The sequence below is a fragment of the Macrotis lagotis genome, chromosome 4 (assembly GCF_037893015.1).
Source record: "Macrotis lagotis isolate mMagLag1 chromosome 4, bilby.v1.9.chrom.fasta, whole genome shotgun sequence".
Lineage (NCBI taxonomy): Eukaryota > Metazoa > Chordata > Mammalia > Peramelemorphia > Peramelidae > Macrotis > Macrotis lagotis.
In genome coordinates, this window is record NC_133661.1 from 2491826 (window position 1) to 2563323 (window position 71498).

At 44.9% G+C, this 71498-nt stretch overlaps 1 protein-coding gene across 4 annotated transcripts; it reads right to left on the reverse strand.

The window, feature by feature from the left end:
* Nucleotides 1–16777: 16777 nt before the first annotated feature.
* PPP2R2D (protein phosphatase 2 regulatory subunit Bdelta) lies at nt 16778–40722 on the reverse strand. 4 transcript variants are annotated; one of them, XM_074232148.1, is made up of 9 exons: nt 40593–40722; nt 34098–34195; nt 29059–29224; nt 28570–28682; nt 24352–24529; nt 20160–20324; nt 18193–18362; nt 18017–18108; nt 16778–17562 (listed from the first exon to the last, which is right to left on the reverse strand). In XM_074232148.1, the coding sequence occupies exons 1-9, from the start codon at nt 40660–40662 to the stop codon at nt 17283–17285; spliced, it is 1332 nt and encodes a 443-aa protein (XP_074088249.1). In that variant the 5' UTR covers nt 40663–40722; the 3' UTR covers nt 16778–17282. The 4 variants fall into 4 exon arrangements, with proteins under 4 accessions (XP_074088249.1, XP_074088251.1, XP_074088252.1 ...); XM_074232150.1 differs by lacking the exons at nt 29059–29224; nt 34098–34195; nt 40593–40722 and adding an exon at nt 28195–28294 and having other exon boundaries at nt 28570–28661; XM_074232151.1 differs by lacking the exons at nt 29059–29224; nt 34098–34195; nt 40593–40722 and adding an exon at nt 28195–28291 and having other exon boundaries at nt 28570–28660.
* Between the last annotated feature and the right edge of the window lie 30776 nt (nt 40723–71498).

The window sequence follows — 71498 nt, forward strand, 5'->3', positions numbered from 1 at the left end:
TTCCCTTTTCTCTCAAGTCTCTCTCCATTCCTCACATTCCTTTGCTCAACCATCCAGTTCATCTTCCTCATGCTCAGGTCTGACTATCCACAACATCCAGTAGCTCCCTATCACCTTCAAGATAAAATAGAAAGTTCATTGTCTGAAATCTCTCCACCCCTGGTCCTTCTGTATTCTCCAGTCTTCTCCCTTCTCCCTACTGACCACTCCTAAGATTCTACCAGACATTCATCTCCCAACTGGTTGCATTTCTACCCACTGTCCCTGAGGGCTGGAATACTTTCCCTCCTAAGGGAAACTGCTGTCTCTGGTTTCCTTCAAATCTCAGTTTCCCTCAAATCCTTCTGCAAGAAGCCCTTCCTCATCCCACACAATGGTTGTGCCTATGTTGAGTGTATGTAGTTTGTCATCAAGGTTTTTGAACACTGTCTGTCCTATCAGACCACAAGGTCCTTGAGAGTTTGGACTATCTCCTGCCTTTCTTTGTACCCCCAGAGTTTATCGAGTGCCTGGCACATAATTCTTGTTGATGTGATAACTGATTCTTGGCAATAAAGATGCAGCACCATCTGCTTTACAGTGGCTGCTTAAATATTTTGGGTCCTTTTGGTGGGTTTTGCAGGAGCTGCCTCTTTTGTGGGTTGTTTCTCCTGTGAGCTCCTTGAAAGCTTCTCTGTTTCAATAGTTATCCTCAGCACTTAGCCTGGTGCTAAGCATTTAGTAAGTGTTAATAAGTGCTCATTCATGAATTGGTATGCACCAGGCATGGTTGGCGCAGTGCCTAGTAGGAAAGGCAAAAGCAGTCCCTGCCCCCAAAGAATTCTTATTACAATGAGGGTCACAAGAAGTAAATAGTGAGGGATGAATAAGGATGAGGTGTATGGAGTGACCCTGGCCACCAATCACCAGGATGGTTCAAAGAGCCAAGGGGGATCTAGGCAGGGCAGCACACATCTTATCCTGGAAATGTCCTGCCTTGAGCAGGACATCAAAAGCAGAGGGGAAAGAGCACTGCGGACCTTTGCTGATTCCTGGGCTTATAGCTACAAACACTTTTTTTCCTAACTTGGGAAGCTAAGTCATATTGCACATTTCAATATTCAAAATTATCAGCAATTTGCTGATAATGCCCCCATGAGCTCCTCAGTCATTCCCCCCCCCCCCAAATGATGTTCCTAAAGAAAAAATTTCTTTTCCATTACTTCTCCTTTCTATTTTGGCTTCTGAAAGAGAAAGTTGTGTGACAAAAGAAGCTTGAGGAGAAACAAAAAGTAGGAAAAGAAAACTGGAAAGATGATTAGGAAGACTTCATACTTTTGCCAGAATTGGCTAAAAAATTGGTTAAAAAAAGGGCAAAGTTGAAGGAGCCTGACTAGAAGAGCTGGCTAATACAGAAGAAAGATTTCATATGCAGGCAGAAGAAGATTGAGAAGAACTCAAGAAAGAAGAGGAAACATTTTGGGAGATTAGAAAGGCAAAGTTGCTTTCATCTCGCTCCTGAATTCTGTATCATCAACTACCCTACAGGTATCTTAAATTCAAAAAACCCAAAAGAAACCTCCTTATCTCTCACCAGACTCCTTACATCAGCTCCCATTGAGTCAATGATCAGCCCTACTAAAAAGGATCCCACATCTCTGTAACCCCAACCTAGTCTTCGTCTTAAGGTCTAGTACTATATCACCAATGTCTTTTTGGATATTTCCTATCGGATCCTCTACTAGCAACATATATCTCACCATGATCACTCTAGAGCACCAGCCCTCTTTGGATCTGATCTCTTTCTATGGAGACCTGAGGCCATTCAGTCAATAGGTATTTATTAAGCTCCTATGGGGTTCCAGGTCCCATGCTGGGTATATAATTAAAATAACAATCCCTGCTTTCAAGGAACTTACAATTTAAAGGAAGATAAGAGTAATCAAATACATACAAACAAGCTAGAGACAGGAGAAATTGGAAATCATCAATGAAAGGAAGGCATGGAATCTTGAAAGATCAGGAAGGGCTTTCTGTAAAAGATGACATTTTAGCTGCAATTTAAAAAAAGTCAAGGAAGCCAGAAGGTGGAGATCAGGAGGGAGAACATTCTAGGCAGAAAGGAATGGACAAAGAAAATGCCTCCAGTTGGGAGACTGAGTATCTTGTTTGTGGAAAAACCAGGTAGTCAGTATCATAAGATCAAAGATTGTGTGGAGATGAGCAAAGTGTAAGAAGACTTAAAGGGTGTGTGTGTGTGTGTGTGTGTGTGTGTGTGTTTATTGTGGGGGGGGGGCTAGGTTATGAAGAGTCTATCAAACAGGATTCTGCATTTGATCCTGAAGACAGGATCTCCATGGCATTATGGAAAATTATGTCAAAATTTGGTTGCTTGGAGTTCATCAGTATTGTGCATCAATTTCACGATAGCTTGCTTACCCAGGTTCTGAATAGGGGATGATGCCCTCAGAATTTCCCGGTCACCGATGGAATGAAACAAGGATGTGTCCTTGATCCCAGACTTTTTAGCATGATGTTTTCAGTCATGTTGCCAAACGCCTTCACTGAGGATGAACATGGCCTCAAGGTCAGCTAATTCACTGATGGCAACTTCTTCAACTTGAAAAGGTTACAGCCAAGACCAGAGTGGAGGGGGTGTTGGTGCAGGCTCTTCTGTTTGCAGATGATTGTGTCCTTAATGCCACCTCTGAAATTGAAATGCAACCAAGTATGGATCAGTTCTCTACTGCTTCTGCTTTTGGTCCAACAATCAACACCAAAGAAAACAGAGGTGCTCCATCAGCCAGCACCACAACATCCATATGTGGAACCACTGGTTACAACAAATGGAGAAGTTTTGCATACAATGGACAAGTTCGCTAACCTTGGCAGTGTCCTTTCCAAGGAGGTACACACTGACAATGAGGTTGACCAAGGCAGAGAGAGCTCAGTATTTGGGAGACTTGGAAAGAAAGTGGGGGAGAGAAGAGGTTTTAGATTACCAAACTGAAGATTTACAGAGCTTTTGTGCTGACCTCATTGCTGTATGCCTATAAAACCTGGCCAGTCTACTAGTGCCATGCCAGAAAAATGAATTATTGTTTCCATTTAGATTGTCTTAGGAAGATTTGGAAGATGATCTATAAGGTTCTTTCTTGGTTAAACTGCCAAGCATTCAAAGTTCACACAGACTGCAACTATGATGCGTTGCCTATGTTGTTAGAATGCCAAACTGAATTTAACTTGAGCAAGCACTCACAGCAGGGTCAGATGAATTAATAAAGGGACACTGTCAGGGTTTCTCTTAAGAACTTTGGAATTGCTTATGCAACATGGGAGACACTGAGAGAGGTCTATCTAGTAGGGCATTCCCTCATCAGAGAGGGAGCTGTGCTCTATGAGCAAGGCAGAATGGAAGTGGCTTAAAAGAAACATTAAACACGGAAGTTTAAAGAACCCACAAGAATGTTCACCTGAATATTTGTATCCAATCTGTAGTAGATCATTCCAAGCTTGTACTGATCTGATCAGTCACAGTTGGAGACCCTGCAATTTGACTTTTACATAGTGATGTTGTTTTGATCCTTTGTTCAAGAATGAAGGAGAACAACCAAACAACCAACTATTAGCACCATATTTGTGTTATAAGAGGAACCTGGTAGGACACCTTCATTTATTTTCCCAAATATTGACATTAATTGTTCAGTAAATATTTGGTAGAATTATTTATAAATTTATCTGCTCCTAGGAAGTTTTTCTTAGGAAGTTCATTGACCATTTATTCAAATTCTTTTGCTAAGTTGAGTAATTTAAGTATTTCATTTCTTCTATTAATGAGGGTAATTTTTATTTTTGTAGATATTTATCCATTTCACATAGATTATTAAATTTAATGGCATATAATTGGACAAAACTAGCTCCTAACAATTGTTTTAATTTCCACTTCAATGGTAGTGAATTCACCCCTTTAATTTTTGATACTAATAATTTGGTTTTCTTCTTTCCTTTTTAAAATCAAACTAATCAATGATTTACCTATTTTATTGGTTGTTTTCATAAAAACCAGTTTCTGGATTTATTAGTTCAATGATTTTCTTACTTTCAATTTTATTCATGTCTCCTTTGATTTTCATGATTTACAATTTGGTGTTTAATTAGGACTTTTAATTTGTCCTTTTTCTAGGTTTTTTTTTAAAAACTCAATTCATTGAGCTAATTTTCTTCTATTTTACCAATATAAAAACTTTTAGAGATATAAATTTTCTCCTAAATACTGCTTTGGCCATACCCTATAAATTTTGCTATGTTGTCTCATTGTTATCATTTTATTTAATGAAATTATTGATTGTTTCTATGATTTATTCTTTGATGCTTTTTAAAAAGATTATTTAATTTTCAATTAAATTTTAATCTTTCTTTTCATTGTCCATTATGGAATGTAATTTTTATTGCATTATGATATGAAAAGAATGCATTTATTGTTTTCTGCTTCTCTGCATTAAGTTGTGAAGTTGTTATGAACTAATACATAGTCAATTTTTGTGTAGGTGCCATAAACTACTGAGAAAAAAAGATATATTCCTTACCATTCCCCTTCAATTTTCTCTAGAGATCTATCATATCTAACTTCTGCAGAATTTTATTTAACTCCTCAACTTTTTTCTTCTTTATTTTTTGGTTAGATTTATCTAGTTCTGAGAGGAGAAAGTTGAGGTCTCCAACTAGCAAAGTTTTATTATCTATTTCATTCTGCAACTCATTTAACTCCATTTTCAAAAATTTAGGTGTTACATCATTTGGTACATAATGTTTATTATAGACATTGTCTATGATACCTTTCAGCAAGATGTAGTTTCCTTCTTTATCTCTTTTTAATAAGAACTATTTTTGCTTTTGCTATATTTGAGATCATAATTGCCATTCCTGCTTTCTTAGCTTTAGTTGAAGTATAATAGATTTTGCTTCAGACCCTTATCTTTACCCTGTGAATATCTCTCTGCTTTCCTAATACCCTGAAGACTATTTATGGGCCTGGTCCATAGCAGAGCATTCTGAGTTCCTGTTGGTCTGATCAGCCACAGTCAGATACATTATGATTTGTCTCAAACATAGCAATGTCAGTTTAGTCTTCTTCGATAATGAAGGACAAGAACCAACCAACCAACCAATCTCTCTGCTTCAAATGTGTTTCTTTGTAAACAACATTATTGTATGATTTTGGCTTCTAATTCATTCTGCTACCCGCTTCTGTTTTATGGATGAGTTCATTCCATTCACATTTATAGTTATAACTATGTATTTTTTTTAAATTTAGATTTATTTTTATTAAAGATATTATTTGAGTTTTACATTTTCCCCTCAATCTTGCTTCCCCCCCACCCCAGAAAGCACTCTGTCAGTCTTTACTTTGTTTCCATGTTGTACCTTGATCCAGATCGGGTGTGATGAGAGAGAAATCATATCCTTAAAGAGAAGAGAAGTCTAAGAGGTAACAAGATCAGACAATAAGCTATCTGTTTTTTTCTAAATTAAAGGGAATAGTCCTTGTACTTTGTTCAAACTCCACAACTCCTTATCTGGATACAGATGGCACTCTCCTTTGCAGACAGCCCAAAATTGTTCCCGATTGTTGCACTGATGGAATGAGCAAGTCCTTCAAGGTTGAACATCACTCCCATGTTGCTGTTAGGGTGTATAGTGTTTTTCTGGTTCTGCTCATCTCACTCAGCATCAGTTCATGCAAATCCCTCCAGGTTTCCCTGAAATCCCGTCCTTCCTGGTTTCTAATAGAATAATAGTGTTCCATGACATACATATACCACAGTTTGCTAAGCCATTCCCCAATTGAAGGACATTTACTGAATTTCCAATTCTTTGCCACCACAAACAGGGTGGTATTGCTCATCTCTTCAGGGTACAGACCCAGTAGTGGTATTGCTGGGTCAAAGGGTATGCACATTTTTGTTGCCCTTTGGGCATAGTTCCAAATAGCTCTCCAGAAGGGTTGGATGAGTTCACAGCTCCACCAACAGTATAATAGTGTCCCAGATTTCCCACATCTCTTCCAACGATCATTATCCTTCCTGGTCATACTGGCCAATCTGAGAGGTGTGAGGTGGTACCTCAGAGAAGCTTTAATTTGCATTTCTCTAATAATTAATGATTTAGAATATTTTTTTTCATATGGCTATAGATTACTTTGATCTCATCTGTAAATTCCCTTTGCATATCCTTTGACCATTTTTCAATTGGGGAATGGCTTTTTGTTTTAAAAATATGACTCAGTTCTCTGTATATTTTAGAAATGAGTCCTTTGTCAGAATCATTAGTTGTAAAGATTGTTTCCCAATTTAATAATTATGTATTTTTTTCCATGCTATTTTTACTTGCTTATCCCCACCTCTCTTACCTCCCACCCTTTTCCTCCTCACAAATGTTTTTCTTTTAATCACCATTTCCCCCAATATACTCTCCCCTTTTATCAACCCCCCACTCTACTGTTATTCCTATCCCTTTTTACTTCCTTAAAGGGTAAAATAGATTTCTAATCTCAGTGTTTGTTTTTCCCATTTTAAGCCAATTTTGATGGGGGTAAAGTTTAAGTTTTACCTTCTCCCATCTTCTCCTTCATTACAATGCCTTTTTCAGACCCCTTTTATGTGGAATAATTTACTCCATTCAAGCTTCCCCTCCCTTCTTCCGATACAATTTTCTTTCTCACCTCTTTATTTTTTTTGGGAGGGAGGTGTATCATTCCATCAAATCACCTTAATAAACATCATCTATCCACATATACCTTTTTTTAAATTGCTCTTATAGTAATAAAGTGAAGAATTCAAATATTATCTTTCCATATAGAAATATAAAATTTAACCTTATTGAACTTCTTTTCTTCCTGTTTTTTTTAAATAACAGTATTTTTCATTAGCTCTATTTTTTTTTTTTTTTTTAGGTTTTGCAAGGCAAATGGGGTTAAGTGGCTTGCCCAAGGCCACACAGCTAGGGAATTATTAAGTGTCTAAGACTGGATTTGAACCCTGGTACTCCTGACTCCAAGGCCGGTGCTTTATCCACTTTGCCACCTAGCTGCCCCTAGCTCTATTTTTTTAACAAGACAACAGGGTTAATTAACTTTCCCAAGGTCACACAGCTAAGTTATTAAGTATCTGTGGCTGGATTTAAGCTAAGTTCCCCCTGATTCCAGGGCTGGGGCTCTATCTGCTACCTAGCTGCCCTTCAGCTCTGGTCTTTTAATTAGAATTGCTTGAAAGTCTTCTATTTCATTAACTATTCATTATTTTTCTTCTGAAAGATTTGCTGATTAAGTGATTCTTGATTGTAATCCTAATTCATTTGCCTCCTACTATATCATATTCTAACTCCTCTGGTTCTTCAATATGGAAGCTGTGAAATTCTGGGTAATCTTGAATATAGCTCCATGCTATTTCTATTATTTCTTTTTTGGCTGCTTGCAATACTTTCCCCCTGATTAATAAACTCTGAAATTTGGCTATGATGTTTCTAGGAGTTCCTTTTGGGATCTCTTTTTAGATGGTGTTTGGTAGTCTTTCCATTTTTATTTTGTCCATTAGTTCTAATATATCAGTACTTTTTTAAGAAAAAATTTCTTGAAAAATTCTGTTCAGGATTTTTTTTAATCATAGTTTTCAATTAGTCCAATAATTCTTAAATTATCTCTCTGGATCTATTTTTCAGGTCAGTTGTTTTTCTAATGAGAAATTTCACATTTTCTTCTTATTTTAAACCTTTTTATTTTTTAATCCTGTCTTGATATTTCATAGAATCATAAGTTTCCATTTGTTAAATTCTAATTTTTAAGAAGTTATCTTCTTTTCTTTGTCTTTGTAAGGCAATGAGGCGTTAAGTGACATGCCCAAGATCACACAGGCAATTATTAAGTGTGTGAGGCTGGTCTTAAACTCAAGTCCTCCTGACTCCAGGTGGATGCTCTATCCACTGGGCTGACTTAGCTGCTCCAAGAAGTTATTTTCTTAAGTAAACTTTTTTTTTTAGGTTTTTGCAAGGCAAATGGGGTCAAAGTGGCTTGCCCAAGGCCACACAGCTAGGTAATTATTAAGTGTCTGAGACTAGATTTGAACCCAGGTACTCCTGACTCCAGGGCTGGTGCTTTATCCACTGCGCTACCTAGCCACCCCCTTAAGTAAACTTCTGCATTTTCTTATTTGGCCAATTCTATTTTTTAGGAAATTTTACCATGTTATTGACTCTTTTTTCATGATACTTTTGCATTATTCTCATTTCCTTTCCATTTTTCTTCTACTCTATTTTGCTTTTAAAAAATATATATATATATACATCTCCCTGATGAATATAGATGCAAATCTTTTTTTTTTTTTTTTTTGGTAAGGCAAATGGTGTTAAATGGCTTGCCCAAGGCCACACAGCTAGATAATTATTAAGTGTCTGAGACTGGATTTGAACCCAGGTACTCCTGACTCCAGGGCTGATGTTTTATCCACTGCACCACCTAGCTGCCCCTAGATGCAAATATCTTCTTTTTTTTTTTTTTAAGGTTTTTGCAAGGTAAACAGGGTTAAGTGGCTTGCCGAAGGCCGCACAGCTAGGTAATTATTAAGTGTCTGAGACCAGATTTGAACCCAGGTACTCCTGACTCCAGGGCTGGTGCTCTATCCACTGTGCCACCTAGCCGCCCCTAGATGCAAATATCTTAAATAAAATCTTAGCAAAAATGATTACAACAAGTTATCACTGGAATAATACATTATGACCAATTAGGATTGCAGGGTTAGTTCATTATTAGGAAAACTGTTAGTATACTCAATTATATCAACAACATACCTATCAGAAATTATATGATCATATCAACAGCTTTTGAAATAGCTTTTGACAAAATGCAGCACCCATTCCTACTAAAAACACTAGAAAGTGTAGTAATAAATGGACTGTTCCTTAGAATAATTAGCAGTATCTATCTGAAACTATTAACAAGCATTATATTCAACTGGAGAGGCTACAGGCATTCCCAATAAGATCAGGGGTGAAACAAGGATGCCCATTATCACCACCACTACATTTCAATATCATATTAGAAATGTTAGCTTCAGCATTTAGAGAAGAAAAAAAATGTAAGTAATTAGATTTTGGAAGGAAGAGACAAAACTCTCACTCTTTGCAGATGACATGATGGTCTACCTAGAGAATCCCAAGAAATCATCCAAAAAATTACTGGAAATAATTAGCAATTTTAGCAAAGTTGCAGGATATAAAATAAACCCTCATAAATCCTCAACTTTTCTATATATGACTAGTAAGATATAGCAGGAAGAGCTAGAAAGAGAAATCCCATTCAAAGTAACCTCAGACAATATAAAATACCTGGGAGTCTATTTGCCAAGGCAGACTCAGAAACTTTTTGAAAACAATTACAAAACACTTCTCACACAAATAAAATCAGATTTAAATAACTGGGCAAATGTCAACTGTGCATGGATAGGTCGAGCTAATATAATAAAAATGACAATTCTACTAAAACTAAACTACCTGTTTAGTGCCCAATCAAAATTCCAAAAAATTACTTTAATGAGTTAGAAAAAGTTGTAAGTAAATTCATATGGAGAAATAAAAAGTCAAGAATTTCCAGGGATTCAATGAAAAAAAGTATAGAAGGGGACTTAGCCCTACCTGATCTAAAATTATATTATAAAGCATCAGTCATCAAAACTGTCTGGTATTGGCTAAGAAATAGAGTCATGGATCAATGGAATAGACTAGGTGCAATAGCAGGAAACGATTATAGTAATCTGCTGTTTGATAAATTCAAAGAGTCCAGCTATTGGGATAAAAATTCTTCGATAAAAACTTCTGGGAAAATTGGAAGTTAGTATGGAAGAAATTTGGATTAGACCAACACCTCATACCCTATATCAAGATAAGATCCAAATGGATACAGGATTCAGACATAAAAACAATATTCTAAGCAAACTAGGAGATCAAAGACTAATTTACCTGTCAGATCTATGGAAAGGGAAGTAGTTTATGACTAAGAAAGAGATGAAGAACATCACTAGAAATAAACTAGATGATTTTGATTACATTAAACTAAAAAGCTTTTGCACAGACAAAACCACTGTAACCAAGATCAAAAGAAATGTAAAGTGGGAATCAATCTTTACAACTAGTATTTCTTTCTTTTTTTTTTTTAACATTTAACCTAATTTTATTCATGCTTGCTATGGAATGGGGAATAGATCATTCAGTAAAAAAAGTACAGTAAAAACAAAATATGGCTTAACATATACAACTTTTAACCTACAATAACGATGTACCTTAATTACATCCATGCACACAAGTTTAACATTACAATTTTTAAAAAAATAAACACAATTGTGACTTCTAGGAGCATTTTATAATAAAGTAATTCCTAATTTTTCTTTGTAGAAAGATCAAGCACCTCCAAAATACAAATTCCTATATACAGTGAGCTCTTTACTTAAAATGAACACTTAAGTAAATTAAGTACATGGACAGCCTCAGAACAAGCTGACATTATAATATTTAGCTAGGTAGCCAATAAACCATAGTGCCAAATGGAAAAACTATGTTTGCAAATAAATTTCAAAAAACTAAGTTAACTTTCTATAATTGAATACAGAAAACATACTGATTTGCTAAAATAAATCAGATGTGGTATATTAACACTTCACTATAAAGAATGCATACCAGAACACTTATAAACAATGAATGAACCTTACTAAGAAGTTTCTATGGGGGCAGCTAGGTGGCGTAGTGGATAAAGCACCAGCCCTGAAGTGAGGAGTACCTGGGTTCAATTCCGGTCTCAGACACTTAATAATTACCTAGCTGTGTGGCCTTGGGCAAGCCACTTAACCCCGTTAGCCTTGCAAAAACCTAAAAAAAAAAACCTAAAAGAAGTTTCTATGATAACACTGGGTAAATAGAAGTACATATTGTGAAGCACTATGGGTGGTACATGTTTTGCCACATGCTTCTGTTACCTTGAGGTAGATAATACATTGTGTACCAAATTCAGCATTCATTCTCAGGTACTGCTGGTATCGTGTGTTTTAAGAAATGTGTACAGTATGAAAAACTTGAAAATACTCATGAATGAAAAATGTTTTAGGGAAAAATAGATATTTTCATGCAATTATGTACAGTCTCACTGTGTAAATTTCAAGGCAAGATTTTTTTTTCCTGTAAAACAGATAAACATTTTACTGAATGTTTTTTCTTGGCTTAGTGCATTTCTTTTGTCTCCTCCTGCATTGCATTATTTTGCTCTATTCTTTAATTTTGTGTGCAAACGACATGCCAATACAACTAGTATTTCTGACAAAGGACTCATTTTTAAAATATACAGAGAACTGAGTCAAATTTTTTTTTTTAAAACAAGCCATTCCCCAATTGACAAATGGTCAAAAGGATATGCAAAGGCAATTTACAGATGAGGAGAGCAAAGCGATCCATAGTCATATGAAAAATTGTTCTAAATCATTTCTTATTAGAGAAATGCAAATCAAAGTAGCTCTGAGGTACCACCTCACACCTCTCAGACTGGCCAATTTGATCAGAAAGGACAATGATCTTCTTTGCAAGGGTGTGGGGAATCTGGGACACTATTGCACTGTTGGTGGAGCTGTGAACTCATCCAACCTTTCTGAAGAGCAATTTGGAATTATGCCCAAAGGGCAATAAAAATGTGCATACACCCTTTGATCCAGTAATACCACTACTGGGTCTATACCCTGAAGAGATCATGAAAAAGGGTAAAAACATCACTTGTACAAAAATGTTCATAGCAGCCCTGTTTGTGGTGGCAAAGAATTGGAAATTAAGTAAATGTCCTTCAATTGGGGAATGGCTTAGCAAACTGTGGTCTATGTATGTCATGGAACACCATTGTTCTATTAGAAATCAGGAGGGATGGGAATTCAGGGAAGCCTGGAAGGATTTGAATAAATTGATACTGAGTGAGATGAGCAGAACCAGAAAAACACTGTACACCCTAACAGTAACATGGGGGTTATGATCAACCTTGATGGACTTGCTCATTCCATCAGTGAAACAATCAGGGACAATTTGGGGCTCTCTGCAATGGAGAATCCCATCTATATCCAGAAAAAGAATTGTGGAGTTTGAACAAAGACCAAGGACTATTTCCTTAAATTTAGGAAAAAACCTGCTATCTTATTGTCTGATCTTGCTATCTCTTCTACTTTATGTTTCTTCCTTAAGGATATGATTTCTCTCTCATCACACTCAACAATTTGGATCAATGTATACATACCATGGAAACAATGTAAAGACTGGCAAATTGCCTTCTGTGGGGGATGGGGGGGAAGCAAGATTAGGGGGGAAATCGTACAACTCAAAATAAATAAAATCTTTAAAAAAAATTAAATCTCTTCGAGGAATTATTTTTGGGCCTTAGATATTTTTTCTTTGAGGCTTCTCATGTAGCTATGTTGATAATAAATGTCATCTTCTAATCTTTTCCTTTGATCCATCCTATCATCATAGTAGCTTTCCTTTAGTCAAGCTATATAGCTTATCTTTTCTGTCTTTTTGCTAACTTGGTATTTTTATGTGAAAACTGGGCTCTTGTCCTGCACTGGGCACATGTCCTGCACTTGTCCATGCTCTTTGTGCTGGGATTCAGGGTCTTACTGCTAACTTTCACTGGGCTTCAGGGCTTAGCTGCTTGATTTCTTTGGAGGATAGACTTCTCTGGGCTCGGGCCTCCTTGTTGGCTTCCCCTGAGTGTAAGGTTTAGCTCTTGACCTGTCCCAGAGGATGGGTTTTACTATTGGTCAGCAATGGGGTTAAGGCTTAGCTTGGCCAATGGCCTGTACTGAGGGTGGGATCACTGTGGTGGAGTCTTCTTATGTTATACTGACTGCTCACCTGCCCTGCTGGTTTGTTAAGGGGTTGGTGAGGGCTGGCCGGTAGATTGCTTGGAGTCTTGCTGCTGACATGTGCTGTGAGGCTGGTGGCTGCTCTTGAACCTCTTCTCCTCCCCACCCCACTGTGAGATAGAGCTTTCCTGTGGGGTCTGGTTAGCTGCTTTGCTACTCCTAGATCAATTCTGAGGCAGTTTTACAATTGATGAAGGAGAATTTGGGGATTCAGAAAATCTGTTCCTCACTCCATCTTGTGAACACCAGATTATTATTATTATTATTATTTTTTTTTTAGGTTTTTGCAAGGCAAACGGGGTTAAGTGGTTTGCCCGAGGCCACACAGCTAGGTAATTAGTAAGTGTCTGAGACCGGATTTGAACCCAGGTATTCCTGACTCCAAAGCCAGTGCTTCATCCACTATACCACCTAGCCACCCCTAAGACTATTTTTTAATGTTAAGCTTGAAGCCAGTTTTTACACTCTTCTTTCACTCATCAAGAGGATTAATTTTTCACTTTTGCCGTTTGAGTGCTATCATCTGCATATCTGAGATTATTGGTATTTCTCCCAATAACTTTAATTCCAGGTTTTGATTCTTCCAGGCTAGCATTTTGCATGATGCATTTTGTACATAGGTTAGATATGGTGATAATATACAGCACTACTGTAAGCCCTTTCCAATCTTAAACCAGTCAGTTGTTCCATGTTTGGTTCTAATCTCATTGCTTCTTGACCCATAACCAGTTCCTCGGGAGATAGATGATTTGGGACTCCCATCTCTTTGTGAAGACTTGCTGCATTTTGTTGTGACTCATTTAAAGACTTTAGGATGATCAATGATGCAGAAGTAGATGTTTTTTCTGGAATTCCTCTGTTTTCCCCTATAATCCAGAAAACATTGGCAATTTGGTCTCTGGGTTCACATACTGATGAAGCCAAGTTTGCAGAATCTTAAGCAAAACCTTGCTGCTGAGTGAAATTGTTCGGAAATGCAAACGTTTTTTGGCATTTCACTTCTTTAAGACTGGGACATAAACAGAGCTTTTCCAACCCAGTGCAGGCATATTGAGTGCAGCACTTTTACACCATCATTTTGTAGAGTTGTAAATATCTCAGTTGCAATTCCATCACTTCCACTAGCCTTATTGTTAGAGAATGCTTCTGTACCCTCAACTGTAATAGGGAGATAGGGTTCTGGTGAGTGAAATCCTTGTTGGCTGAAAGCCTAGGATGCAGATTCCTTAAGTTGTAAAGTCATAAATAACATAAAATACTCTAGGAAATAATGTTGGTTCCCAATAAGTCTATCTGTGCTATGGATAATGTAACTAAATCTAATATAAGTCAAAAGAGAATACATTGGATATAGCATGCAAGTATATGAGATCTTATGCCAGCACCAAGCTGAGGGAACCCTTAAGTGCTGGTCAATTCACACTAACATAACTTTGCAGTTCCTCCTTTCTTTGTCTGTTTTCTATAATTACAATGGGGATTTTGGGATGTCTTTGTAGGGATCCATGATTGTCATCTAGTGGCCACCTTAGAGTGCCCTGATGTGAGCATTTCACTTTGATTATTAAACTACCTATAAAATCAATCTAGAGTTCCTGGCTCATTTCTTTGACATTAAGTTGAATCTCATATGATATTGCCTTGAATATCCCACCAAAACATGGAGGAACAATAATGACTTCAATTTTGGAGAGGCTGAATTCTAGGTGTCCACTGGACATCCAGTTTGAGATGTCTGAAAGGCAGTTGAGATGTATTGGAGGCCATCAGATTGGTTAGGGCATTTGAGGCGCTTCAGCCTAGCCATGGTAATTAAATCCAAGTGAAGTTGTATAGAGGGAGAAGAGGACCCAGGAGAGAACCCTGACAGTCATGATGAAAGGGCATGATTTGAAGGAGATACCAGCCAAGGAGACAGAAGGAATAGTCAGAGAGGGAGGAGCTCCAAAAACCTAGAGAGAAGGGAGCCTTAAGAAGAGTGATGAAGAGAGAGGTCGAGGAGGATTGAGCCAAGGTCATTAGATTTGGCAATTAAGAGATTGATAAACTAGGTTGGCTTATTTTTCTGTTTGTGCCCTTATTCCCTTCTTTTTTCCTTTGGGAGGCTGATCTCTCAAACATTTGCTTTTTCTTCCCCACCTACTCTTGCAAGGGTATTTAAAAATTCAGTAACCCCCAAGGTTTGCCTGGTTTAAGTAGACTGCTGACTCCTTTGTATCCATTAGTTTCTTCCTCATTTTACAGAGGCCAAGAGGTTTGAGACAGGTGGAAACTCTTTTTGGGCTGTATCCACCCCCCCAACTAATCAGGGCTGTTGGGTCACCAGGGTTCATGATCACTGTCAAGCCAATGAACTCTTCCCAGTTTATCGACACACCCTGGGTCTAACTCCTGTCTGCATCATTCAGTCCAACACAGAAACTGCATCTGCTCCTTTAGCCCACCCCAGCTCCAGACTTCTGCTTCTGCCCAGGCTTCCACCCAGCTCCCTTCTAGTCACACAGGCTCCAAAGCTGTCGAGACTCACATGAGAATATCCCAAGAGGAGAAATTGGGAAAGGATTGCCCCTTATGTTAGAGGGGAGAGAAGACCCCCACCAGTGAAAGCCAGGATCTGTCAAAACAGCATTGACAACAGACAGGAAGCTCAGAGTAGCTGCCCTTCCAGGTGTCCATAGAAGGTAGGTTCTTACCAAATTCCCAAAAGGATAAAAGCCTTTCCTCTAGCAGAGGATCCCCAGCATAGATGCCAAGGCAGAGAGACTCTAGTTTGTCTCTATTAACAAATGAACACATCAAATAGCAGCTGAACTGAAAGCCAAAGGTCTGGCCAAGCAGGCTGGCCACATCTTGATCAAACAAGAGATTCAAGTCATTGGTAATGGTTCTACTGTCCAACTAGAATGCTATTTTTTTCAGATTAATTGATGGATAATTTCACAGAAATTTACATTTTAAATATGGAAAAATGTCCAAATACACAGTGAAGATTCAGTTAAACATTTAAAATTTATTAAACTTCTTGATCAAAATAGTTGAACAAGTATATACAATCCCATTGTATTAATGCTGAAATGTTAGGGGCAGGGTGGGTTACTACCACCACACCCCAGTGCTATACCCCAGGAGATACAGGAATAAGGACTCCTTTTATAGTCTCAGTTTGCTCATAGCCTACATGGGGGTGGGGTGGGGAAGGATCTATGGACAGATTGAGGGACACAAATCTAGGCCAATGAGACGCATGAGCAGAATTCGCAGCTCCTGCCCAATGCATGGGAGGCACTGAGTCATGATTCTGGTTTATTCTTTAATTCCCCTTTAATGAGTCTTGGGATAGCCTGATTCTTCCCATCAAATAGTTTACTCTGCTAATAAAATCTTTAAGAATCCATAAGGATGGTTTGGCATAACAAATTCTATATGCTGGCTTGAACTGCAATATGAAATTCAGCATGCAGATAACTGTACCAATATTTAAACAGTATTCCCCTCCCTTCCCACCTCAAACACTAAAAAGGTTAAAAAAAAAAAGCAATGAACATCAGGTATCCCAACCAAGGCAAACCTGAGGCAGATTTCAAATCAGTCCTTTTGAGGATTAGAGCAGCACAACTCTGGTCACGATTGGCTGACGTCAGCTCTTCCTCAGGAGTCTCACAAAGAAGGCCTCCTCAGTTCTTTGCCACCTGATGTGACCTAATCTTAACAACACAAACCCACAGCCTTGTGGTGGCGGGAGCACTTCACACAGCACGGTTCTGTCAAGGATTCAAACAAAAACTGGTCATAGCTTCCCAGCAGAACTTTGCACAATTCCAAATAATGCAATACAGGAAAATAAAAAGACCGATTCATACTTCCAGATTTAAAAACACTTTTTATAGTTTCTTATTTTTATTAAGTGGTTACACCAGAAGGTGTGGTTAAATACAGTGGGAGAGTAAATACACATGAAAAACCTGCAGCCAGACTCAACTCAAGGCCTAAGCATCCAAGGGGTAAAACCACCCAGTCCCAGATGAAGGCCCAAGAGGGAACATTCTCATCATAATAAAGCTCACTCTATGCTCTGAAAGGCCCAAATCTTACAGCAGAGAGAACAAAGAGGAAAAGAAAGGGCTCTGACGAGTCCTCTCTTGCAGGTTGGATTTTTGGTCTCTACACTGGAAAAAAAGGCTCAGACTAAAATAAATACATTTCTTCTAAATAGAGGCCTTTATGGAGCACTCTCCCACATCTGTGAAGGCAGAATGACCACCAGCACCTAACCAGGCCAGCATCAGTATTTGTCCAGAGAGGATGGGAATGTCTTTTCTTTGAACAGAAAAGCGACTGGACTTCCGAGGCAGGAGTGAGACATCTCTAGTTGACTTTGTCCTGGAATAGGTACAAGTTGTTAGTGGCTGCAACGGCGATGATGTTTTCCTGGGGGTGCCAGGCTGTGTGGAGGATCTTCTTGTTAAAGTCCAGACTGTCCACACTGATCTCATCCTTCTTCCTCTTGCCCCCAGTACAGACTTTCCGAGGTTTTAAGATGGCCCGTGGCTTGCTGCTTTCTCGTGACGCTTCCAAAGTCACGTCTCTCCGTGTGCCTCTGTCAAACATTCTGAAGAAGTTGTTGTAGGATCCGCTCATAAGGGCACTGTTTTGGAACACAAGAAAGGGAGATTCTCCTAAGTCACCCCCAAGTCTCTGGGCCATAGCCTGACCTGCACAGAGTCCCTGGGGCCCCTTCAGGCTGCAGCTCAAGGCAGGAAATCCTCAACTAGAAGCTTCAAATTCTCATGCATTAAAATTCTATTCAACGAGCTAGGGGACCACCAACACCACAGACTAATTTCTAGATGATATTGACTTCTCTGTGACTCGTCAGGCAATACAGCATATATGAGGAGACAGTGGAAGGCAGCAAATGGGACCTGAGCTCGAGGTTCTTGGACACAACCAGCAGGGGGCTCCCAGTGCTCTTGGCAGCTTTCTCAGACTGGGACTAGCACCCATCCCAACCAGACCCTGGTCTAGGTCCTGCGCATTGCCCCCCCCCCCCCCCCCCCCCAGGGCTGCATGTCGGCCTCCCAGGAGTCTGCCCACTTTACCTATCGGAGCCATTCCAGCAACACTCAAACTTGTCAAAGATGCAGTCATTTTCATAGAGAGAACAGAGCTTACTTCGGAGATACTCATGGACCTGAAAGCAAGCGCAGCCCCGACGTTACAGCACGCTACTCTCCAAGAAAAGCAAGGCTTCCTCCCTCCCCCTTCCCCCCATTACCTGATATGTCTCCACAGGCCGAGTTTCCATGTTGAGGTCCCACACTTTAATGGAAAGGTAGTCTCTTGTCATCATGTATCGACCACTGTGGCTAAATTTTACATCTGATATTGAAGAAATGATTTCTGAAAAGAATGATCTACTGCTGGGATCTTCAGGTTCTTCAAAAACTGGAAATGAAAACAGCAAAGAGTGTTTAGTGCCCAGGTGGTGGAGTCACTTGAGAGGCGGCAGAAGACAAGACTTTCCTCAAGAGGATGCCTTCAACAAGGCTCCTGGAGAGAGTGGTGTAGTCAGGGTTAATCAATGGGTTTGCTTCTTTTTACCATTTCCCTCAGGCAAGACATTCTCCTGTGGGCAATTTTCACTTTGAGTAAATAAAAATGTTGGGATTTAAAAAACTTCTACTTCTCACAGCTGGTAGTATTCAGGTCCCATTGGCCTTTTAATGTTCCATCACACAGTTCTACTACAGCATTGCAGATTCCTAATTCCCTCTCCCTCCACCAAGGATAAAAAGACTCCTCAATGCTGTCCTTGGTGAATACATTTGAATATTGGGCAAGATTAACAAAACTCTGATTCTTGACTTACAGAACCTGAGACTCAGTAAGGAAGTATGAGAAGGGGGTGGGGACATCTAGATTCACTCAACCCTGACAATCTGAGGATTCCAGAAACATGTCCAGGATTCAATGTGAGCCCGGATTCTCTAAACTGCAAGTCTAGCAAGCTAAATCCAGGTCGGTTCTGCATCTCCTTCATCAGTACAAAAGACCAAGGAAAAGCTAGATTTCAAAACCAGGTCCACTAGGCTTTGCACCTATGCTCCCAGGTCCTCTCCTGCACAACCTGGGGTGCTTCTTTGACTTCATCAATTGGGGTATGTTTGACTGGGGTGACTGAGGGCTGTGCTCAAGACAAAGGCAGCGAGAAAGATCCTGTAGGGTGGTCACTAATGGGTTGTCAAGATGAGGAACCCTGGCCTGGCTGCCTAACCTCCCACCATTCTGCACAGTGTGGTCCAGAGAACAGATACACAGACCTGAAACATATCTCTCCTTGGATGGCCATCAGATCAACTGCCCCCCCAGGCTCCACCCCACGCCCTCCTTAAGATTCAAAAAGAAAACCCAGTTCCATTTAAGCACTATTTGAATAAACTAGTTTCCAAACAGTTTGAGCAAAGATTGTCCTCCTGTCTGGTACCTCTGGGGAATGGGTGACAACACTTCTCTTGTGGGCAAAGACTAACAGGCATTCAGTGACACTAAATTATTACCTCCTCAGTTACATGATGACCCCAAAAGGTAAAAATATAAAAAGGGTAAGAGGCAGATGATGCCACTGGGGAACCACTTGGCAATAATCACATCTAATTCTGCCTGTATAAATGCAATAGATACATTCTATGGGAATGTAGACTACTTCCCCATGTATCATTAATTTTGGAAATGAAATGTCCCTGTTTTTTTAAAAAAAGGTATTTTGGCCAACCAATACCAATTATATGCCAAGAATACAGTTTTCACGGTATCTGTTTCTTTTGGCTTTCTAAAAAGAGGGTTCCATTACTTATAGCTGAAGACCAATCTTACTTTCCCCAGCAAGGCTCAAAACGTAGTTGTTCACTTAAATCTCAAAATGAACAGAGCTCACTTTGGTGATTACAAATGAAAGGAATTCTGGCCACCAGACCCAAGTTCCAAGGTCTAGGCCAACAGATGACCCAGTCCTCAGCTACCTCTGCTCGAGGCTGAGATGAGCAGCAACAGTCCAGGATCAACGATGCTCAAGGCACCAAGTAGCGGCTCAAGTTCAGCTTGGTGATGAGAGTGATCTTCACAGTCTCAGCTCAAGAACCAGCCCCCAACCGGGAGTAAGTGCCAGTATTACCCAACCCACCCGCTCATGCTCAGAGGGAGAGTGTGGCAGACAATCTACGAAGGAGAAAGGCAGCAACTTACACTTGGAATGCCTATCACACAAGGCCGAGGAGCGCATGTCGCAAAGTCTTATGGTTCCTTTGCTGCTGCTGTACACAAAGACGTTGCACTGGTGTGGGTGGAATTCTGCAGCAGTGATCACTTCAGTCAGTTCTTCCATATTCACGGGCTTAATGTCTACAATGTCTGCAAGGGGGTGGTTAAGGCAAAGGGCATCGGGTTTGGGTGGTCAAGGCTCAATCATTCAATGATTCCTACAGGTGAGACAGATGGGAGGGGAGAAGGAAAGCCCCCCAAGCCTCTGACTGCAGATACCTGACCGGGCTCACACAGAACCCAGGCCCTGGTGATCTCTCTGGACAGTCTTGGCTCCAGCCTCACCAAGCAACATCTAGGGAGGAAGCCCCTGCCCAGGTCAGAATGGCACTGGAGGAGCCAAGTCACTGACTTGAGATGGCACAAGGACAGCAAGGGTCAGAGGGCCTCTGGTGCAAAGTAAGCTTGAAAGTGAACTCTTTCACAAAATACTTTTTGCTCCAAAATGACACGCTGGTGACCCTCATGAACCAAGGAGCACTGGTCCAGCCTTTCCTTTTGTGTCCTGGAGTATGGCACACAGAAAAAAGATGCTGTGTGGCGAGCCCTGCCTTCCTGAATTGCAGAGTGGATCATGGGGGGGGGGGAGGGGGAAGAAGTCCTCTCAAGAAAATAAAGGTAAGAATGGGTTGAATTGGCCCAAAGCCTTTGGGGAGAACTTTGGGGTGGCTAGCAGAGACAAACCAGGGAAGGCTGCCTGGAAAAGGGGTCCCTGGAATTTGGCTGTAAAGGACTTCCACAGTGGGGATGACATGCCTGGGGAAAGGATCCAGGATGTGTGCTGGATGAAGGTGGAAGAGCCCTCTGCAACATGGAGGGAAGTAGCACCATCAGAGACACCTCAGCCCCCCAGGAAATTCTGTCCTTCCAAATCCCCCAATTCTAGGTTCTCCCCTCATCTGTGTCTCCACTTCACCCTCGTTCTCCTCCTCCCTCCCACTCCCCAGATCCGCTGGAGGAGACCACTCCTGCCTTTCTGGGGCCAGGCCCATCACCTGGACTCTTTCCTTTACTGTCTTTCTTTCTCCTGGCTTGGGGCTGCAGGGACACTGGTGAAGGAAGGAGCGAGCAAGCAGCAGATGGGGGACCATTTTCATTCTACAAAGGGCACTGAAATGTGCTCAGAATGCCAAAGGAAACCCCAGGAGTCTGGGGCAAGGAGTGGAAACCTGAGGAGAAAATGGGCTCAAGGAACTGAGCAGCCAGGTTTAGCTAAGTCCGCAAGGCCTGAATTCTGCCTCAGGCTACCAACTGGGTGACCATGGGCAAATCAGTTTACCCATGGGCCTCTTATGGGGCCAGCACCTACTTCCAGATACAATAGAGGAAGTGCTTTAGAAGAATAAGCTCGTCTTGCTGCCACCAACAAACAGGAAAGTTGGGGAGGAGTTAGTCTGCAAAGCCAAAATTTTGGAGGAAATCCCAAATTCCTTAGCTTGGGATGGCGATAAAAGGCCAGAGAAGAGGAGGAGCCCTGAGAAGACAGCTGCTGGCCTTGGAGGGTTAGGACGCCCTTTGTGAGGGCAGAAGTCAAGGGTCTTCAAAAGGGGCCAAGAAGAGCGTGGGTGTTGGGAAAGGGGTAGCTCTAGAGGCAGAGAACTTGAAAAAAGGGGAGCATGGGCTGAGAAGGCAGAAATCCATGCTCCAGACAACTCCCACAAGGTTCAACTCAGCCCCAGCAGGTGGAAGGCAAGTCCAGGTCCCCTGGGCTGGGGATTCCTGCTTTAAGGCAAACACGCAGAGTTGGTAGAGACTGCAGGTAGAGGTCACTGGGCCAATCTCAATTTGTGAGTGATGAAACCAAGGAAGGGAAGAGCCTTGCCCAGGGTCATATGGCACAGTGATCCATCTGGAACATCAGTCTCTTTCAATGAGGCAGAATGAAAAGAGGAATGGTAAGGAATGGCAGATTTAGCCCTTACAAGATGGCTTGATTCTTCTTTGTGGAGTAGGATGTGTCGCCAGCAAGGAAGATAAGGGTTTTGTACCTGTCTAGACCCTTGGCATTTAGAGAAGCATGTCTGAGCCTGAGGGTTGTCTTCTTGGGCATATACCTAACCAGTGGTTATCCAGGAGCCATCCAGGAGCCAACAAACTCTCAGGATGACCTACTCACTCCACATGGCATGCAGCTTTTCTTGTAGCTCTTCCACCAGGACATGGGCTTGGTGGCCAAATAGAGCAAGGCAGACCTTTCTTCCATGGGTGGGGTCTGGGAACTCCTGGTTCAGTGCTCTTTTTTAAGTTTTTTTTTTTTTGCAAGGCAATGGGGTTAAGTGGCTTGCCCAAGGCCACAGAGCTAGGCAATTAAGTGTCTGAGGCCAGATTTGAACTCAGGTAACTCCTGACTCCAGGGCTGGTGCTCTATCCACTGTGCCACCTAGCCACCCCTTAGTCCTCTCTTTTGTGGGGCAGCCGGGTCTCCTTTGAACATTTGCAAGCTCAGAACAGATCATATGGTTGCCAAGGAGCAGGCAAAAAGACCCCTAGTCCTAGGAATCGTCAGCCTCTGATAACAGGAACAATGCTAAGTTTATAAAGTGCTGAATTTCTAGCACCTTATTTGATTTCCCCAAAGAACTGGGCAAAATGTATTCCACCCCCCCCCCCCCATTTTAGAGTTGGGGTCCTGGAGGCATAGAGAAGTGAGTGATTTAGTCAGGGACAGGCAAAATTTGAACCCAAGCCTTCATTAGCCAGTTGTCTGAAGGTTCCTGGTGAGTGCTAAGAGTATCAAGGGAGCAGCACTGGGTGGGACCCCTTGCTGGGAATGGGCAGGGACTGGACTTGATGGTCCTTGGCTCTCCATTGAGGATCTCAAGACATCTGGGTCGTGTTGCGCAGTACATGGCTGGGGTGAGAGCAGCTCCACAGTCTGCTGTGGGTCCATGAAAACGGGTGGTCCTTGGACTCCAGGGAAAGCTTCCACCATCTGCTGCTGGGCTGATCCGAGATGTGGTCCTGGCAGACCGTGTGGTTTGCTGACCACCCCACTCCTGCACCGAGCATAGTCAGAACCAACCCTCTTCATCACTGACCACTGTTAGGCTTGGTGCAGAGATCCGCCCTGGGCTGATGAGGCTTCTTCTCTCTGGGGACAATCAGTGCCAGGCTGTCTTGCCTTTTCTCCTATACTTCCTGCCTCTTGTGGATCTGGACAGGAAGCTTGAGGGAACTGAGGGATCAGAGGGGATCTCTGAGGGGCACTGGGTGAGCAGGGAGTGAGACAACAGCCCCAGTGATGGCAGCAGGGCAGAGGTCACCACACCATCTCACTGTCTTGCCTGCATCTACCGAGGCCTGTGTGAAGTGGGATGTGGAGGCCTGTGGACTCCACGGCAATGACGTCTCAGAGACTACTGCATGTCAGGCCCTACTCCAGGGCCAAGTATCTGAATCAGAACTGGAGAAAAGGGCAGAAGAACCAGGGCTAGTGGGGTCCATCCACTATCCTGGGTGACTGAGTCCCAGGGGGCGACAATGCATTAAGCCAAACACAGTATTACATCACAGAGCAGAGAGAGGAGCTCAGGCCCGATCTGATCCACATCAGCTTCCCCTTGTCTGCCTCAGTTTCCTCATCAGTCCCAGGCCTTCTAGGCCCACAGTAGCACCACAGAGGGGCTCTCTCCCTTCCATCATCACTCCTATTGGGCCCCGCCTCCTCTGGGCCTGCCCCCTGCTCTCCCTGCCCAGACAGAGACCTTTCCCTAAAATAAGGGTCACAACTCCAGGGTTGAAGACAGACAGAAAGCTCCTGCTGAACCCAGTCCACTCGCTCAAGTCTCCTTTCTGTCCCCTGCTTGGCACCAGGCAGCTCCACCCACCATGCTCTTCTCAGTCTTGGCAGGGACCCCTCAGAAGTGCTGCTCTCAGGACTCCTGGGGCTGGCAGCCCCCCCCCCCCACTCCTTTATCTCTCCCCCTTGCCTTCCTGGCACAGCGCTGCATGCTGGCTAACCGCCCCCAAGACTGAACACGGGCTCCCTGGTCTGATCAGGAGAGTCGGTTTTTTCTTTCTTGTCTCTACCCACCCAGGCCTCACATCTGGTCCCCATGTGCCCCTCCCCTGCTCCCAGAGCACAGGCATGAGGTTTCTCTGGTTTCCAGAAGGATACTGAAGCTTCTATCTGTGATTTCTAGGTGCCAGAGGTTGATTCTCAGGTCATCAGCAGAGAGGTAGGTCTCATGATCACTGTTTACAGAAATAGAATTGATGTGATAGGTGTGTGCATTCGCAAAGATCCTGCGAGGACTAGCTTCTACCATCAGGTCCATGGGCTTCAATATGGGAACCTGTGACACAAAGACAAAGAGGGGTGAGATGAGGCACATTCACAAACTAGACAACCTCCAGACAGGCATCCTCTAACCACACCCTACTGTAACCATCATGTCAGCTGAGTTGATCACACCAAGCCATCTCCTCCTGCCTTTTCCTTAGAACCAAGTTGAAGAGTCCAGAGTCACATAAAAACCAAGGCAGGTTTACAAAAGCCCAGCTATGGGCAAGGTGAGCAGCAGTGGGGAACCAAGGAGCCAAAGGGAGGAGGAAAGCTCAACCTGCACAAGTCCAAAGAGGCAGAGAGCAGGGGCAAGGCCCAAGCTGGGGATTTAGACACACTTTGTCTTTCCTTACTTTTTCTGATGAGATCAAGTTCCAAATCCACAGTGGGTGGATAAATTGCTTACTGGGCATCTCCTCAATGTTAGCATCTCTGGGAAGAGCCCAAATTGGACCCACAAGGGGGTGGTCAGGGATGGGAAAAGCGAGAGGTCAATAAAAGTGGGACAAGGAATGAAGTGACCCAAATTCTGGTTCTGCCCCTAGTAGGTCCCTAGCTCTTCAGGTCCCCTCTAAGTCTCAGAAGAGGATGGTAACATGGGGATTATTAGTGGAAATAGGCAGCCAAGGTGGAGAAGCAGATGGGGCACTGGCCTAGAAGTCAGGAGAATGGGAGTTCCAATCGAGCCTTAGATACTCAAACCTTACTAGCTGTGTGATCCTCCTGGGCAAGTCACTTAAACCCTGATCACCTCACATCCAGAACCATCTCTAGAGGAGAAAGTAAGAGTGGGGACTTCACAAAGCCCCCCCTCACTCCAATCTAATTCCTGTGCTTGTCACCTGAGGTCACAGCCTTCTTTGAGAACAAAGGACAAAGCTCCTCCTCATCATTCCCTCAAACAGAAGTTCATCCTAACTTGGAGGCTTATATAAGAAAGGCACACTGGGAGCTTCTCAACTACCTTGAGAAGCACAGACTGCAAATGTAGGGAAAATCTGTCTCTTTAAATGAAGGTGAACAAAGACCAAAGATTATTACCTTCAATTTTGGGAAAAAACCCTGTTATCTTACTGTATAATTTTGCTATCTTTTATACTTTATTTTCCTTCCTTAAAGATATGATTTCTCTCTTATCACATTCAACTTAGAGCAATGTATACCATGGAAACAAAGTAAAGACTAACAGACTACCTTCTGTGGGGATGGGGTGGAGGGAGGGAAGCAAGAATGGGGGGAAAATTGTAAAACTAAAAAACTCAAAATAAATAAAATCTTTCTAAATGAAGGTGAAAGGATGACGATCAAGCAGAATGTTAAGAAAGCCCTGCTCCCATGCCCGGTTTTCTCAATATGAACACTGACAGGTAAAACCTAGTAATGGACCCAGGGGACCCACATAAGAGCAAATCAACCAAAGTCACTGAGGCAGAACCACCTTTGGAATTTCTCTTGGATAAATGCCTTCCCCAGTTTTATGAAGGCAAAGCTCGATGGATCTGCAGAAATGGATGGTGCCCCCCCCCCGGACTCTGCCCTCAGTTCCCTTCCCTCCTGGTGGGGGGGGGGGTTCTTTCACAGCTGGGCTGCTCCCACCCCCACCCCAGCTTCTGCAGCTATTCCATGAGAGGGGTGGAGCAGACTTGTTCCCAAGGCCCTTCTGCAATGACTCTGGTCTAGCATGGCATTCATCATTTCCTCTTCTGCTCTCTAATATAAAGTAGTAAAAATGAGAAGATTTCCTAATATAAACAAGGAATTTTGGCTTATTAGGTGAAAAAAATGTGAAAGGGCTGTGCTGGAATCACACAAGATTCTCCCCAAATCCATGTCCTCTCTTAGTCACTTATTGTTTAAGAAACTCTCTAAAAATGTGAAACATAAAAATGATGGTTTTTGGCTGGTAGGGATCTGCCACAGTCCTTGGTTTCCCCATCATCTAAGGAGTACTCATCCCATTAAACTAAAGGAGTAAATCCCGTTCAACAGAGGACAGAGCATGCCATGAGCTACAGGTCCAGGAAAAGTCACGTTCTACCGCCATGACCCTGGCAAGTTCCTAAGACTCAAGGTCTTGGAGTCTTAATTCCTGTTAATTCTGTGTTCTGAGCATCCAAAGAGAAGAGGACAGCTCCCATGCTCATTTCTTAAGCCCTCCCTGGGTGCCCTGGGGAGCTCTTACTATTCATTCACTAGGGTATGATTCCAGAAGAATTATTTATCCTGATGAGAGTAGGGTTTCCAAGCACAGAAACCCTACTAATTAACCTCAAATGTGGAACAAAAAGACTAGCCCTAACAGATATGTTCCCAATGGGGGCAGCACCTCCCAAATCTCTCGAGGTGGCCTGCTTAACAGTCTCTAAGAGGTCATCCCTTTGGATCAAAGAGATGGATTTCCTAACCAGGTGCAGGACAACCTTGTGCACAGGGCTGGGGGCCCTGACTGTATCTGACACTCTCCAGCTGCCTTCAGACCTTAGGAGAAATCTCTGGAGAAGAAAATGAGACAAGCCACAATGAGTCAAAGGCCAACCTTTCTGAGGCTTCGAGTTGTGAGCTGGTGGCCTTTGAGGGACATCCAATACATCTTAAGACTTGAGAGGGTCTCCTCCACCTCCAGTCTTTGAGCAAAGGTGGAACAAGCCCATGTCACATGTTCAGGTAGGTTGGGCGGTCTTGGAGGTTTCCAAGTTGGAAGCCTGAGATCTTCCTAGGCCTTAATCGAAGGAATGGCCTTAAGTGTTGCCCCTGCATGTTTATGTTCCTTGGCAGAAACCTGGAGCACAAACATTGCCAATACTATTTTACAAATGAAGACACTGAGGCTCAGCTAGGTAAGGACACCTGAGAAAGCATTCACCCCCCCCCCCCACAATAAACCTGTTTTTCAGTCATCTTAGGCATGCCCAACTCTTTCAGAACCCATTTGAGGTTGGGAGGGGGGGAAGAAACTAGGATAGTTTGCCATTTCCTCCTCCTGAACATTTGACAGATGAGGAAACTGAGGCAAACTGGGCTAAGTGACTTGCCCAGGGTCACTCAGCTAGGAAGGCCGATTTGAACCCTGATCTTCCTGACTCCAGGTCTGGTGTGCTCTCCATCATGAAAAGGGAATTTCGGTGTCTGTAAAGAGATGTTCACAGCCCCTTACATTTGGCAACTCCTAGGTTTTGTGACTGAGTGTTATAAGAAGACCTCTGAACAAAGCCACAGGCTCAGATAAGCCCTGGCAGGCCTTCTGGATGAAGAAATGGCCAAAGGGCTCCCCTAAATGGCCCAACTTAAAGAACTTAGGATGATAAACCATCAAAATTTGTTATTACAATTCATATGTTTTTGTGGCATTAGGAACTCATTCCATATAAAAGTGATTTTGATATAATTACTGATGACATCTAATCAGAAAGTCTTGAAGGACCTAGTTCTACAATCAATTAGGTCACTATAGATCATACCTCAAATCTTAAAAAAAAAAAGTTATGAACAACTGATGCCTTAAAAAAGGATCCCAGGCAGGTTCAACAAGAGATCATTTTACTTGGAGCAGAAAAACCCCAGTGATGGATAACGCCCTAAATGGAAGCAATCTCCTTCTTTGGAGCCCTTTTCTAATCTCCACTGTGAGTTCAAAGGAAAGGACAGAATCCTTGTGCCAGGGCTGAGCTCACTCACATCCAAGGGGCAGACAGACACCCAAACCATCTGATCTTGTCAATCAGCCAGCAAGGATGGCCCTGAGTCTTCTGTTCCGGCCTCAGGAGCTCCGAATCTACTGGGGAGAGATGCAACATTTGTGTAGAGAAGTATAAAGACTAGGCAAAATAAAAGAACCTCCTGAGGCAGGCTCTGTAGATCTCTGGACCCTAACTGAGCCGGCAGCTTAGAGGCCTTGGAATGGACAACTCACCTTGGGATTCCTTCCAAGCTCTCCCAAAGCATCAATTTCAGAAAACAGGCAAGAGCCAAGTGCTCTTGGATCACAACAAACACCAAATTAATATGTAAAAGGTAAACAGCATCAGAAACGAAGCTAGTAAGGAAACATACCCGTAGTGCTGTGATTCTGAAAGGATCTCGGAGTCTTCCATCTTCATCCTTCAGGTTATAACCCTCTGCTCTCTTATCCCGTTCGCTTATTTTCCATAATTTAATAGTTTTATCTGAAAATAAAACATTTTGTTCTTTACATGGAGATGAGATGCTCATACTGATCATATGATAGGAGGGAGGGAGGGACTGCATTTGGGTAACTAGAGGGTTTTCAGATCCCTGCCCTGCCCTCTCAGGTTCAGATAGCCTCTAAGTTCTGCATCTAGGGAAGCACAAAGAAACAGATCTAGGACACAGAAGACTATCTCAATATTTTTTATCCTGTGCCTAACCCTATTATCACCTCCCACTTAGCTAAGGATTTTCTATAGAAAGTTTTAATTCAGAAAAACCCAGGAAGATGGGATAAAATAAGCAGCAGCAGAGGAACCCAGCCCCCGGCCGATCAAAGCCAAAGGAGGTTCCCATGAGGGCTTGAGGCCTTACCATTAGTAGACAGCAGGAAGTGAGCAGCGTTCTGTTGCGGCAACCACCTAATCTTATTAATTTTTTCCTCAATCTCTAGACTTTTCAGATAGTCAAATTCAGGTTCATGACTTTGAAAGGTACTGTAAACATTATATTCGCCCCTAGAATGAGGGCGGCTTTTATTCTGAAAGGAAAACATGACAGTTGTTTTAATGAACAAACCCAGGTCCAGAGGGAGGCAACATTCACTATCTGATCTAAGAAGTTAAACAATCCCACACAGAAAAAGGAAATCAAAGAACAATCACCACTTAAGAAGCAACTGGGGTAGAGTGACCAGAGATTAAAAGGGTTGAAGGGGACTTCCAGGTGAGAAAACACCCTGCAGCTCTGCAGGCAGCTGGGCCAGGCTGGGTCTTCTGGCCTGGAGTCAGACTCTTTATAGTCTTGGGAAGGGATGATTAGGTTAAAAAGAAATCAAAGCACTGACATGCAGAATCATAATCACTTTCTAACTATAACAAGGGCATTATGACCATTCACTCTTAACAGGAAATAGTAACCAATCAATATTTATTAAATGCTGACTGGCTCAGCACTGGGGACACAAAGAGGCAAAAAAGATGGTCCCTGCCCTCAAGGAGCTTACAGTCCAATGGGAGAGATAGTGTGCAAACAAAGAGACAAAAAAAGCCAGACACAGGATGGAGAAGGTGGCAGTCAAGAGGCAAGGATGGTAAGTATTCAGGAATGGGGGGCACCCAGGGCTGAGAGATGCCAGGAAGCCAGATTGTGCAGAACGTGTTGGCTGAAAAGGGAGGAGAGGGCTAGGTCAGGATGGGCCTTCTGTGCTGGAAGGTCTGCACCAGAGTGGAGAGAAGGGGTACAGGTGCCATCCTGGTTATGGGGGGAGAGAGAGGAGAGTCTAGGAGACTGGACATCAAGGTGGTGAAGTCTATGAGGCAGCAGTTTGGGGAAGAAAAGGTGTTTGAGGACATGTGAGTACAGTTATACTTTCCACTGTTTTCTAATATAACGTAGTGAAAAAGTTGAAGAGAAGAAAATAAACACACAGAAGATGCTTTGAAAGTGTCTGCCTTATTTAAAAACTGCAATAATAGAAAATTTCAGGGAACTGTCTGAAGTAATCTTGGAAACTAATCAAACAAGCCTCAGAACTTGGGGATCTTTTGGGGTGTAATACTGGTACCAGCAGCCTCCCACCACAGCTGAGAAAAGAAAAGCAGGAGTCATTCCTACTTGCCCACCTTGGTGATTCCCAAAAATACTGTGGTGAGTCTGACCCTACCAACCAACCAACCAGGCTCCAATGAGCCAGGGCTCAATGAGGTTTGGAAATGGTCAGAATGTTGTGACCTGGGAGAGTGAGAGGTCAGGGACTGGGAGAAGAGGAGAGTGGACTCGCTATCTTCTGGGAAGAGTTTCCCAAACCAATGAAGCCAGAAGCCTGCACTGAGGGTAACCGCTAAGGAGGCGGCTGGCCACCCTCACAGCTCCGTTCATTCACCAGCATGGGCTGTCAGCTCAGATATGGGAGGTGGTCAAAGCAAAGGGAAAACCCAAACAAGGCCTCCGAGTTCTTGAGCTGTCTTCCTCCACTCAGTAGGCCTACAAAGGGAAACATGAAACCCCAGACCTGGTCATAATGTCCATTCCCTTCTTCTATCTGGCCTGGCCTCCAAACCTTTTCTAGACACTCCCCAACTTCAGAGGGATCGGGAGTCAGAAAACCCACATTCAAGTGCCGACACTCCTTTTTTATCATCAGTAAAATGGAACTTCCAGTTTACTGGATGCCTCCTGGAAGGAGGAGGAAGCCAAGCCCACCTCAAGGCAGGGCCTCTCCAGTGCTGCAGATCTGACTTTCATGCACAATCCAAGACTGGTCCTGGATCCCAAGTGTGGAGCATCATGTTCGCATGCACAACTCACACCCTGCCATTCCAAGGGCTTGCAGCAGATGCTCTCCTCATCAGGCCACACCCTCTGCTCTCTTAGGCCTATGAGCCAGTTTATCTCTGGCCTGGCACATCCCTCCTGGTTCCCCACTTGATGGGGTGCAAGGCAGGGCAGGGCCCATGGGAGGCAGTGAAATTCTGCTTCTCCCCAAAGCCTCTTTTCTGCTGATGACCCACAAAGAAGGCGACAGCCATGTCCTTCCTGATTCTCGTCATTTATGTTTGTCGAGGCTCTCACTAAGGCAAAGCGTGGAGCTTATCCTGTTCCTGGTGCTGCCCATGCTTTGCATTTAACTGTGGCACGTGTACCGTCCATTAGTGAGTCTGTAAGAGGAGGGGGCTGAAGCAGAGCCCCTTGGAGGGTCATTGGTTTGGGTGCAGGGCCTTGGGGATGTGGTCAAGTGGCCTCCTGGGTCAGCAAGGACATCTTGAGAGATGAGGAACTCTCTTTTATGGGTGGTGGTTCTCAGTCTCTAAATGACAATGCCAAAGTATAGAATGGGAGATGGTTTGTGAACTGCACTACTTTTATCAGATGGTTTTGCTGAGTTTTCTTAAAATAAAATAGGAAATACTCTACAGAGGACAATGAGAAGTGGTTAAAATACTTAAAAATAAAAAAAAGAAACTGAGAGTCCTTTATCCTAACATATCCATCTTTGTCAGATGAGATCCTTTTAAACACTTCAACAGGCAGGTTCTCAGAAATCCTAACTTTAAAAACCTAAAATTACCTAGAATTTTCTGAATGTTTAAGTGAAGTGATCTCTGAAGCAAAAATGAACGTGTCATTCTCTACTCATCAAACACTTGGGCAACAAACACATGTGAACACAGTGACCAGGACAAGCCCTGAACAAGTGAGAAGAAGCTTTTTTACAGTGTTAGGGTCACCTCAAGAAAGCAGAACTGGCTGGCAAGGGGCCACAGGCTGGCACTGCCTCCACCAACTGGGCAGCAGGGATTCCAGGGGCTCTTTGGCTATCAGGCCATGCCAGTCCAAGGATTAAAGTAAAGGCCAGGCTGGCAACCGAAAGTTGGCCAGTCTGTCAGTCACCTGAAGATACCAAGTAAGATTGTACAACATTAATGTTCACCTACAAGATGTCACCATTTCAAAGCAGGTCTTTCCCCAAGGCCTGTGAGGCTGGGAAGTGATTTGGGGGAGCTAGAGGTCGTTGGCTCCCTGAAATTCTCTTGCCAGTCCCAACCTGTGTCTCCCCCCCTCCCCCACTGGTGACATCAAAGAAGGACCCTCCTACAGCTTCCCGTAAGCGAATCCTCCCTCGCTGCTAGCAGGGGTGCCAGCATTGGCTGCAGAACACAAACACATCCTCTTCTTCTGCAGTTAGAAGACTCCTTTCGAGACTCAAGGGGAACCCGGACCCTCTGGCCTCTGCACCCACATGTGTAATGCAGAGCAGATAAGGGGGATCCCAATGGCACCCATGGGCTCCCTACATGACAAAGCCCGATGGCCTGATGCTGGCCCCACCTCCCCTTGCCAGCCTTTTCTTTCCCAGTCACATTGGAGAAGACCCTCCCTCTTGAACCTGGCTGGAGAAGCCAAAGTGTCAAGGAAGCTGGTTCTACATCTTGGCCCACCCCCTCTGCTTTCATAGGAAATATGAGGAGCTACCAAGAGACGAATGGGTTCAGGGAATGGTGCTTGTGAAGGGGAGGTGTAGAAACCATCGGCCATCCCTCCCCTTCCCTGGGGGCCAGGGGCTACTACCCTGGGCTGGCCCTTGGGGTGGGGGAGGGGAGGCAGGGCGGGGTGCCCCCTCCCCCCACTCACTGTCTTTTAGCTGCAGAGCCCCCTTTCTGCAGGAATTGCTGCACCACCCTGGTAGCACGGGAGGGTAGGCTCCAAGAGCCACTTACAGGGAACTGCAGACCGAGCCTCCTCTGATATCCCAGGCTGGACAGCTTCAAGAGCAGCACCGCCGTGCATGAGCTAGGCAAAAAAGAAGACAATTACTGGGAGGGACCTGAGTTAGACTAGGGCCGCTGCCCCTTTTGAGGCAGCTACGATGGGGAGAGAAGAAGAGGACCCCCCCCCACCAGATCTGAGGGCTGGCGAGAAGCTTCAGGTCATCGAGGTGGACACGAGGACACTGAGCTCCCATTTCAGGGGTACAAGGCACTAGCCTAACCACAATTCGACAAGACAAGGAGTACAAATATTGCCAATACTATTTTACAAATGAAGACACTGAAGCTCAGCTAGGTAAGGACACCTGAAAAAGCATTCACCCCCCCCAACAATAAACCTGTTTTTCAGTCATCTTAGGCATGCCCAACTCTTTCAGAACCCATTTGAGGTTGGGGGCGGGGGAAGAAACTAGGATAGTTTGCCATTTCCTCCTCCTGAACATTTGACAGATGAGGAAACTGAGGCAAACTGGGCTAAGTGACTTGCCCAGGGTCACTCAGCTAGGAAGGCCGATTTGAACCCTGATCTTCCTGACTCCAGGTCTGGTGTGCTCTCCATCATGAGAAGGGAATTTCGTTGTCTGTAAAGAGATGTTCACAGCCCCTTACATTTGGCAACTCCTAGGTTTTGTGAAGACAATTCAAACTTTTTGAGTATTGAAAGAGATTTGACCGCTTCAGTGTGGTCAGGTGAGGCACAGGGCTGTGAATGGCCAGCCAGCCTTCATGTAGTGATCCCACAAGAAAAAGCGGCAAAGCTCGGCCTGTCTCACATCCCAAAGGAGGTTACAGCAGGGAGGAGGGCTGGTGACTTGCTCTCTCCCCACTCAGGTCCAGTAATACAGCGATGATTCACAACTCAACCCCCTTTCCCCCCAAATTTAAAAATAGCCCACACAAATATAAATAATTGTGCCCTCGCTATTTTGCTTAGAAAAAATGCTAAATTTAAACATCTAGAGTAAGAAAATAGTGCTTCCAAAATGAGCACAATTAAATGAAGATTTGTCTTCAAGCCTTGGTTAAGAATTTTTTAAACCCTTTGACTGTACAGAAAAGGGCGCCAGGCTCAAACTGGCTTTCCATGCAATGCTGGCACCATGTCAAGCACCCCATGTATCTTGTGGTTCTGAAGTCACTGACCTCTTGTTCCTTCTGAAATATAACCACTCTGCCACCCTTGTCTCCAGTTGCAAGAAGATCTCCAGAGTAATTAAATTCGACAGTTGAAATTATATCAGCTGTTAACAAAACACAAATACAAATTACATGATTTGGGAGAAAAAAATCAAACCAAATAAAGACCCCAACCAGTTGGAAACAGGATCAAATTCTTAATGAAGAACTTTAAACAGAAACTATCTGAGATGTTAAAATGAACTTGATCAGTCCTACTGATAACGCCAGTTAACTGTGTCTGGGATACCGTTCCCCACATGTTGTTCCCTCCACACTGCACCCCCACCTGTCACTAGAACAATGTGCATTGTTTGGAGCTAAAATGAGGGGCCATCACAAGTTAGTCAGGGTTGCTAACTCTCCCTCACAGACGCTGGGGATCCTTGTGGGAGCAGTCAATGGGCAAACAAACCCCTAGCACTTGAACACCAAAAGGGTCTTTGGAAAGGAGGAGTCCAAGGCTCTTGATCTCAGAGAAGGAAATCCACTGACATGTCAATGCAAGTCTGTGGTGGGTTTTGACCTGATAAGACCATCTCACAGGACATCTCAATTAAGCATGCAACTCTGGTCGGTTCTGAAGTCCAAAACCCTGCCTTTTGAAAGTTCTACAAATTTAGGGCAAGAGCCCATCATGAAGCCTCTTCCCTAGAACAGTCACAATTAAGCTATTAATAGTTACTGGATTTGTAGACTTGTAATGGAAAATGTCATCCATATTCAGAGAAGGAACTGGGTAGTTTAGATGAAGACCAAAACTTATTATCTTCCATTTTTTTTAGGGTTTTTTTTTTTTTTGCAAGGCAATGGGGTTAAGTGGCTTGCCCAAGGCCACACAGCTAGGTAATTATTAAGTGTCTGAGGCCGAATCTGAACTCAGGTCCTACTGACTCCAGAGCCGGCTCTCTCCACTGCGCCACCTAGCTGCCCCAATCTTCAATTTTTAAATGTTGTCTTCTGGATTACATCATTCTTTTTTTTCCAATTTGGATTTGCTTCTTCATGGTTATAAATATAGTCTATATCAGCCTGTTTATAAAACTCAAAATGTCACCAAAAAATAATTAAAAAACTACTGTTGCATGGATTTGGAAAAACAAATAAAATATTTAAATTTAACCAAAAAAAAAGATTATTAGATTTGCATGAGACAGAAAGACTGTCATGATCCTACTGAATACATTCAAAATACAGTTGTAAGAAATGGCAAAGGGGACAGCTTCAGGCAAGGCTGGGAAGATGCTTAGGAACTGATGCAGAGGTGAGGCAGCAGAACCTGGGGAACAAAGGATACAAGAAAAACATCAAAGACTTAGGAACTCTCCTCCACACAATGACCAACAAGGAAACTAAGCTCCCAATGGAGGGGATGGACTTGAGTTACTGGGATGCTGTTTTAGATACGGTCAATTTGCAGATTTGTTTTGCTTGAACAGACACATCTGTAATAGGCATTTGCTTTTTATTTTTTTTCCCAATATGGGGGGAGGCAGATTTTTCCCAATTTGAAAAAAAAAGAATTTCATTTAAAGAAGCGGGGTGGGGGGGGGGGGAACACTAAAAACTTTCCAGGTCTGAATGTCCTCAGATGGAGTAGAAGGGCTGCTCCAAAGGGACATTGAAACTGTGGCAGACAAAGGAGGGGGCAGAACTGCGGGGAGGGGGGGACAATGTTTGGATGATGGCTGACACCAGCTGCTCAGTTCTCTCATCTATCCTACCAAAGGGTAACTCCAGGGGCAAGGGGCTTTAAGAGAGGACAGAAGAGCAGAGCACAAGGCCTGCCTGTGGATATGGGGGCGCTGGACTCACAACAGCACTAAGCAGCTTAGGCATGGCTAGGAAGGAATCCTTCCAGCTCTGAAGCTACTAACTGGCTCTGGACCCAGTCCTTCCTGGACCTCCAGAAGGCTCTTCAAAACTGCCTTTCATAACACTCTTTTGGAACTCTAAGGCCTGTGGGTGCCCCCTCCCCATCTTTTCCTTTCACTAGGGAGGATTCTGTTCCCACAGAATCGTTGGGAAAGGCCTCAGATGCCAAACTTAGGTGTTGAAAATTGGATGGGAATAAGGGCTACTGGAGCCATCACTTTTATAGCTTTAAATCACAGGTAAAGGGTTGTCCTTTGGAAGGAGAGTAAGGGAAGGAGCAGAGAGAAAAGGCCTCTAGGAGGAAGGAGCCCTGGGGCCTGCCTGCCTCCCCTCCTTTCCTTCTTCCTGCACATGGATGCCACAATGTTCACTATTCCTCCAAGGATTGTGCTGTCACTGACTCGGGTGCATCTGATCTCACGGGGTGTTAGGAGAAGATGACAAGGGGAAGCCAATTGGTGAAATCTTTCTTATTCTTAGGAACTCAGTAGCAGGGCAGCTTCTGGGCCAAAGAGTGAGGGCATCTGAGTCACTGAGTCTGTGCCCACCAAAGCACTCAGCCCATAGCAGATGAGTGATGACTATTTGTTTAATGAAATTAATTTGCTGTTCACAGAAAATTTTTAATGCCAAATGTGACTGCCTTAATCATCCTACTAATGTCAGAATTTCAGGACTGTCTTTACATTTCAATTCTATTTTTTTTTGAATTTTACAATGTCCCCCCCCATCTTGCTTCTCTCCTCCTACCCTCTACAAAAGGCACTAATAGTCTTTACATTGTTTCCATGCTATGCACTGATCAAAATTGAATGTGTTGAGAGAGAAATCATATTTTTAAGGAAAAAATAAAATATAGGAGATAATGATATAAGATAACTTTTTTTTAAATTAAAGGTAATGTCTTTGTTCAAACTTCACAATTCTTTCTCTGGATACAGATGGTATTACATCACAGATACCCTAAAATTGTCCCTGGTTGTTGCCCTGATGAAATGAGCAAGTCCATAAAAGCTGGTCATCACTGCCAAGTTGCTGTAAGGGTGGACAATGTTCTTCTGGTTCTGCTCATCTCACTCAGCATCAGTTCATGCAAATCTATCCAGGCTTTTCTGAATTCCCATCCCTCCTGGTTTCTAACAGAATAATAGTGTAGAATTAACTTTTGATGATGACTGCTTTTAAACACTGAACCAAGACCAAGCAAGATGGGTGATCTTTTCAAATTAGCAAGTGAGTTGCTCTCCTTGCTGGAATAATCTTGTAGTCTGTCTAGTTATTTAGGAGAGATCATCTCTAGTTAAAAGTATAGGATCAGAAAGAAGCATCATTAAGAAAAAATTCAAATGCTAAAAACACAGGTTCTTGAAAAACCATAATTCAGATTAATGAATAATTTTACTACAAGAATTATTACTGAATATCTCATTCAGTCTCACCCAAGAATATACTAAATTCATGGTACTTCCATAATTCAAATTAATTACAATTCCTGATAACTGCTCAGTAAAAATGACAAATATCCTAAAAGTCATTAATTTAGACCCAAACCCACAGGTTACTCAAAAGGGCAATAGGAAACATGCTCATTAATATGCTCATTAAAATTAAAATGGCATGACTCTAAACAAGATTCCATGGTTTGTTACAAAGATTTCAGGATTAAATAAAGGATTTATGTGCTGATTAATTATACCAGCGACAACAAATCATTGCAAGGAATGGCTCCAAAGGCTTCCCTTTGGGGGTTCACTGACATACTTCTAAATGCAGCAGAACCAGAGGTAAAGTTGTGATGGGAGGCAGCAGCCCAGGGGAACTCTCTCAATGTTCTCCTCCAAGCAACTTTAAAATAATACCCCAATTTATACCCCAATTTTTAGAGCAGCAGAGCCAACAAAAGGTTTACGTGTGTGTGTGTGTGTGTGTGTGTGTGAAGTTTTAGGCAGTCAGTGCCTCTGTCCCCCAAGGAGAGCAGAGACCAACTTTAACATAGAGAACAAAGTCAAGAAATGGACTGGAAAATGAGAAAACAAGAAAAGAATCCGACCATAAAAATCGAAGATGGGGACAGAAGTTCAGGGATAAATTTAAAAGACAACAAAGTGGAAACAATTACAAGCAAAGCCTCAACAACAATAACAAATATGCTAATTGGACCCAAGTCCAATAAGGATTCCTGAAAGCTAAAAAAAATAAAAATAAATAAAATAAAGAAAGAAGACTAATAGAAGAAAAACTGGGAAAAGAAATGAAAGTGATAAAAAATTATGAAAAGAGCATTATCAGCTTGATAAAAGGCACAAAAAAATACACTGAAGTAAAAACCACCTTAAAAAAGTGAATTGGATTAATAGTAAAAGGACAAAAATTTCCAGAATAAAAGAGTTTCTTAAAAATTTGAATTAGGGGGGTGGCTAGGTGGCCCTGGAGTCAGGAGTACCTGAGTTTAAATCTGGCCTCAGACACTTAGTAATCACCTAGCTGTGTAGCCCTGGACAAGTCACTTAACCCCACTGCCTTGCAAAAAAAATCTTAAAAAAAATTGAATTGGGCAACTGGGAGCTCATGACTCCACGAGACATCAAAAAACAATAAAACAAAGCCAAAAGAATAAAAAAAAAAGAAGAAAATGTTAAATAAGTTATCAGAAAAATTGACCTGGAAGACATATCAAGTAGAGATTATTTAAGGGGTTTTGGAATATCTGAATGCCATGATCAAAAAAAGAGCCAAGACTCCCTATTTTAAGAAATTATCAAGGGATACTGCCTCCGTATCTTAGATTCATGGATAAAATAAGAACTGGAAGAATCCACCATCATCCCCTAAAAAAAAAATCCCCAAATGAAAACTTCCAGGAATATTTCAACCAAATTCCAGAATTTCCAGGTGAAGAAGAAAATACTCCAAGCAGTTCAAAAAGAAAAAATTCAAATACTGTGGAAACACAGTCAGGATTACACAAGATTTTGCAGCCTCCATGACGGAGGAGGAGTGCTAGGGATACAAAATTTCAGAAGGTATAAACTAGAATTACAATCAAGAAAAGTTCTTCTACCCAGCAAAACTGAGTATAATCCTTCAAAGAAAAAAACCAGATTTTCAATAAAATAGAAGTCTTTCAAGCCATTATAACAAAGAGATCAGAGCTGAATGGAACATTTTACATTCATCCACGAGACTGAAAAGCAAGAAAAGGTGAATATGAAAGAATAATCAGAAGTATCTCAAAGTTGAACTGCTTACATTCCTATATGGGAAGATGATACATGTAACTCCTCAGAACTTTAACATTACCAGAGCAAATAGACAAAAGGAACACCGGGCAGTTCTGTGGTGCAGTGGATAGAGCTGCAGCTCTGGAGTCAGGAGCACCTGAATTCAAATCCGGCCTCAAACACTTAATAATGACCTAGCCGTGTGACCTTGGGCAAGTCACTTGACCCTATTGCCCTGCAAAAACAAAGATTATTGATTCCAGATCATCGTATTGCATATAATATAGTTTGGACTAGTTTGAGAATCATCAAACAGACAGGATGTGAGCACGTGCTGTTGCAAGGATGGTGCTGACCGACTGGCTAGAGACTGGGCTACCACAAACCTTCAAATTGTAAGCAGCGCCTTATCAGTGAAGCAGTGCGATAAAACCAAAGATCCTGGTACAACTGCTACCACTTAGTGTTGCCTTCTCAGTTGGTAGGGAGAGAATTTGGAACTCAAAATTTTAAAATAAATGTCTAAAATAAATAAGTGATTACTTTTTAAAGATTTAATGAATGCAGTTGTCTAGGAGGATGATAAACCAATGGTGGTTAAGAGGTGACATTTCTGCAGAATTCAATTTTTCTTATTGCAAATGAAAGGTTTTATTTTGTAGGGTTTTTTTTTGGTAGAACTGTCAATTGTGCACCCTAACGGCAACATGGGGGTGATGAGGCACCTCGCCGGGCTCGCTCGCTCCATCAGTGCAGCCGTCAGGCACCATTTGGGGCTGTCTGCAGTGGAGAATGCCCTCCGTACCCAGAGAAACAACTGTGGAGCTGGAACGAAGACCAGGCCACCACCTGCAATTTAACAAAAGCCTGTTCTCTTATGATATGACTCTGCTCTCCATTATACTTTGTTTTTTTCCCTCAAGGATCTGATTTCTTTCTCAGCACGTTCAGCTTAGATCAAGGCAGACCACGGACACGATGTAAAGACTAACCGCCTGCCTTCGGTGGGGGGGGAGAATCACGATCAGGGGGAAATGGTAAAACTCAAAAATACATAAATTCAATTTTTTTAAAAAAAGAACTGTCAATTCTGTTCCCAAGTCCATTAGAAAAGGGCAGGGAAAAGAGTGATCCACGTCACGTGACCGGAAGCTCCCAGCCTGAGGAGACTCCGCCCTCCCCTGCGCCTCGCGGCCACGCCCAGGGCCAAGGCCCAGCCCACGCGGGAGCCGGGGCCCACCCGGCGGTCCCACCCGGGTCCTCCCGTGGGCAGGGCCGCGAGGCTGCGCGTGGGCCCGGGCCCCGCAGCCGGGCACGGGCACGGGCCCACGGCGCCCACACCTCCCCGCGTGGGGCCCCGCCTCACCTTCGGCCACGTCCTCCTCCGCGGCGCCCTTCACCTGCGAGAAGCACCACTGCGGGTCGCCGCCGCCCATGGCGGGCCCGGAGCCCGCGCCGCCGCCGCCGCCGCCCGCTCCCGCAACGAGCCGGGCGCGGGGGTCACGCGGGGGCGCGCGGGGCCGCGGGGGCGCGGGCAGGGCGGCGGGGGGCGGGGCCGGCGCCTCTCCGGCCATGGGCGCGGGCCGGGCCGGGCGGAGCCGCAGGTGCCCAGCCGGGGCCCCGCCGCCGCGGACCGCGCGCCGCCTCCCCCCCCAAGATGGCGGCCCGGGCCCCGCCCCGCCCCGCCTCCTGCCGGGGCTCCGCTCCTTCCGCCGGAAGCCACGCCCCGACGCCCTGGCCGATAGGCCCGCGCCGAAGCCACGCCCCCTCCCCCAGGCTCCGCTCCTTCCGGCCGGAGCGGCACGAGGCCCCGCCCCCCGGCTGCCCGCCCGCCCGGCCCCTAGGCCACGCCCCTCTCCCCGAGGCTCGACGAGCCACGCCCCGACGCCTCCGGGCTTCTCCCTATTGGCCCTTCTGGAGGTCCCGCCCCCGGCCCCTGCTCGGAGGCCTGGGCGACCCGGGCTGCCCTCCGGGCCCGGCGCGTGCGCCCTCCCCCTCCTGCCCCCCTTCTGCCAGGCTGGGGCCCCCCCAGGGTGGAGCCCCGGACCCCGGGCCATGGCCCCCCCAGACCCGGCCCCCAGGATCCCCGCGCCCCGAGCGTCCCGGTGCGGGGGGGGCCTTGGCCGAGGCGGGGCTGCCGCAGGGTGGGCGTGTGATAGCGGCGGGACTGGAACCCAGAACCTTCCCCAAGCCCCGGGCCGCCGCGCTGCAGCCCCGGCCCCCCTCTGCCTGGAGCCCCTCGGGCCGCGGCTCGCCCGCAGCTCCCGGGGCCCCCCGAGACAGCGCCGAAGGGGCCCCACAGTCAGCTGTCCCGCCCCCACAGTCAGCGCCCCCACAGTCAGCGCCCCCACAGTCAGCTGTCCCGCCCCCCACAGTCAGCGCCCCCACAGTCAGCGCCCCCACAGTCAGCGCCCCCCGGAGTCAGCGCCCCCCGGAGTCAGCGCCCCCACAGTCAGCGCCCCCACAGTCAGCGCCCCCACAGTCAGCGCCCCCAGAGTCAGCTGTCCCTCCCCCAGAGTCAGCGCCCCCAGAGTCAGCGCCCCCAGGGTCATCACCCCCCGGTGTCAGCTGCCCTCCACACCCGGACACAACCGGACCCCCCTCCGCCTCTGCCGCCTCCCCTGGGTGCCCCCCACACCCAGCTCCTCCCTGGCCCCGCAGGAGGGAGGTCTTCTGGGGCCCCGGCCCCCCTCGGTTGGCACCGGACCACCCCGACCCCTGCAGAGGGCTCCCCGGGAGGTCCCCTGCCCAGAGAGCCCTCCCGTGCCCATGAGCTCTGGGCCAGGCCTCTCCCGAGCTGGGCCGGGGACTCCCAGGCCTCCTGAGACAGCCCCCCCCCAGCAATGCTGTGCCTGGAGTCCAAGCCCTGAGTTCAGATCCCGGCTCAGGTGCCGCCAGCTGCAGGCACCGGCTCTGCTTGCTTCAGGCTCCTCCAAGGTGCAGCAACGCTGACTGGACAGGCCCCGAGGCTGCCCGGCTCTGATAACAAAGGATGGGCCGTGGCAAGGACACCCAAGATCCGAGGAGAAGCTGTGAATGGCTTAGGGACGGGTCTGTCTGCCCGGGGTGGGTGCTAGGTGAAGCCCCCCTCCTCAGTCCAGGAGCACCCAGTGGGCAGGGTGGCAGTGGGGCTCAAAGGAGACATTGCCCATTCCTCCTCCTGAGAGGTCCTGGAAGCTGCAGGGGAAGCCTGGGCGCGGGCGTTGGAAGGGGCCCGGAAGGCTGCTGGGCCTGTGGATGGGAGGGAATGCCATTTGATTATTCTTGTTTTCCGAGAGCCTTGTTTCCCCCTGCCAAGTGCCCGTGGGAAGAAAGTCCTGGGGCAGCTCCAAGGCCTTCACGCGGTCCCTGACCACAGTGCCTGTTGGGTAGGCCCACCCTGACGGCTCTCCTGAATGGGAACCCAGGACGTTTCCCCTCCGAGAACAGGCTAGCTTAGCCACAGTCCTGGGCTTCTCTCCGTGATGGCACAATCACAGGTGTGGAGACCCCCTAGAAGCAGCTGGCCAGGGAAGAGAGCAGCCTTGGTTGGAACCCAGGGATCCCCCAGAAAATCTCTATGGCCACACGGGAGCACAGATGAAGCAGTCTGCAGGCACACACACCATGGACTGGAGGGCATGATGATTGGGGTTCACCAGCGTATCATGCATGGTATGATGTGGGGGGGATCACAGTAGGGGGCATGTCATGGGATGGGTGGACCCATTGTAACTGAGAGCCTATGAACATCCAGGAGGGAGGGGGAAGAGCTTCTGAAGACCACAAATCACCTGCCGATCCCATACCACCTCCTGCCTCACACCAGGTGAGGTACCCGGATGCTGCAGGATTCCTGAATAAAAATCTACAATTCTCTCTCACTCTAGCAGGTTTTTCTTTCATTTATAGCAATGACTGTTTTAGTATCTGGAAAAACAGACTTTCCAAGTTGAGAAACTAATTCATTTAACTTAGAGAATTTCCCTTAGTGTAAAGTTTGCCTGGGCAGTGGGAAAAGCTGGCACTTGGGTTCATGAGGCCTGGGGCTGTCTTGGAGTTGACACAGACTGCGTGACCTTGGTTAAGTCCATTTCTTCTCCAGACTGCCTTTTCCTCATCCATAAAGCCCCATTCAACATTTAGGTTATAATTTTTTAAAAAATTTTATTTTAGTCAAAATTTTTGATTTTTTAAACTTGATCACAAAATAAGGGGGAAAAACACCATTGTCATGTGCACAGCAAAACATCAGAGAGGATTCATAATGTAAAACAATTTCCATTTTAGTGAAGCCTATATTAGGGTTAGGGTTAGGGTTAGGGTAGTGTCTAACTTTGCTTCCTTGAAGGTTTTCTTCTGGTCTCTGCTGGGCCTGGTTGACCTTCCCCCCTCCCCCCCTCCCAGAAAGGCTACCATTGTTTGTGTTCAGACAAGCATGTGCATTTATCCATACATAACATACAGATTTACATACATATTCATAAATAGCTAGATTTGGTTTGCGGCTATCTCTCCTTTTTATAACCTTTCCTGAAAGCAACAATTCCTCCTCACTCCTCCCCTTACTAGGTTGCCCTACTACTGCTTAACTTACTGCTATACCCTCCTCATTGATCGACACACCCTTCTATGAAGCTTATTCTAGTCCCTTACTCTCTGACTCAGTACCCTCCCTATATATTAAATTGTTCCCTCCTTAACCCATTCCAAGGAGGGTTTCCAGAACTACCAGTTCTCCCTCCTCATCTAATTCCTTTGTATCAAGTCTTCTCATATGTCATTTGTATAAGATGAGAACTCTTTTGCTTTAGTTTCTCCTATATCACTTTACTTTTTAGACCCCCATCCCACTCACATTATGATTTTCAATGGTGCTAAACTTTTGTTCATTTGCAATAAAAATTCAGTTGAATTCAGGTGTTTATGGAACATCTCTTAGATAAAGATGAAATAGTCCCTTGGCTCATGAAGCTCACGTTTCCTGGGACACACAACGTATCCTTTCAGACTCTTTGTATCCCTGGTGCTTAGCGTCATGCCTGGCACCTTATAGGCTCTTAATAAAGACCTATGGTTTGATTGATTCAATGTTAACACGAGAGTGAGCACAGCATCATTTGAGGCTGAGGTGGGAAAAAGGTGGCATGGAGGAGCCGATGACTGATCTGAATCCTGAGGGAAGCCAAGGTCTTGAGCGAGACCAGAGCTGGTCCAGGTCACTCATTCAGGGGTTTGTTCCTTCAGCTATCCTGGAAAGGGCATCAAAGGGAACAAGATGAAGTGAGTGTGTAAAGGGAGAAGAAGCTCAGAAGGCCAGGCTGGAGATAGTAGGGAGTCATGCAAAGAACTTAAGACAACACAAGAGTCACCAAGTCTGGGATACATCCTAGAAAGAGGACATTTCCAGGTGGGTGAAAGATGGGTCAACCACAGGAAAGCTGAGGCAATCAGGAGACCATTTCCAAGGTCCAGACTTAAATGGAGAAGGATTGGAACAAAGCTGCTTGGACAGAAAGCAAGGGAGGAGGAGGGAGTGAACATTTCTGTCAATCATTCTATAATCAATAAACTTTAAGTAGTTACACTGAATCAGGCAGCTGATCTTCACACCAATCCTAAGAGGCAGGTGTGATTATTCTCCCAATTTTACATTTGAAGAAACTGAGAAACATGCCCCGGGTTCCTCACCTAGTCACCAAACTTAAGTCTTCCTGCCTCCAGGCCTATCTGTCTACCCATTATACTGCCAGATGTCTTCAAAAAAGAGCAGATCCATCCCTTTAAACAGAACAAATGTGAGTCATGCTTTGGAAATGGAATTTAAAAGCCTGGTAACTAATGGGATGTGGGGGCAGGAGAAGGAAAAGACCAGGAGGATTCTGAGGTTATGATCCTGGATGATTAAAACATAGGAGTGACCCTAACAGACAAAGGGAAGCTTGAAACCAGGCTGAATGTAATGAGGAATTGGGATTCCATGTTGAATATTCTAGGACATGGTTCCAACAGTGGAATGACAAGGGGAAATTCTATTACAGTTTGATTCTTAAGCACAAGGGAGGATTCCAAGTTGCTGAGGTAGAAATGATAAGACCCTTGGAAAGAAACAGGCATTTCCTGTCAGAGGAATGGAAGAGGAGAAGAAAGCCAGGCAGGGCTGCCTTGGAGGCCTGTTCAGGCTTAGAAAGGAGGAGCATTTCTCCAGTCCCAAAGAGCAAGGATAAAAAAGGGAAATTTTCTAAAGATGATGGATATGGGTGCTCAGAGAATGCAGCAAGCGATGGAAAGGATATTCAGATGTTGGAAACATAGGCAAAGAATTGAGTGAATATCAAGTTATGGCACAAACTGAGTGAAGAGCTCAGACAAAGCCAAGGCTATCCAGGAAAGCCAAGGAAACTGCAGAGTATGGTTTAGCTATACTGAGCTAAGAGGAGGGGCCCAAGGGACGGACACACTGTCCAGAATCCAGGGGAGGAGAAAAACTGAAACCTGAAGGAGACAGAGTGGCTTCGCTTGTTAGTTTTTCTGTTTTATGTGGAATGATCACAGTGTTTGGATGGTAAAAGAAAGAGTAGTTAACAGAATTATAGATTATAATAAATATAATATATTATCATGAATAACTAACCATTGTTGCTTTAAAATGGGAAATGGATGAAAGAATAGATATTACATACAGATTTCACCATTTCCTGAAAAAAGTTTAACGAGGATTTCCTTGCCTAGTACAAAGGTATGGTTGACAAGGGCAGTGTTGGTTAAGTGGATGGAAACAAGAGAATAAGAATGTCCTTTTAACTTAGATGAATTTTATGTCCTTAGATCTTGGAAACACTGGTAGATGTGATTGCTGAGCCAAAATCACTGATCTTTGAAAGATCCTGGAGAACTTGTGTGGGTTGAAAGTTTAAAGAAAAACAAGGGATTAGTTTTTCTTAAAAGGAAGAAATAAACTAGCATCATGAGGCTGCTGAAGTAGACTTCAATGAAATTCCAAAGTATGCTATTAGAGAGATGAAGACGCAGAAACTACAAAGACCAAATAACATGACAATTTCAGCCAAAGCTGCTCACTCCAGACTAACTTTATTGTCTCCTTTGACAAATTTACTTAACTGATCAAGTAGGTAAATGCTGTAGCTCCCGCTGACCCCTCTCCCTCCTTCACTCTCTCTCATTCTCTCTCTCTTTTTCTCCTTCCCATTCTCTCTACTTTACCTCTTATACAGAACTACTAAGTATTTCTTTGGGATTATTTTCTGTATGAATGCATACATACTTTTTTAAAAGTATGATTTTGGTTTATTTATTTTATTACAATAATTTTGTTATAAGAGTAAACATAACTGCCCCCCTCCCAAAAAGATGAGAAACCTCAGGAATAGTGAGAGAGAGAAAAAAAAATGTATTTCAGTCTGTGTTCAGATTCCAATGGCTCTGTCTCTGGGGTGAGTTGCTTTCTTTATCATAAGTCCACCAGAGAAGTTGCTTCAATATTTTTCTCACAGCTGCTATTACTAGCTGTACCTCCACTCTATTTCTCCCCACTCTTATTTATTCTATTCTCTCTCTCCTTTCATCCTGGCCCTGTCCAAAAGTGTGTTGTATCTGAGTACCCTCTCCCTTGATCTTCCCTCTCTTCTGTCACCTATATTCCCCCCATCCCTCCCCCCATTCCACTTCTACCCCTTTCTTCTCATTTTTCTTTAGGGTAAGATAGATTTCTATACTCTATTAAGTGAGCCATTTCTGATAAGAATGAAAGCTCACTCATTCCCCCTTGCCTTCCCCCATTCCACTCCATTGGAAAAAGCTTTTTCTTTACTCTTGTGTGAAATATCTTAGCTCCTTCTTTCTCTCCTTTCTCTTCCTCCCAGTACTTCCCTTTATCACCCATTGACTCCATCTTTTTACTATATTATACCATTATATTCTGCTCCTTCCTGTGCCCTGTCTATATATGCTCCTTCTAACCACTCTTAGAAGTGAGAAAGTTCATATGAGTTATCAATATCTTCTTCCCATGCAGGAATGCAAACAGTTCAACATCATTAAGTTGCTCATAGTTTGTCTTTCTCTTCCACCCCCTCTATGGTTCCCCTGAGTCCTGTACTTGGATATCAAACTTTCTGTTCAGCTCTGGTCTTCTCAATAGGAAAGTTTAAAAGTCCCCTGTTTCATTGAAAGTCCATCTTTTACCTTGAAAGAGGGTGTTCAGTTTTGCTGGGTAGTTGATTCTTGGTTATAAACCAAGATCTTTTGCCTTCTAGAATATCATATTATCATATTCCAATTCCTAAGAGCCCTTAATGTAGATGCTGCCAGATCCTGTGTAATCCTGACTATGGAGCCTCGGTACTTGAATTGTTTGTTTCTGGCAGCTTTTGGAATTTTCTCTTTGATTTGGGAGTTTTGGAATTTGGCTATAATATTCCTGGAAGTTTTTCTTTTGAGATTTATTTCAGGAGGTGACTGGTGAATTCCTTCAATTTCTATTTTACCCTTTGCTTCTAGGATCTCAGGGCAATTTTGCTGTATTATTTCTTGAAAAATGAAGTCTAGGCTCTTTTTCTGGTCGTGGCTTTCAGGTAGCCCAATAATTTTAAAATTATTTCTTCTGGATCTGTTTTTGAGGTCAGTTATTTTTTCCAATGAGATATTTCACATTTTCTTCTAATTTTTGGCTCCTTTTGGAAAAGTTTTATTTCTTCCTAATTGCAAATTCATCCTAAATTCAAAGTCATCATCTTCCTTTAGTTCCATTCTGCATTTGAAGGACTTATTTTCTTCAGAGAGCTTTTTTAGCTTCTTTTCCAGCTGACCCATTCTGCTTTTTAAGGCATTCTTCTCCTCATTTGCCTTTTGTTTTGCTTTTTCCACTTGACCTAAACTGGTTTTTAACATATTATTTTCTTCAGTATTTTTTTGTATCTCTTTCACCAAGCTCCTGATTTGGTTTTCATGATTTTTCTTCATTGCTCTCATTTCTCCTCCCAATTTCTCCTCCACCTCCCTTAATTGCTTGTCAAAGTCTTTTTTGGGTTCATCCATAGTCTGAGCCCATTTTCTATTTCTCTTGGAGGTTTTGGATACAAAAGCTTCAATTTTGTCATCATCTGAGTATGTGTTTTGATCTTCCATGGGACTAAAATAATTTTCTATGGTCAGATTGTTCTTTTTCTATTGTTTACTCATTTACTCAGCCCAAGACTAAGTTACAGCACTTCCAAGACTTTGGATTTTTTTGGGACACCCCATTGGGACCTTTATTCCTCCAAGGTCTTAAGCTCTCCAGCCTGTGCTTTGATATGTAGATGACCACAGCACTCTCCTCTGCCCTGGAGCTGTGAGGAGGATCCCTGCTATCTTAGTATGGAAGGCCAAACTGCAACCTGGATCTGAGTGTGGGTAAACAGCAGAGTCCTGCCCCAGGGAGAGCAGAGAGAATTCTGCAGTCTCCCCTGACACCTTTACCATCTGTGGGCTGTGCTCTGGAGGTGCAGGCTGGTTTCTCCTGATTCTTGAGGCAGGTTCTGTGGCCAGTACTCCTTACTCTATACTCATTCTGGTGGAGCAGAGTTCTCTCACTGCCCCTTACAAGCTATTCCTGGTGATCCTTGGGCTGGGCTGGGCTGCACTGTGGCTGTGGCTTTTTTCCAACCCCTGTTACTGATGAAACACACCTTTCTCGCAGAGCTTCTGTTATCTTGGACTGGGAAAATGTATCACTGAGTTCTTTCTGTATGTTCTGCCCCTCTACATTTTGCCTAGAGTCATAATTTGATGGCTTTTGGTGTTTTGGGGGGAAGGAGTTCCTGGGAAATGATGCCTTCTCACCACCATCTTGGCTCTGCCTCCCATACATACTTTTTTAATAACTACTTTTACACATGCATGTGTAAAAGGAGGAAAGGGACTTTTTGACATTTGTCTTTATATTCTAACACATTGTTTGGTACATAGAAGACAATAAATGCCTTTGGAGAGAGTAATCAATTGACTGAGATAACCAAGAATAGAAGTGTAGAACAGGACAAGGTCTGGAGGGACTGCCATAGTTAGGAGAAGGAGACCATGAAGCTTCAGTAAAACAAGGCAGAGAACTCAGCCAGGTAGAAAGAGAGAACAGTGCCACTGAAAGAAGGAATGGTGTCTGGCAGGGTCTGAACTTTCAGAAAGACAGAAAAAAATGAGGATGGATGAGGGTGGGAGAAGGTCATTAGTTTCAGCAGCTTGATCATCAATGAGTGTAGAGAGAGCAATTTCAGTACAGTAGGTTCAATATCCAATTCACTAGGGTTGAACAAAGTAGATGAGGAGGCAGTGGAAGGAAGGAAGATGCCATGCAGGAAATGCGGGGTTCAGTTTTTTGTTTGTTTTGTTTTGTTTTATTTTGAAGGATGGGAGACCTGGTTGTATTTATGCGAAGCAAGGAAGGTGCCATTGAAGAAGGGGATGGAATAAGAGAGAGAGGAAGGGAACTGTCAAAGAGACCATTTCTGGAGGAGCCTGAAAAGAACAGGAGAGAGATGGGGAGTAGAAGGCTTTTGAGACAAATCTGGAAGATAGAGAACATTGAGACTTACAAAGGCAGATTGTGGGGAATATGGTCCATAAAAGCTCCCTTGCTTCTTCAAAGTGCAGGAGCTTCATTCTTTGAATCCTACTGGGCTTCTGTGACTGGAAAGATAAAGGCTTTTGTACTTTTGCTTCCCCTTTTATTAGATTAAGTACTTTAACATACCTTTGGTGGGTGCCTTTCTTTTGAATCTAAGGTTGTGAAAGCTTCCTGGAGTTTACAAGTCAATTATCCTAATTCCTGATATTTGGACACATCCTAATTTGGGGGGTCAACAATCAAAATATGGCCCTGCCTTCAAGGAATAAATGGGGGAGAACATGGGCCTATCATGGTAGATCTAAAGACAACCTGAGAGGGAAGGTGCTAGTAGTGGGCATGGGGAAGGAGCCAGGAAAGAGTACTCCAGGAGTTTGGGATCTAAGCTGAACTTTCAAGGGAGACAGCCAACTAGGAGGCCCTGAAAGAACATTTCAGGCATGGGGTCTGGGCAGGGATGTGGGGTGAGAGGAGGAAGAGCTGGCCCTTACCTCAGATTGTCCAATCCCTGACAAAGTATGTTAAGCTCATCCATTGCAAATTCTGACTTGAATACTGTTTGTCTCTCCCCAGTTATGGACCCCACCACACATCATTGTACAAGGTATGTTACCTGAGGGTAGATCTAGGAATCTGAGGAGGCCAGGGTGGGCCATTGGTCATGTGGATTGTAGAGAGTAAGGCAGAAGAGGACAGGGAAAGTAGAGGGGAATGCATTGTTCAACAAAGAATTTTGTATTTGATTCCAGAAGGAAGATGCCCTTGGGCTTAATTGAGTAACATGAATTGCCGAAGATTCTTTTGGCAACTGAAGGGACAATGGATGAAATGGGGAGAGACTTAAGGCAGGGAAACCCATACAAGGCTAATGCAGTTGTCTGTGAGCTACTAAGGGTAGGTTTCAGGGAGTGTTCTGTGTGAGTAGACAGAAAGGACATAGATGAAAAATACTGTAGAGGTGAAAACAACCTCATTTGGCAAGTATGGATCTGTGGATTGTTTGCAATATGAGGGACTAGAAGGATGGTGGTGACCTCAGTCACTGGGAAACTGGGATCAAGGGAAAGCTTGGGGGAAGGAAAGTGAGTTTTGATTTGGGCAAATTGAGTCTGAAATTCTTATGGAAGGAAGATCCAGTTTGAGATGGGAGATTGGAACTCAGGAGACAGATTAAAGCTGTCTCTATAGATCTGGAAATCCTCTCCATAGATGATACTGGAGTCCATGGGAGCTGCTAAGATCACCAACTGAGATCATACAATGGATGTCTAGGGGCCAGTCATAGTTAGTCCATTGAGCAGCACCTGAAGAAGAATGTGGTTGGGGATGATGGCTGGGGTTTGAAGGTAGAAGATTGTAGCTAGTGCCTGTGGAGGAGCTGAGGGCTAGAGAGTCTAGAAGTCATGCTGAGGACAAAGAACAGGGTTAGGGGTTGAGGGAAATGTGGAATGATAAAAGAGTATGATGAAATAAAGACCATTTGGAGAACAAGGACAGGAGTAGAACTCTCAAAAGTGATGGCAAGATCAGGGGTGAGTCCATCTATGTGGGTCAGTAGAGAGTGTATATTGAAATCTAACCAGAGGTATTTTGTGTGGTTTATTAACCTGAAGGCAGCCTTTCATATCTGAAGGCTGAAAAAGTACAAAGCCCAAACAAGGCAGTTTCTGAGAGAGGTTCTCTCTCCTGGAGGGGCTCTGGCACTTTGTCTCCAGTCTCCTCTGAACAAAATTCTGGATTCTAGCTGCCAGACATCACAGAGGATGTCCAGGGAGGATGATTTTGTGGAAGATATAGATTGGGCAATAAGCTCCCCATTGCCTTGTTTATCACTTTTACAGGACTGTTTAGTCAATTTTGAAAATAGTCAGAAATCTCATCTCAGCCTTCCCCTGTCCTATATCACAAAGGAAGGCTACCACAGTGGCCTCAGTGCTTCTTGGGCTCATGACCCATTCTCTCTGTCTCTGTCTCTGTCTCTGTCTCTGTCTCTGTCTCTGTCTCTGTCTCTCTCTCTCTCACACACACACACACACACACACACACACAGAAACATCATTGAATGTCCCAGAAAGATAATTTAGAGACAGATGGATAGAGATACTGACATTTGTGAGAGAGTTGGGATTATAGTGGGAACAATATGTTAGAGAAGATCAGATGGATGGGATCATTTGTGTGTGTAGAGGAGTTTGCCTCTACATTATGAGATACCAGGGAAAGAGGAGTGACAGAAATCTTTTGGGGGGTGAGATTGGGAGGGGGGAGGCTCCTGACAAATGCCCTACCAGGGGATTTGATAGCTTCTCACTCGCCTGCTCAGTATACCTTGTATCCTGGGTTGTCCTGCAATAAGCCTGGCAGTTTATGCATGCCTTCCTGGGCAGATGTGAAAGTGGTCCTGTTGTCTCTGGTGCTCTGGGAGTTATCAGTATTCTCTCTCTTATGTCTTCCTCAATCTATGAGGTAGAACCAAACCCTTGTAGAAGAGTGGGTATAAATCTATAGATTTATCCAATTGATCAGCTCTGAGCTCCCATCCACAGGTGAACTCTATTTCCCATTAAAAATGCTTTTAATTGATATTTTCTTATATCACCCTAGTATCTCATGTATCAATCCTCCTCCCCCTCATAGTGAGCCATCATATGTATGACAAATAATATTTTTTAGAGACAAAAATCAAGTCAGCTCAACTGATGAATACATTGAAAAAGGCTGAAAACCTGCAATGTGTGACACCTGTGGACTTACTACTTCCACCAAGGAATGATTGGGGGGTGGGGTGACTTCTCATTGATAATTAGCTTACATTCGCTTTTTTATTTGGGGATGTGTTGTTCTTTCCATTTATATTGCTATAGTCATTGTGTGGATTTTTTTTTTTTTGGTTCTGTTTGCTTCCTCTGCATAATCTTTCCAGCATTCTCTGTATTTTTCACATTCATCATATAACACAGTAATACTGCAATATTCCACTCCATTCACGTCCCCCCAATTTGTTTAGCCATTTCTCAATTGATGGGTATTTACTTTATTTGCATTTATTAATTATTACAAAATACTTCTAAAATATTTTGGGTTTTTGGGGTATAAGATCAGTAATAGAGTTTTTGTTTTAGGTCAAAATTGTTACTTATTTTGCTCAATTTGAAATTCCTTTCCCTGCTCCATCAAACAATGTTCCACAACCACTCCCTCATTGACTACTGCCATCTTGGATCCCTTTTGCCAATTTCCAAAGCTCCAAAGCCGTTTGGATTTACCTTTCTCTTCTTATTAAATGCAAAATGTATGCAAAGTAATTTCCAAAAGGAGGGTCCAGATGGGAAAGCAGTTTGTTAACAATTGGAGGGGGTTCCAATTGGAAAAATACCAGGGTAGGGTAGCATGGCATGGGAATCCAGGAGGTATGGGCTTGACTTGGAGACATCTGAGGGAGCAAGGAGGGGCAATCAGGGAAAACGAAGCTTTGTTTTGGTCAGCCTAGGACCCAGAAGGTAGAATTTCTGAGTGGAGCCATCCCGAATAGCAGGAGAGTATCACCCCCTTTACGGTAGCAATGGGGGTAGTGAGGAAGGCGCAGAAGAGGGCGAGGTAAGCCACCCGTGGCCAGCAGGACAGATAGATGGTCACAGCTGAGGTCAGTGGAGTGCCAGGGCCTGGCTGGATATGGAGGGGACTCATGCAACATCGGAGTCACTTGCTCTCCTTCGCTCTATGCCCAGGAGTGAATGCTGTTTCCAATGGTTGCTATTCTTAGCATATATCTGATAAACAAAGGAAAGGTGAGAATAATGAACAAACACAGCTCAATAAAGCATTACGTTGGTGGGGGGGTTGGGGGGAATTCTGCCATAAATCCCTTACAGGAGATGGGAATCCGGGGGAGTTCATGGCTTGAGCTGGTTTTTTCCCAGAAGGACTTGCTAAGTAGAAAGCCACACAAGTCCCTCCTCGAATTTCAAACTGTGATTCTATTTGTTTCTCTCAGCAGCACCTTTGGAGGAAGTAATGAAGTATACAAACCCTGCAGGTACTGGGGGAGGCCCTGCTTTGGTTGCAAACCAGATTGGGTCATCAAAGGAAGAGGTTGAAACTTTAGGGGAGCTCAGGGCATGAGGCCCACAATGTGGGGCCAGGGCTGGTTGGTCTCTGGTCTCTGATGAGTGGCAGGGAACCCCAACTTCTTCTGACCATCATAGAGCAAGGCACATAACTCACCAGCAGACCTTGGCAAGCGGAAACCTGGCACCTGGGCTCTCCCTCTTTCTGATCTTGGCTGGTCAGCTTCTGGTCACTTCCTTGCTCTTTTCCCTAGCCTGACCCCAAGGTGGCAATATGGGGAATGGGTCCATGGAAGTGGTAGGGCTGTTCAGGCGAGGAGATGGATATTTTGGGATTGAATCAGAATTTCATTGGTATAGGGAATTTTTGGAAAGAAAATGGTCTCTACCAAAGCAGATGTGTCTGCTCTGCAATTTATAGTTGGAGAGTGCTGCTTAGCAAACTGAGAAGAGAAATGAGTTGTCCAGGTCACACAGTCAGTTTGTGTCCATGATTCTGATGCTAGCTCTCCATTCCCTACTCCATGCTGCCTCTTGGCAGGTATGGATGGACTTGTAGACAGAGACAGATAAAGATGTAGAAGCAGAGATAGTCAAGAGAGTTAACTATGGGGCGGCTAGGTGGCGCAGTGGATAGAGCACCGGCCCTGGAATCAAGAGTACCTCAGTTCAAATCCAGCCTCAGACACTTAATAATTACTTAGCTGTGTGGCCTTGGGCAAGTCACTTAACCCCATTTGCCTTGCAAAAAAAACCCACTAAAAAAATTGTTAACTAAGTATGATAGATAGAATGTGGGTAGAGAAAAAACAGGAGATCCATTGATAAGGAACTGACTAAGGTGGATGGATGGATGGATGGATAGATGATAAGTGTGGGTATGTAGAGAGTTTAACAAGGCACAGGTAGGTAAATAGAGGGGACAGATGATTAGTTAGAAAAGTAAAAGGTCCAATGAATTGCTGCTCTTGGGGCTGACCACCATGGCCTGGTAGAGTTTGTCAGAAGATACATCAGAGAAAACTTGGATGCACAAGATTATGAATTACTTGACATTGCATCCAAAATAACCCTTGGTCAGAGTGTGTGTGTGTGTGTGTGTGTGTGTGTGTGTGTGTGTGTGTGAGAGAGAGAGAGAGAGAGAGAGAGAGAGAGAGAGAGAGAGAGAGAGAGAGAGAGAGAGAGGGAGAGGAAGAGGAGACACACACACACACAAACACACAGAGGGATGAATGGAATAAATATACCCATCCACTAGCAAAGTGGAAGAGGTAGTGAGGAACCTGTTTGGGATTGGGCTGGGATCCCAGAATCTTAGAATGAGCCATGCAGTCCCACAGTCCCCCAAACCTGATCCTCTAGGCTTTGCCAGAAGACCTTCAGTGAGGCATAACTCTCTAGGACCAAAGCAGCTCACGTCATTGTGTAACGGTGTTAAAGATGAGGGATTTTCTCCTTTGCTACCAGGCATCAGTCTACTCCTCTGAAGCATCTTGTTTTTTTTAAGGTTTTTCTTGCAAGGCAAATGGGGTTAAGTGGCTTGCCTAAGGCCACACAGCTAGGTCATTATTAAGTGTCTGAGGCTGGATTTGGACCCGGGTACTCCTGACTCCAAGGCCAGTGCTCTATCCACTGCGCCACCTAGCCGCCCCCTGGAGCATCTTTCTGAGGCCATTCTGAATAGACCACTCCCTCTTCCATCAGAGTCACTTAAAACCAGTGCTCACTAGTCCAAGTCTTTTGTTCTCCAGGCTGCACATGTCAACACTGTTTTCTCCTTTGTTATGAGTTTGAGTTCCAGATTTCCTGAGTATGGCTGCTGTCCAGCTTTCAGCTAGATGGTGCAGTGGACAGAGCACTGGCCTTGGGGTCAGGAGGATGGAATTCGAATCCAGCCTCAGACACTTGCCATTTACTAGCTGAGTGACCTTGGGCAAGTCACTTGACCCTGATTGCCTTGCATCTAGGGTTGTCTCCAGTTGTTCTGATTCCTATCTGGCCATTGGTCCCGGATGACTCTGGAGGGGAGACAGTGAGGCTGGGGACATAGCCCAGTCCCCCTCACTCCAGTCCAATTCATGTTCTTGTCATGGCATCACCTCCCTGATGTCATGGTCTCCTTCCAGAATGAAGAACAAACAACAACATCTAACTGTTTCTCCAGACCTGAGCACAGAGCTACTGTTGCGGTCTTCCTAGGGCAGAGGCCAGTAGTGTTGGGGACCCTTAAATCCCTTCTTGATCCATTGAGCTCCCAACTTGCTAGATGGATAGAGTCAGGATTGTTTCCTTTTCCAATTCTGCCTGCACATTCCATGACGCAGGAAGAGGCGTTGACTAGTTGCCTGATCTTCATCATTTTTCCTCCCCCTCTCTCCATAGCACAGGAATTAGGACAAAACCTTGGCCATGGACCACAGAGCTCCTGGAAACTCAGGGCCTTTTGTCTCAACTTCTATTTACTTTGAAGAATTGAGACCCTCAGGAGGCCAGCATCATCTCTCTATCAGGATTCTACTGGTCCTCCTGTGACATTGAGGTGTCTTTCCCTGCAATTGATTCAAATCCCCATTATGATATGTTCTCCCCAGTATCAAGAGCCAGTGATCAGTACCCCAGTATCATTTACCCAATCAATTAGCTTTTTGTTTTTTGGTTTTTTTTAGATTTTTCAAGGCAATGGGGTTAAATGGCTTGCCCAAGGCCATACAGCTAGGTAATTATTAAGTGTTTGAGGTCGGATTTGAACCCAGGTACTCCTGACTCCAAGGCCAGTGCTCTATCCACTGCGCCACCTAGCCACCCCTCAATTAGCTTTTGAAAAGAGATATTTTCTGAGAAGAGCAAGAACAGAAACAGAACCATTTCCTCCTGAAGGCCCACTCTTCCCTATACCACTTTGGTCCCTGGATGCAATGTGGTTGCTTCAGAACATTTACCTCCCATTGTGGCCAGGTCAATGGAGAGAACTAACCTCTGGCAATTTGGAAGGTGGCACAGTCCATGGAGGCACCGGGCCCTGGTCTCTTTTCATTGTCCTGTTGTCTCTCCCAGCCTTCTGAAGCTCCTAAAATTGTAACCCAATCTATTCCATCTCCAATCTTCCCTTCTCTACCCAAGGCAGCAAATAATGGCTCCGGGCCCTGGAGTGGGACTGTGGGAAGCCTGTGGCTTCAGGCCATTTCTGGTGAGAAGAGCAGTTCTCTGGCATGACTTCTAACCACAACAGGAGGGCCATATGCCCCTGGCTTCCTGTTGGCTCCAGGGGAGGGAGGGGGGCCCCAAGGACCAGAACTGCTTTGCCTCCTGGTTGGCTGCAAGGTAAAGTGCTGAGATACCCCAAAGAATTCTTTTAAGCATGTCCAGTTCCATGATGGCTGCCCATCAATGCCCGTCAACAATCACATGTCAACTGCCTGAAAACAAAGCTTCCCTGGGCACGCATCAATGTCTGCATATGGTGGGATTGCATCAGACAGAGTGGGGCTGCCATGCCAGCTTCTGGGCCTGGGCTCCCATTGGCCAGCGCCAATGCCAACACTTTGGTATTTTGTAATCCAGTCTTATAGTTACACATCAGAGGCTTTCAGCATGGCCTGAAATGGAAAGGAGTGGGGGAGGTTAGTGTCCTGGAAAGAGCCTTGGGTCTTGGGTTCAGATTCTGAATCTAACCACAACTACCTGGGTAATTTTGGACAACTCTTTGTCTTTTTCTGGACCTAGCTTTTCTTCTTTTGTTCATGAAGGAGCTAGATTCTGATTGTATTCAGGGTCCTTCCTAGCTCTGATGGTCGGTGACTCCATGTGGAGGATGGGGCACAGGATTCTTAGGACATCCCAGGACTTTCAGACTCCCTGGAATTAAAAACTAAAACAAACTTTTTTTAGGTTTTTGCAAGGCAAATAGTGGCTTACCCAAGGCCACACAGCTAGGTAATTATTAAGTGTCTGAGACCGGATTTGAACTCAGGTACTCCTGACTCCAAGGCTGGTGCTTTATCCACTATGCCACCTAGCCGCCCATGATTTTTTTTTTATTATAGTAAATGAGTTCTAGGAAAACCTTTTCAAACAAGAGCTTCATACTGACTCTGGAGAGTTTCCCTCTCTGAGCCATGGTTACTCCCTCTGGGAAATGAGAATCTGGGGCTTGCTGACCTTGCATTCCATTTAACTTTATATCTTTGGGATTGTGCAGTTGTCTGGGCAAAGATGCACTTTTATTTCAGTTCCCAGGTTAATGCACAAGGCCAGAGGACAAGGGCTTCATTTGTTAAAATTTGTTTTATTTTTAATAATGTTTTATTTTTTCCAATTATATATAAATACAAATTTTAACATTTATTTTTACAAAATTTTGAGTTCCAGATTTTTTTCCTTCCTTCTCTCCTCTCTTCCTAAAATGGTAAGGAAGTTGATATAGATTAAATATATATAATCATGTAAAACATCTTCTTTCCATATTAGGCATGTTGTGAAAGAAGAAACTGCCAAAAGGAAAAAAAAGTCACATAGAAATAAAGTGAAAACAGTCTGCTTCAATCTGTTTCCAGAATCTATTAGTTCTTTCTCTGCACGTGGATAAGATTTTCTATCACGAGTCCTTTGGAATGATCTCGGATTGTTAAATTGCTGGGGGGAGCATCACAGTTGATCACCACACTATTGTTGTTACTGTGTACAATGTTCTCCTGATTCTGCTTAATTCACTTTAAATCAGTTTATACAAGTCTTCCCAGGTTTTTCTGAACCTATCCTGCTTGTCATTTCTTTTTCTTTTCTTTTCTTTCTTTTTATTTTTTGGTAAGGCAGTGGGGTTAAGTGACTTGCCCAAGGTCATACAATTAGGTAATGATTAAGTGTCTGAGATTGGATTTGAACTTGGGTCCTCTGATACCAGGGCTGGTGCTCTATCCACTGTGCCACCTAACTGTCCTTGGTTATCATTTCTTATAAGCACCATACTACCTACTTATATCCCACATCTTATTCAGTCATTGCCCAGTGGATGGGTATCCCCTCAGGTTCTAATTTTTCGCTACCATAAAAAGAGCTGCTATTAATATTTTTGTACATATGGTTCTTTCCCCCATTTTAATGATCTCTTTTGTGATCTCACTGCAGACTTATCAGTGGTCTTGTGGGCTCAAAGGGTAAACACAGTTTTAGAGTCCTTTGGGCATAGTTCCAGATGGCTCTCCAGGATGGTAGGATCCATCCACGACTCCACCAACAATGTATAAGTGTCCCAATTTTCCCACATTCTCTCTGACTTTTATCATTCCCCTTTTCTGTCTTATTAGCCAATTGGGAAGTTGCTTTCAGGCACTAATGCTCTGGGCAGGGGCTATATGCTGGGGAGCCTGGAAGAGTGGGAGTTTGGGGGAAGACAGGAAAGTTCAGAAGGTACTGGGTTTATGGGAGGTGCTGGTGCATGAACCAGTGATGAGGCAGAACCAAGACACCCTAAAGAGATGTGCTGAGTTGGCAGGAAACAATCTGAAGATGAGAGTCTCCCCTCATGTAAATCCACTTGCATCCTTGGAGAGAAATCCTGGAAGGGTTTACCAAGGTGATCTGAGCAGTTCCTTGGAGGCCCAGCCTCCTTCCCTGGGGCCCTAGGGATTAGGCAGTTCTCTCTAGAACAGACCCCCCCCCCCATCCCAGTCTGACCACTGAGGAGCATGCAGTTTCCCAGCCATCCCGGAAAGATCCCATTGGGTGATGGGCCCTTGGAGGACCAAAGGAGCAGTCTTGGGTCATCTCTGAGAAAAGGCTGCCCTCAGAGCCCTGGGGAGTGGTTTCTCAACTCTGCCGTTTGCTCTTCCCAGATTCCTTTGCAGTAGATTCAGGGATCATTGCCTCTGCCCCCAGGATCCTGGTTGTGCCGCTGTTTTGGTGATGTGTACCCTACACCCCGGGCCAGTGAGGTGCTCAGGAGGCAAGGTCACCGGTATGTGACACATCTGACCCTAACTACCCATGTGACCTTGGGCAGGTTGGCCTTTCTGGACCTCAGGTTATTCATCTGTAAAGTGAGGGAGTTATCTCTGAAGTCCCCCCCAGGTCTAAATGGATGGGCCTTGGGGAGGAAGTGTGAACGGGACTGAGGGCCAGCCGGTGAGCCTTGGGAATGAAGTGGCTACAGGCCAGTTAGCTGGGGAGGAGGAGGGAGAGTGGAGGAGTGCCCCAGGGTGTCAGGAGAGTCCCAGTGGGGGAACCAGGGACAGGGAAGGGCAGAGCATCGGCTGGCTTGGTTTTTGCCCAGAGATGCCCTGCAGCTGAGCCTGGCACAGCAGGAATAGATTAGGGGCTGTACAGGAGATGAGAAGGGCAGGGCAGGGGAGAGTTCTCTTTCCCCCTATGGGTGCTGCTGAAGTCCCAGGAGATCCCCTTGGAAGGCTTAGACCCACCCCCACACCCCTCCTTTGTGCCATCATTTTGTGGCAATCTGTGATTGTGTTCTAGGTTCTGCTGTTCTTGAGTGGTTTTATGGTGGTGTGCAACTTTCAGGACCCCATTTAGTGTTTTCTTGGCAAATATACTGGGGTGGTTTGTTCATTTTACAGATGAGAAAACTGAGGCAAACAGGGCCAAGTGACTTGCCCAGAGTCACACAGTGGTATCAGAAGGCAGATTTGAACTCAGGTCCTCATGTCTCTATGGTGGGTCTCTGTCCACTGAGTCACTTAACTTCCCTGATTTTCTGGTACCTTTGGGAATACTTCAGTTGATTATGAGAAGAGCAGACAGCTGAGATATAGCTCCAATTATAAACTTTCCAAGCTCATTCTGCAACCTTTTCATTGGCTTCTCACTACAAAATTGGTAGGTATTATCTCGTTTTACGGATGAATGGATGAGGAACCAGATCCTCAAAGTCTGTCTTGTCCAGTACCAAACAACACTCAGTGGAACTCTTTTCTGAATTGTTGCTTTGGACTACAAAAGTATATGTCTAGATATTTATTTCTCTAGCTTGTTTTTAGGTTTTTTTTGGCAAGGCAGTGGGGTTAAGTGGCTTGCCCAAGGCCACACAGCTAGGCAATTATTAGGTGTCTGAGGTCACATTTGAACTCAGGTCCTCCTGACTCCAGGGCCAGTGCTCCATCCATTGCACCACCTAGATGCCTATATATTTTTTTAACTTTTGACCTTAATTAAAATCTGTGTCACCAAAGTCAAGAGCCGGTGGCCCCCAGAGACCCTGGTCCAATCTGCACCAACATAATCTTCTCTGGGGGAGTCGTGTTGTTTTTGGGACAACTGCTCTTGATAATGGAGATTTGTCTAGGTCAGGTCTCACCTCCTTCTGCCACTTCTTTCCTGATGCTTCCTTGGGTCAGCCAGATCAAGACTGACCTCTCTACCATTCGTAGTTGACCCTGTGCCCTTCATGATCACCCCTGGGACCACTGGGAGTAACTCCAAGTTATCCTGGATGGATCTTTTGGGGCAGAGCTCTTGGCATGGTGTCTTCCCCATTAGACTGGAAGCTTCCTGAGAACAGGGAAGTCATCTTTGCTGCCTTTGCTCCCCATAGTAGGAGCTTATTAAATGTTTGTTGACTTGGTTCTTTCTCTAGTGTTCTCTGGTCCAGTCATAAAGAGACTCTTCTTCATGGAGACTGGAGCAGGAGCAGATACTTCATCAAAGCCTTGGCTACAATCTACACAATAGACAGCATTCTTTGAGTCTTCCAGGCTGACTACACTGCCATCCAAAGTCAGTGAGGTTAGTCGGTCATGCCCTGTTCAGTGGCTGCCAGGCAAGCTCCTTGGGGATGCTGCCCCCTTGGCAGACATGCCAAGGTCCTTGAAGCTGCATCTTATCCCATGACTGATCCACCTTCATTCTCTGTCAATATTGTAATGGGTGAACTTCTGGACAGTGGCTAGTGCAGCTTCCTTTAAGAGTTCTAGAGGTCCCCCTGAAGGTCTGGAATCTCCTTTAATACTAATGACTTTACCCTCCTCCATTTCAGTGTGTGCCATACTGGTAGGTAGCATCTGAGTTATCATTTAGTTATCATTCAGTTTTCCAAAGGGATCCTTGCTGATAAGAAAAAGCAGAGGTACCAGCTCATCCCCAAGTTAGGGTCTTCTGCATCTTCCTAGGGTCTAGAGAGAGTGGGCTCAAGCTTAATGTGTGTTCTCCATGGCACTGGTCCTTCAGAATGCATGTCCAGAGCCTGGAGGAGTCCACCCCTTGGTTACTGCTGCCCTGGGGCCTGAAGGTGGTCCTTCAGGGCTTTGATGCCAGTCTGGGTGACTCTAATTCTGGATTTCCTGGTGACTTTTGAAGCTCTTTCCAGCTTACAGCCAACTCCACCACCTAAGTGCAGGATAAATAAGCCTAAAGTGGCCAATGGCTCAGACCTGTGTTCCCAGGCCATATTAGCCTTGGATGGGGAGGGTCTCCTCACACAGACTCTGCCTGCAGTCAGGCAGAAAGGCATCAGATCCGAAGGAGCCAGCCCCTTTTGCATACAGTCTATTTCCTGTTCAGTTCCCTGACCAGTTAAAAGGTTTGGAAAATCTCAGAGTTAATGGTCTGGAACATATAGAGTGCTGTCTATGCCCCAAAGTCAAGGTAGGCTTGCTCACAGGGACCAGTTACCCAGGGCAATGTCACACACCCTACAACCCTTCCAGGCACCTGGTCACTCTCACTGACCAGCATCTTATTGCCCTTTGGGCAACTTGAGCATTGGATTTTCAGAACCTTCCAGTCACCACAGGAGAATCCCTTCAGGAAGAAGGTGGCTATTACTAAGAAGGGTTTCTGACTCATTCAAAGCAATGAACAGTTGCCTAAGGGTACAGGGACTCTCTTGTTCTCCTGTTAGGTTCCTGTCCAGGTACACTGTTGGCCACTCTGGATAATTTCTTCATATATCACCCAATCCCTGAGAGTATTCTCATCTTAGGCATCAGCTCCCCTGAGGTCTTCCATTTTGAAGTTGATGTGGTGGATCTGCTGGGTGGTCCAGTGGGGATCTGCCACCCCACCCCCCACCAGGGAAAGAGGAAGAGAATCATGGTCCATCTCTATTCCCTGAGAGAAGACAGCCAGGCTGTCAGCTTCCTCAGAAAGCTGGACCAAAAGGAGCAATTGTTCTTTTTTTGCTGTTTGAAGAGATGACTAAGGCACCTTTGTGGCAGAATGGTCATATGCCCTTTAAGGAGTGAGTCACGTTGAGTCTCTTGACAGTCTCCTAAGAAACTAGGTCATTCCTTTTAAGGAAAAAGAGCCCGGATGGTGCGTTCTCTATTTTAAAAAGTCTTGGTAATGTTACACTGCTAGAGAGTTCTTTTTATTTTTTTGTATTCTAGGCATAAGCTTTATTATTGTTTTTGAGTCAGGTTATTGAAGTCCTTCTTTTCAAATCAGATTTCAACCCATTTCTTGTCATCCCATGTTGGTATCCCCATTCTAAAGCAGGGGAAGATCAAAGGTCACTTGGTACACTGGAAATATTAAATCCAAGGAGGTAGGCTTGGAATTAGGGTTAGGATTAGAGGCAAAGTGCCCTTGGGAAATTGTTCAGGTTTCTCTGAAAGGTGTTCCTGCGTCCTGTAGTCTCCCTTGGAGATTCCATAATTAGGGACAGTTGGAGCAAGAAGGGATGTCAGAAGTCTGGGGTAGCCTGAGATTCTAATTAAAACTCATCACTTGATTATTAATTACAAAGCACTCGCTCAACCTTCTGCATTGAATCTGGTGCCTATCAGAGGCAATGATTTGCCCAAGGTCTCCCAGACCTTGGATGTGGAAGAGCTGGAGAACCCTCAGTTCTGACTCCTAGTCTGAGACTCTCTCTACATGATGAAGATGAATCCAAAAATAGAAGTAAGGGCTCTGGGAACAAGAGTCAATCAAAGCTTTCATTTGTTAAGTAATCTTTCTTCAACTGTATTTTATAGGTCATCCGACAAAGAAGAAATGTCTTGCCAAGGGATAGTGGGGCTCCGGTGCTCAGGTTAGGAAGGGGGCCAATTGTCTGAGATGGACACCAAGGACCCTTTATTCAGTTTACTTTCCCCTCTTGTCACAGAAGAGAGCTTCTTCTAGCTAATACAGATGGGAGTGCCTCAGTGACCAGTCTTGAAAAATGATCTTGGATACTCAGCTTTGCTGATAGGGTTTTCTTTCATTTCTTTAATGCATTAGTTTAAATTGAGGTTAGCTATGCCCAGTTTCTAGAGTCACACCGTCATAGATGGCTGTTAGCCAAATCTCCCAGCCCCCCATATCCTGGACTGGTTTTCCTCAGGTCTCCCAGTCTAGAGAATATCATCTGTCATTTCTCACCACTCCTTCGCCAATGGAGATTCCTCTAGTACAACCTCTTGGAGCTGCCTGGCATTCTTGGGACTCCCTGCCTGTGCCTCAATGGATCTGGATGCCTTTTTCACCCAGAGAACTATGTTCTAGTCTTTCATGTTATCCTATGTGTGGGGTAGAGGGGACACTATCTGGAACCAGGAGCACAGCGCCATGTTCCTACCGAGGAGCCAGGACAATGGCACCATAGCTCACAAGTTTACTGCTCCTCTTTGGGCCTTAGAGAGTTGCTGCCACTCACCCCTTGGGGGAGGGGGGGAGGTCAGTGTTCTCCTTGGTTCAACGGGGAGGTTGGTGTTTCTACCAACTGGTTCATGGCTTGGCCTCCCTCCTCCTTTTACTTCCCTTACTGCAGTGGTTCCTTTCAAATACTACCATACATAGGGACTTGGATGAAGTCTTCTATGGGAATATTGGAATGCAATCAAAGCAGGTTCCCATCAGTAGAACCGTGTGCCTCTTCTCTGACTCATGTGTATCAACTTCTGGAATGGAAGACTGCCCATAAATAAGAAAGTTTCACTTCCCCCATTGATCCCCTGAGGGGAGATGGCTTTGGTTCTTACTTAGGGCCCTTCACTCATGACAGTCGACTGATGTGAGGAATACAGGGGCTGAGGGCAATGCTGGGGTCTCCCAACAAATGGAGATTGAATGAATGAATGAAAAAGCATTTAATGGCCACCTAACATCTGCAGGGGGCAGAAGTGGCCAGTCTCTTAGATGGACAGTTACAGGGAAGGATGTGGGTACCCTGGTAGAATAAATGGAGAAACCCTTTCCAGGAGAACACTGATTAGATTATGGTACTAGAACTGGAAAGCTTGGGGCCTGGGTGGGTAGGAGGGTGAGGGGTTCAGAGGACACACATTCAGCCACAATGAAGAGGCAATCAAATGACATGAAGCATGGCTGGGTCAGCATGGATCTAGAGCGCTCTGCTTAGGCTGGCGGGGGTCCGGAGGGCAGACATGGTAGAGAGGATAGGATCAAGTCATACAGGGACGGGTAGCTCTACTTCACAGTTCTATACTAGACAGGCCTACCTCTACATGAGCGCAGGGGCTCTTTGGAATGTGGCTTTAGTTACACCTCTGTGCTGGCAGAATCCCACCATGGAATACAAATAGCCTGGACTTTCCTGGAATTCCCAAAAGCAGCTAGAGAAAGAGATTTGCTTGAACCCTCCCCACATTCCAGTTTGGACTGTTTGATCCTGCCCATCCTTATCTCTCTCTCTGTGGGCTCATGACTCTGTTCATAAGCTACTCTCCTGAATCTCTGTAGGTCAATGACACAGGGGCAGCCCAGGGGCTCTCTCAAACCTGGGTCAGGTGGTCCGAGTGGTTCATGGCCTGTGACATGTCTTTTGGGAACTGTTTCTGTGGAGGAACCTCTTCACAATCAGCAGCTGGGGACTTTGTGGCCAGGGAAATTCAGCTGATTGCCTCTGGTGTCAGAGAGAGGGCTCAGCCACTCTTGCCTTGGTAGGCAGCAGCTGCCACTGGCAGAGTGGAGCACAGAGAGTTGGTGCAAACTGGCTAGTGGTATCCTCCTAGCTTCATGTGTATGCCTGTTCTGAGGAGGCAGCCTGGTATGGCAGAAGGGTTATGGCATCATGAGCTCATGGGGCTAAGACCATCTGGTCCAGCTCCTTTATGATATAAAGAAACTGAGACACAAGAGGAGGAACTTGATCATGAGTACATAGATATAGATTGATCCATAGTGGTGGTGAGATTTGAACTCAGGTAGAGTAACTCAAATCCTTGACTCTTCTCTTAATGTCACCTGTGATGAGATGGATCCTAGCCAATGAAGCCCCAATCCTTAGATCATGAGGGAGAGACTGGTCCCTCAGAACAGTCCAAGACATCCTGTCTCCTGTTGGTTTAGTGGATGATAGAAGACTTTTTAACGGTCTGCTAGCATGGACCTGAGGGGACACACTCTCTCTGTGTCTGTGTTTCTTTGCCTCTGTCTCTCTCTGTCTCTGTCTGTCTGTCTCTCTCTGTATCTCTTCTCTGTGTGTGTGTTTCTGTGTCTGTCTCTCTCAGTGAATGACTCCTCCACCCGACCAACTATGTCCTTTTGAACATCTGACACTTTCTTCCTCTGTTTCTCTTGTGTACATTCTTTCATCTGAGTATTGAAAGGTTGGGAGATCTGGTCAAGGTCCCCTCCATGCCTGGAGCCCCCAGGAGCCCGTTCCAGAAATGAATCAAGCCAGTAGCAGAGGCTTGGTGCCAGTGAGGGAGCTGTTTGGCCATCGCCTGTGCCACAGCCAAAGTCAACCTTGGGGGCTCCTTGTTCTGTAACAAACCCCTCAAAGAGATCACTCTGCTTTGGGCCCAGGTGCTGGGGTTCATACTCTGGGGGGGGGAGTTTGCTCAGTCTCCTTTCTCAGGAAATCTCCTGTGTATCAAGTCATTAGAGTTAGAGTTCCCTCCCCGTGGAGGGAACGAAGAAGCCCCCAAACCTCCTAGGGTTACCCTTTGAACTCTGAGAAGGAATCTCGTTCAGAGGGTTGGGGAGGCACCAAAGTGCTTTGCAAATCTTTAGTTACTATGTATTTAGTGAGCTATTATTATTCCCTTGTATTTGGAATCTCCTTGGTTCTCCTCTTTAATGGCACATCCTTTGGAGCCCAACTCAAAGGTGACCCCCGCCCCGTGATCCTTTCTGGAATCTCCCTCCCTCACTTAGGTATTCCACTGGTTTGTCCTGACACCCCCCCCAACTAAGTAGCACAGGGATGACTCCCCTGCCCTGAGTTACAATTCTCTGCCTGTACCTCATGGCCAATATGGGAGAGAGCTGGTGAGGGCAGGGTGGTAACCTGGAGTCCACCTCTCTGAAGGCGGAAGGACGCAAGGAAGGAAAGGAGGGACAGAAAGAAGAAATGGAGGGAAGGAAGAAGGGAGGAAGAAAGGAAGGACTACAGGAAGGGAGGGAAGGAGAGAAGGAAGGAAAGAAAAAAGGAAGGGAGGGAGAGAGTAGGAAGGAAGAAGGAAGAACAAAAAGAAAAGAAAGGAAGGGAGGGAGGGATTAAAAGGGGGGAAAGAGAGAAGGAAGGAAAAGAGAGAAGGAAGGAAAAAAGAAAGGAAGGAAAGGAGGGAAAGAGGAGAAATCTTACATCTGAATGCTGGGGAAGCTATCCTGCCACCTGAACCCTCCAGTTCTATTGAATTCCAGTAGCTCTAAGCCCAGAGAGCTTTTCTCAATTCTCCAGGGGTAGGCACTTGAATTTGCCCTGAATTCTCAGGTAGAGTTGCTTCCTCTAATAGACTCCCTGCCAGGCCTCTGATCTCCCCTTGGCTTTTTGGCCACAACTGGCACTGTCAATCCCAGGCATTCCAAGGTGGAAGGGACCTAGTATAACCCAATCTGGAACAGTCATTGCCTCCAATATTTGTCCTTCATTTTTAAAGACGACCACAACATCTGGGGGATGCCATGCCAAACACATGAACTGGATTTGAGTAAGGGGGGCTGTGCAAAATCATCAACCTCACTTTCTCCTCCAGAGCATCTGGGTCCAGCAGCCAGAGATGGATCAGGATGACTGGAGATGACTCTGGATGTAATGCAATCAGGATAAAGTGAAATGCCCAGGGTCACACAACTAGTAGGAGTCAAGAGTCTGAGGCCAGATTTGAACGCCTGTCCTTTTGACTCCAAGGCCAGTGCTTTATCCAGATCACCAAACATGGAGGCACTGTTTACTCCTTGCCATGGGAGGGGGGGGTAGTTGCCTTTGATTGACTTCCTAGCCATCAGGTCAGTAAAGGCTGTGTCTTTAAAGCTGATGAGATGGTCTCTTTGTGGCTCACACTCTTTCCTGTGCTCTCTTTCCCGCTATGTCTCGAGGATGACCATGCTGATTCACCTACTGCTTGGGAACCAGGTATTGAACAAAGGGGAAGGGCCTCCCTCCCTAATCTTTTGCACTTTTTCTCTTAATCACTGGTTTTTAGAGGTGTTGTTTGTTCTACCCAGTTTTAGGTGCCAGGTGATGATCCCCATGGGATGTAGGAGCCAGGGTGACCTTGGAGCCAGGACTATAGGCACGATATATTCAGCCAGCCTGGCAGGAAGCTCAGAGACATCTTAGACTTGAACCCAAGGTGGGTTCTCCTCAAAGTCATTGTCAGAGAACCTAAACACTCCCAACACTTTCAGAGTCCTGGAGCAGCCCTGGGAAGGGAGGAATTGCAATCTCTCTGGCCTTTGGGCAGTGGCTGCCAAGATGACCAATAGGCCAGTGATTTTCTGGACCAGAACAATCAGAACAAATCTAATCCCTCCCTTGAATGTTAGTTGTTCTAATACTTGAAAACAGAACTCCTACCTCTCCAAGTCTCCACTTCCCTCTGATGAAGGCCTCCCTTGCATGTTTTCCAGTGGCTCCAAGCCGGCAGCATTCTGGATGATGGCAGATGGGCCATTCTAAAACTCTTCACAAATGCCTTCTGCTTCCTGGGCCTTTGGTTTTCCCTATTACTGGGGCAGGGATGAAGGGTATTAGGGTTGGGGTCGGGGGTGGGACAACTCAAAATTCAATAAATCTAGTAGCTTTTTACAGGTCAATTAATGAAATGTTGGATTAACTACAGCCCATGAAGGATACATATCCAAATGACCCTTGACAGAAAAAAGGTTCCCTACTCCGGCCTTGTTCGGTTCCAGATCAGGTTAGATGTCTTGTCTGCCATACCAACTCTAGAAGGCTTGGGTTTCTTTGTTCTGTTCCATCTCACAGAGCGCCCATTGGGTTCACCTACCAAGGCTTGGGATATTCCATTCTTCCATGGCAGGCCCAGCCCTGTCAACAATAAAGGTGGCCATTCTTGGTCACAGTGTGGTTCTCTGAGCATAGGCCCTCCCTTCTTATTTGCCTTCCCCTTCCCCCAGCCTTTCTGCCCACCAGAGAAATCAGGACTAAGTGGAGCCTTCATCGATTGAATAGATTCAGTAGGCACCGGGAGGGATTTCCGGTTCCTCTCCATTATAATCACTTACAGAAACAGTTCAGAAACCCCTCTGCATCTCCACCTGGGAGTATCAAGCAGCAAAGCAGTGGGGAAGAAGGGACCTGAAATCTGGCCCCCAAAGGGCAGGCTGGGCTGGCTCTATGCTTAGCTAGCCAGAGGTTGTTGGAAAATCCCCATATCCTTTGGAGAACTCATCACCTTCTCTAAATTTCCCAGTCCCTAACCCCTATGATCTCTCCATGGTTCTGAACATCGTTACCTCTGAGATGTTTCTTATTTTAACAGACATTTAGAACTTGAGAAGTCATGTGATAAGACATAGCTCAGTTAAGCATTATTTGGAAAGAACGGGAAAGGGGACTTCATTGTAAGAATTAGAAACTCTGAACTCACGAAGACAGGAAGGAGCATGGGTTGGTTTTTTCTAATAGAAGCAAAGATGTATTGGATTAGCCCTGGAGGCTTGGTCAGATCTCAGGGCTAAACATGCTGGGAAGTGGAAGACTCACCCTTGTGAGGATTTGCCTTCTCTTGGAACCCATTTGGATGGAAAATCAGCCCAATCAGTGTCCATTCTTCTCCCATTTGTCTTCACAACTTAAAAATTCTGCACATTGAGATACACTTTGTCCACCAAAGGCTTCTCAACATTAGAAATCCATGAGGCAGAAGGAAACAGACTTCAATGTGGCTGATAGGATGGCTTTAGATTCAAAAAGAAAAACTCCATTTCATCCCAAAGGATTAGCTGTCATGACACACTTTCCCCCTCTTCATTTTCTCTGGGACTTCAAATATATTGCTTCAGGAAAGTTCTTGGGTTTTTTTCATTATTCTGGTCACTGACTTTTGGTATCAGAAACAGGAGTTCAGAAAATGGGCTCCCACACTCATTCTAAAACTCTTCACAAAGATGGTATATGAGTTCTGAAGGGTGGCACAGTGGAGAGAGTGTTGGCTCTGCAGTAAGGAGGATTTGAGTTCAAAATCTGATCTGACACGTGATACTTATTAGCTGTGTGACCTTGGGCTTGTTACTTAACCCCATTGTCTTGCAAGAAAAAAAAGAGATATCTGAAAGGCCAGGGATAGTCATATCCAAACAAGGGAATTGTGTCATGGATTAAAAAGGAAAATATGAGCAATTGCAGAGGTGGGAGAGCTCTTAGTGGGCCAGCTTCCTCCTTTTGTGGACTTTGAGAAGCCCCTTTTACATCATCCCCACCAAGGGGCCTCCAGACTTCCATGGAAGGACTCCAAGAAAGGGTAGCCCCCTGCCATTTTAGGCAGCTTCTTCTATTAAGGATAATCCATGAAGATTATCCCTGAAACTATTAGGCATGGCTCCTGGTTCTTCTTTTCAACCCAAGACAACCACTTGAATCCTTCCAATCTTCCAGAAGGCTCTGGAGTACTCCAGGCCTTTTGGGCCAAGCATCCTGAACTCCCTCACTGGCTCCTGGACAAGAAGATGGGGAAGATGGTAGAGCCTCTTGGAAGGTCTTGAAGGGCCCTGTTTGTGGCCACCTGAGCTCCATGGCCAACCCTGCTGGTGGTCACATGCTGTTGGCATGGAATGGGAGGAGACTGGGATCCGAGCTCTAAATCTGGAAGAATCTCAGGGACCAGTCTGGTCCCCTCACCTTCAACCTGGGCCCCAGGAGCGACCAAGGTGGGGGTGGTGGTTCTGAGCCCGCTCTCCTGCCTCCAAAGGCATCCTCCTTTCCCCAGCTCCCTCACAAGGTGGGGGGCTCACAAGATGGGGCAGCTGAAAGTAGGGGCTTGCCCCAGGCTCCCCAGGTCCCTCCCTGCACTGCCCACCTGGCCAGTCTGCCTGGAGCCCATGGTGGAGGCCCGGAGCCTTTTCCAAGGGTGTGCTGCCCTCTTCTGGCTGACCTCGGGATGCTCAGTCTCTTGTCAGGCTGAACGATTTTAGAGGAAATCAGGTCAGACTCGGCCTTGGGGTTGGGGGGATGGGGCAGCACAGTGATGAGGGGGCCCCCACTCTGTTGAACCCTGGATGTCTGGGCAGTTGACCAAGAGGGGTTGCCCCTGACCCCAAGTCTTCTCTCCACTGGCTTTGCCACACCCTTCATCCAACTATGTCATCCTCCAGCCTTTCCTTCCTCCTTCCCCTTCTCTCCCCACCCCCAGGTGCCAGTACAGAACCAGGGTAAATGCAGGAAACAACAGGGTCCTCTGGATTGTGGGCACTGGGTTATCCGCTGGAGAGGGTGGAGAACACACCCACCTCCCCTCCC

What these genes read in the sequence shown, in the direction of transcription:
- PPP2R2D (XM_074232148.1), bottom strand. Translation starts at nt 40,662, where the DNA reads ATGGGCGGCGGCGACCCGCAGTGGTGCTTCTCGCAGGTGAAGGGCGCC. An exon ending in GGAGGAGGACGTGGCCGAAG is followed by an intron (nt 34,196 to 40,592) that starts GTGAGGCGGGGC and finishes TTTTGTTAACAG; the next exon opens with CTGATATAATTTCAACTGTC. An exon ending in AATCACAGATAGAAGCTTCA is followed by an intron (nt 20,325 to 24,351) that starts GTATCCTTCTGG and finishes ACCCCCTTGCAG; the next exon opens with ACATTGTAGACATTAAGCCC.